This window comes from Ambystoma mexicanum, chromosome 1p (assembly GCF_040938575.1).
Source record: "Ambystoma mexicanum isolate Mex_15411 chromosome 1p, UKY_AmexF1_1, whole genome shotgun sequence".
NCBI classification, from domain to species: domain Eukaryota; kingdom Metazoa; phylum Chordata; class Amphibia; order Caudata; family Ambystomatidae; genus Ambystoma; species Ambystoma mexicanum.
The window spans coordinates 959955504-960027592 of record NC_090921.1 but is presented as its reverse complement, the minus strand read 5'-3'; positions in this window follow the sequence as shown (position 1 = coordinate 960027592).

The following is a 72089-nucleotide window of genomic DNA, read 5'->3' as shown; positions in this document are numbered from 1 at the left end:
AACTCACAATTCATTTGCATGCATACATGATGATGAACTATAACGTTATTGACATTATCTGGTGATGTTGTTTCGTTCTCCCTTACTTTAGTTTCCCTGTATGTGTCTCTGATTTGTATGCATTGTGGGATTTTATATGTATTTGTTGTACTAACACAAGTGTGTAGTAAATCTTGCATTGTTAGCTATGTATTCCATTTTAGCATTACCCAAAACTTTGATAAAGTAGCATTCATAATTATACTATCCAAATTACCAGATTAAAAATATTATACTTCTATGATGCATGATGCAACCATTGCCTATGTGTATGTACGATAAGGTTCCTTTACTATAAACAACACTCCAATATAATGTTTTGTTTCAATTAGTACATTTTTTAATACATTAAGTGGTTAATAATAGCTCTCCCGCTCACCCCTGGCATCTTGTTACCAATATCATAAACACAACCCCTTGTAGGGACTGTTTATCAAAGTTTATTTCATATATAATGTCATCAATGATATTTGTGATGTCAACTTTGTTGTCCTAGGTGTTAGTCTTAGCAGTGCATGATGGTGGCGCTAGTTATGGTTGCTTAGCTTACCATAACTGGCAAATTTCTGTTTTTTTTAGTTTTACTAGTAACCATAACTACCCTTTAACAACGTTTTTTCACTGAATTTCATCGGTTTTTATTAGTGCAACTTAACCATAATGTTGCTTTAACAAAGTTTTTTCACTGAATTCCATGGGTTTTTACCAGTGCACTCTAATTTGCTATAACCTCCTAATATCATACTTGCCCCCAGTATATCAGCATTTTTAGACAATCTAGAAAGTTTCAAGTAAAAACTGTGCCATTCCCCACCTCCTAGTAACATACTAAACACTTATATCAACTTTCTACAACTTTTTACACCGTTTTTACTTCGTTGACGTTCGCAAACATCTGGCATCATCGAGGACTATCCGGACAGTGTCACGAGACCACGCGCATATGCAGTGTGATGAAGTGTTTGCAAATGAATCTGCGCTTCACAAACTGGTCTGTGCTTCGTGAACAGTTCAAAACACCTTTTCAAGCTGATCTGGGAGGGTTTAAGCTGAATATGTATCTTAGCACAGTTCCTAGACCAATTCTTCCTGATTTTCTATCTGCAATCCAGGAGAGAACACATGCTTGGAAGAATATTAGCACAACTGCTATTTAACTTCAAAAATGGCATCAGCCATGGCCATTCCTCCTCCCCAGGAGCCACCACCACCAGCTGGAGGGCATAGACAATGGAAAAAGTGCAATGATGCAGAAAACAATCAAGACAACCAGGAAGATAGCGGAAATGCCTACCACGAGCACCCAGTGAGAATCATGAGTGTGGCGGTCCTTTACCACCATTGGGGGTGTAGCCAAGGCTAAGGCTACCAAGGTGAAATGCACTGAGCACAAAATTCCACTCATTTGCGAACAACCCGGGCAGTACTCCTATGGGAACACCTCCATGTTTCGCCACACCAAATCCAACTACTGGGATGCTCTCAGAAAGGCTGTTCCTTTCTCAGGAAGTAGTATGCTGTCTTCCTCTACCTCATCTTCCTCAACCAATACTGCCACTACCCAGGCTACACCTGTGGCCCACAAAATCCAACCTGCTACTTTGCAAGCATTTAAAGAGTCTGTTGATCCATATCTTTCCAAGACAACAGTACTCTGTATATACTGCAACACACCACTCTGCACTCTGGGAGTAATTTCAAAGTGCTTTTGGAGGCTGTAATCAAGGAGCATGTGAAACACTGCCCCCTACCTTAGATTTAGCGCACACCCAACATCTTCCCCTGTTTCCTGCCCCTCCATATCTGTGGTTGGTGCCCCTTCACTCATTTCCGTATCCACTTTACATCCTGGCCTATCCTGCAAAAAAATAAAATAATCTAAATCAAATAACACACAAAGAAAAAAGTAAAAGAAATAGGCGTATAGGCTCCATCTACTTTACATGTTTCAGTAAAGTAATTAGACTCAATAAGATTCTCCAACATTCCCATTAGCATTTTCTACTATGCTAATGGAAACAATGGACAATTGTATACCAGAGAAAAAGAAAAAAGCACAGAAACAATGTCATGTCCCAAATACTTTTCTCTAGCATACAATAAGGACCATGATTCATGGAACCTTTATGACTATCAGCAGTCTCCGCAACTCCCTTTCCAGGCCATGCATCATTAAAAAACCTGGATTGCACGTGCACACCATCACACAAGACAGCCCTTCTACCCTTTTTACTGTTATGTAACCCTCTCTCATTGCCTGCTTTCAAACAGTCACAAATCTTTCGCCCAATCACTAAAAAAACGATACATATAACCCTATCAACATATTACATTTCTACACACCAACTGCCACTTAAGAATGTTCTACAAATCTTTTGCATCTGTATTTCCCTTGCTTATCCACAACAATTGTACACACTGCTGCTATAAATGCACACATGCATTGTGCAGTAAGATAGGTACATGAATGGAAAGGGCAGTGGGGTCTGCCAAGTGCTGATAGGAGCCCAGAAGAAAAGCACCAAGAGATGCCAAGGTGGGTGGCCTCTGGCTAACTGCTGGGGCAAATGACTGCCAACTGTGGGATACACAGCCAACAGGTGGTAGGCCCCCAAGGGCAGTGCTAAAGGGGGGCCTGTGAGGTTCACGAGGGACCAGGCCACCAGCCGCAGTGGCAGTGGTATGCGTTACATGGGAAGGGATTAAGTAAAGCAGGAAGAGAAAAGCAGAGATTTAAGGAAGTCCAGCCGCAGTATAAAAGGAGCAGGAAGGCTGTTGTTTCAAAGTGAGGCACCAACCGAAGAGAGAGACATGCCTACCGCTCTCTGCTTTGAAACACGTTTGACAAGCAGATAATTGGAGTTAGAAAAATGAAGGGCACTTGCAGCACAGTATTTAGGAAGACAAAGTTGGAGATATTGTAGTCCCAGCCCCGAGAAAGCCTTGTCAATGATACAGAGGATCTTGAATTTCGTCCTTGCAAACACCGGGAGCCAATGTACACATTTTAGGGCTGCAGAGATATGATCCCTGGGCTTGAGGCCAATGATAAGTCTTGCAGCCCTATTCTAGATTAGCCAAAGGGGGCGTAGACAAAAAAGGGGGAGGTTAAGGAAGAGGCTGTTGCAGTAGTCCAGCGCACAGAGGACCAGGGCTCTAGAGTCGTTGAGCTTCTGGGGGAAGGTGAGGAATGGTAGAATGCCTGTAAGGAGGTGAAGTTGAAAGTGGGCTTTCTTTTCAAGCTCCAAAATGCAAGGACTAAAGGAGAGAGAGGACTTAAATATGACCCCAAGATTTTTGGCCTCACAGGATGGTGAGAGTAGAGGACCTAAAGAGGGTGGTCAGAGGGTAGGAGAAAAACAGGGTACAGGTGTCACAATAAGAAAGATCTCTGTCTTACTGTCATTGAGACTGGGATTGTTAACCGCACACAATGCCATGATGGTGGTCAGACAAACAGGGATGAAAAATGAGGAGAAGACATTAGTTGAGTGAAGTTTAAGGAAATATGTGTGTCCTTAACATAACACTGAAATAAAAGAAGGACATCAGGTGAGCCAGAGGGACAGAATAGCTACTGAAGAGCCACAATAATAGGTTAGAACCCTGGGGTACTCTGCAGGAGGACAGTGAGGTGGGGCAGTAGTAATGGCCCAGTTGCAGCTGGCAAGAGCAGTTAGTGAGGAAAACAGATCAGACAGTCCAGTACACAGTCTATGATGCCAAAGGAATCATGTAACTGTTCAATGAAGATAAAATGGTTGATCGTGTGAAAGGTAGAGGAAACATCACAGAGCACTATCCTCAATTGTCCTACTATCATAAATACTATATACACTTCATTTATATCATTCCACCATATTACAAATACTGTTTACTCCTTCTACAGTACCTATAATTAATAAAGACATTACTATAGTGTGTGTGACCAGTGGCCAGATTCTTGGGGGGATGGCCGAACCATCACAATATAATTAAATCATATAAAAAGTACGCACAATACACCTTCAAATACCAAAACCCCCCGAGTACCCTGTGCCATCCAAATGATCTCTGCGGACACCAAAATTGACAGCAGACTCAGCGGCATCTGCAAACCCTTTTTTCACATAGAAAAACAGCTCAATATCAACTTCATTCCACTACTACACCCTTTCCAGGTCCTCTTGCATCCACCAAATAACCCCAGATGTGTTTTCCAAACTGTTTGTTCACAGTGTTGTCCGCGGAATACTGTGGTGTCCGCAGACTCAGCGACACCTGCATACCCTTTTTTCTCCTATAAAAAGAGCTCAATCTCAACGTTATTCCACTTCCTCTCCCATTCCAGGCCCTCTTTTTGCCACAAAATAACCCCAAATGTGTTTTCCAGACTTTTTCCCGTACCCGCGCTATCCGTGGAAACCGCCTGTCCTGGGATCCAACATGGCGATCATTTCCAAAAATATGACGCACCTCACATATTTCACCATCCAATCCACTGGCACATACAATGTCTGCTGACAACACACCATCCCCTAATTGGTCCAGATGTGTCAGTGGAATCCGAATTGGGAAGAAAGTCAGCAGACCGGACCCAGATATCACACATTTTTCTGTACCTACTTTTTGGCCATTTTAAAACAAAATACTAATGGATTTAAATCCTATTTACACAGATTTACAAAAGTTTTTTTTTTCGGACAAACCGCTGCTCCTGGCACAAATATGGTGAAAATCCATCCAACGGTTGGGGCTGTAGGCATGAGCACAATCCTTTTTCCATTGCTTCTTTGTGTATTTCCACAAATATTGGGACCTCCTATAAATGTGCCACCATTGACAAAACTGCGCCAAACTTTGCAGAATCATTCCAAGGGGGCTATATACTTTTTTTGAAAAGTTTGGTGAGGATTCATCTGGGGGGTGAAGCTATAAGCCGCCCAAATTGTGTTCTTACTATGAGTTGAGCAACTTAACCATAAATGCCCCTCCCCCTACCTGCACTTTCCCTTCCCCCCCCTCTCCCCTGCACTTGCATGATCCTAATGTGACCCGGCCTAGTAAGATCGTTGTCTTCGTCTTCCCTCTGTTCCACCTCCCTTGCCTCGTCACGCTTTGAAACACTTGTGTATAGGCGCGTTACAAATGCCATAATGCCATATCATATCATATATCATATCATAACTACAGGGCTGCTACCGCAGGCCCTGTAATTCAAGGAAAAAACTTTAATTGCAGGGATGTTAATGTGAGAACTTAACGCAACAGAACCCCTGAAATTCAGCTAAAGCCACCTTAACTTTGTGCCACCCTGTTGCGCAGCCTATGACCACAATGATGACATCACACATGACATCATTGGTGACATTACTTATCACATCATCTATGACATACACAAAAGTCGATGTATAAAAAGATTGGTTACTATTTATGTATGTATGTAGAGTATTTGCTCTATTTCAATTTTAACATGTTAATCACTTACAAAAGACACACAGAAAGAAATATACATCTATGTACATGTTTTCAAGCAAATGTTGAATTTTAACACTTCATTTGGTTTCTAAATATATATAAGTAATAATCACCTTTTTCAATACCCATCTATGAAAATCTTAAACTATATCCTAATACACAGTTGTTCCTTGTTGTAAAGATGTTCAAATGTAATTTAGAAAATCATATATGTACGTATTTTTATTACAATAAAACAATTGAGTATGTACAAATGTTTATTTTAAAATGGATTCAACATGTGTCACGTTCTAGTTATTTGTCCTAATTTGTTTTGTAAATGTATATACAGTTTATATTACAGTAAACATGTTTTAGATATAATCAAAAAATAGTCCATAGGCGCCCCTCTGTGAGAACAAACCTGGCCCATTGACCTGTTCTTTGGGAACGTAACCACTCAAGAGTCCGCAGCCACACTTTAGCTCACTGTACCTTTCACAGATGGGAAATAGCCATTAGTGATGTCACCAGTGACATCCTCAGTGATGTCTTCTGTGATGTCAGCATTGTGATCATAGGCTGCCCAACAGTTAAATTGGCTTTAGCTGAACTTCATGTGTTTTGTTGCATTAAGTTCTCACTTTAACGTCCCTGCAACTAAAGTTTTTTCCTTGAATTTCAAAGGTTTTGTTACAATGTATTGCTCACCTTAATGTCCCTGCAACTAGAGTTTTTTCCTTGAATTTCAAGAGTTTTGTTATTCCATAGATTTATTCTGCACATGGCCAGTGGCCTACGGCCATGCCAACTGTATATTTTAGAACACTACCAGACCACTAGCCATGGCCGGTGGGCACATCCTGCGGTCGTGTCCCCTGTCCCTTTTAAAACACTACCAGACCACTAGCCACGGCCAAAGGCCATGGCCGGTAGGCAAGGTCTTTGGCCAGGCCCACTGTCCATTTTAGAACTCTACCAAACAACCAGCCATGGTCGGTGGCCACGGCCACATATGTTAAAGCACTTGCAACCCATTGCTCAAAGATGTTCATCAATCATAAACAAATATTGGCCTGTCTTGACAGTGGTATTGTTATGTATAAAGAATGCAGGCTTTGAGAACTCACAATGTGTTTAGGCAATGCACAGTGATAGCAAATTATTTGCCATGGATCACACACTTTGGATAAGCAGCGTGCTACAAGCCTATGTTTTATGGCCGGTCTCTTGGTGACTGTTGTGATACTTCGCACAATCCCAGCTAACTACATTTAAGCAGCACGGAACAGGGAAAGAAATGACCGGCTGCAAGAATTACATATGCGCAGGTACTTTTGCCCCGATAGCAAAAATCAAAAGCTGGCACCCATGAAAATATGTACAGTAAGTGAACATATAACTTAAAGTTAAATATACACATGTAGGCCAATTGACCTCCCTTTTAGACAAAAGTGTGCAAGACAAAAGAGCATTTGACTTTTTTAATGAACACCAGAAAAAATAACCTGAGACAGGAAATCTTCCAATAAATATACTGGCAAAGTATAAAAGGTGCCCAGCATCTGTCGTGAAATAGTCCCTGGAAAACGAAATCCCAATACGAAACAAGTGCCTATTTTCTTGTTGGTAAGCATCGGCACTGGGAACATGATAACCTGAGTAAACTCCTGGTAGCCAAATACTTGAGCAGGCTTGCCAACCTCAAAAAAAGCAAGGGGTTGTGTCCACCGTCTGATAAAAAGTTACGTTGGCCACCCACATCTGTCCTTTACTTGTGCCCTGAAAAGCAGCCACAATCAGTGGAAAATAACTGCACCAGTGTCCGGGATTGCAAACTCTCTTGCCACATCATGGGCAAACACCCAGGACTTACTTACCCTCTCATCATATCCCCTCCTTACCCCCATGTCTTTCAGCAATACTCTACTTGATATGATATGATAGTTTATTTATATAGCACCTATACATAATGTGTTTCAAAGCGCTTCACGGCAAGGGAGGGAACAAGGGAAAATACAATGACATTCTTACAGGCCATGAACAACAAGAATGTGAAATTAACTATCGTACTCGGCCTGATGACATTTCATATAGTGCAAGAGCTAAAACACAGATAGGAAGGAAAAGGGAAACACACAGGTGACTACCATACTAGGCCTGACAGCATTTCTGGTAGAGCCAGCCGGAGATTAACAAGAGGTGAGGGAGGGGGGAGGAGAAAGGAAGGAGAGGAACAAAACAAGCGACTATCGTACTAGGCCTGACAACATTTCAGAATAGTGCTGGGGGGGAGGGAACAAGTAAAGGGAGGGAGGGAGGAGACAAACAGTTGTTGCTATCATACTGATCGAGTAAGTGCATTGCAAAAGTAAAGGAGGGTGGGAAGAGAGAGTGAGAAGGGAGAGGAAGAGAAAGCAGAGAATAAAACTGTAAGAAAAAAAGAAAAATGATATATATATATATATATATATATATATATATATATATATATATATATGCATATCGATATAAATATATAACACTCATGTGCCAACCTTGAAGCTGTATTTCTGTGAGGTTCCAATACATCTGAACTTCAATACTGCAATGTTCAGCCAGTGGGTCTGCATCACTGTTCTCCTTTGAGGCTGTTCCTGGTATGGTTTATAAAGACAACTTAAACATTACAAATACCATAGTGTTACTCAAATATATAAATACTTATAGAAATATATAAAAAGTGTACAATTGTGGTATTATTCCCCCCATCTTGACTGGGAAACTACAAATACCAGAATTCAATTCAGAAAAAGGCAAACAAATAGTCTTTCAACTGACAGTAGCACTGTTTAAAAAAAATAATGCAGATGCTGTGTGTTTTCTTAAGGTGTTATGAGATATTTAAAACTAAGAAAACACACAGCATCCGGGACAGGGGACTGTCTCCTATCCATGCATTAACCGGGACCAACCCTGCTTAGCTTCAAAGTGAGGAAGGGGCCTGCCCCCTCAGGGCATGTTGCTGTAAGTGGTCTTGTAACTTGTGCTAATAAATTGCGCAACATGGCCTGAGGGTGCTCGCAGCTACTTTGCTGGGAAGGTATGCAGGGTCAGTCCTGGTTACTGCATGGATGGGGTCCCATATGCCTATTCTGTCGGCCAGTGATTTCTCAGCCCTGACGTCACTGTAGCTGTTAAAATATCAATTGTTTGAAAAAAAAAATGTTTATAGGCACCGGTAGAGAACTACAGATACCCTGAGGTATCTGTAGTCATTGTATGTATGGACTACAGATAGCCACGGCTGTCTGTATTTTATAGCCACGAATAGCGTAAAAATGGCTGAAAGAATTGCATTCTAGCCCCCCAGACCCCCAGCAAGTACCTCGCCCCCACCAGCTCTCCCCACTCCCCAGTTGGCCTCCTCACCTCCCATGTCCTCTCCCATTCTCCTCACAACACACACTGGGGGTCATTACGAATACGGCGGTAGGGGGTTAACGGCACTGGTAAGGATGCTGCTGCCGTTAACCCCCTACCGCCACATTCCGAGGTCCCTTAGCGGGTCCCACTAAGGCCGGCTGGTTTTACCAGCTGCCCTTAGCGGGAGCCGCTGAGGTACGGTGGAGCTAATAACGGGCCCGCTATTTGCGGGCCCATTATTAGCTCCTTTCCCATTCCCATTGAGCCCTATGGGGGCTTGAATGGGAATGGGAAATGGTTTTCAGAATGGGGATTTACCAGGTCCTCCAAGGTTGGAATGACCCGGTAAGTACCCATTCCGACTACCCGGACACAGGTTTGGAGTCAGCCATGGTGCTAGTAGCACCATGGTTACCTCCAAACTCATAATGACCCCCACTGTTTCTGTGACGCAGTTTGCTTTGAGATGTTGGCTATTTGTGGATATAGCCGAGGTTACAGAAAAGATTTGTGTTGCAAACTCAGTCCCTAGAACCCCTCCAACTCCCAAATTTCACTTGGTGCCCCTAGCAACCCCCCAACTCTAGCCTGATGACATTTGAATGTTTTTTGACCCACAAATGTCTTTTTTCCTGCTTTTCATTTTCCAACATCCTCGGCTATAGCCGCAGCGATCTCTTGCATCAAGAGAAAATAAAAGATGGCAACTGTTTCATTTCTAAAAACATCCAGTTTTGGCAATTCAACCAATATATAGCTATCTATTTTGGAGAAAGGGGCACTACCTTCACCATCAAATATTTAAGAAACGACTGCACGGTATAACCCCAAACCACAAAAAGGTCTCCAGTAAACACTTTGTGCTCAAGTTGTTTTGGACCTGGTCCAAATCCATCCAGTGGTTTGGGCTGTGCGGTGGGGCAAAAATTGACCTTTGTTGTCTATGGGAAAATTAATGTGAAGTAGGCCGCAACTTTGTTTTTTTGTTTTCTTAATAACTTTTTTAATTTTTTAACAAATCTTTACCAAACTGTGCAGTCAGAAGGGGCTTGGGAGTCTCTAATTGACCTCAAATTCTGCCCAAATCCGTCACACATTTGAAAAGTTATTAGCAATAGATTTTTTTCGAGGTTCCTATGGGAGCCCGACTCACCTTAACAATATGGCTGTGAATGCTGCCCTACAACATACATGTACACTGAAAGAACTTTTGTCAAAGTTTAGTTAAGGTGCCCAAATTCATCACAACAAAACCCCTGAAATTCAGTGCATATGGGAAGTCATGATCCGGCTTAACTCGGGGGCTTAACTGTTGATGTCCAACATAATCCCATGTCCCCCATAATGCCATTTTGTATGTCATTGCACATCCCTTCTCTTATGATATATATGTGCTCATGTGCTTTGCAACAGGAGCACGCCAAGTTAAGCTGGTCATGACTTCCCAAATGTGCTGAATTTGGGCGTGCCCACAGACTATTTTACAACACTAGAAAGCCGATAGCCATGACCTTCAGCCATGTCCAGTGGCCACAGCCTTTTACCGTGTCCACTGTATATTTTACAACACTACAAAGCCACTAGCCATGGCCTTCAGCCATGGCCAGTGGCCACGGCCTTTTGCTGTGTCCACTGTACATTTAAAAACATTACCAGGCCACTAGCCATGTCCATGACTAAACTTTAACTATAAAATGTTCATTGAATTTCAAGTGTTTTGTTACACCATAGTTTTCCCCTGCCACTAGCCATGGCCTTCGACTATGGCCACTGTATATTTGACAACATTACCAAGCCACTAGCCATGGCCTTTGGCAAACAGTCAAGGTGAATGTGGAGTGAATGTATTTTTGGTGGGAATACCAAGCCAAGCTATATAGCAAACTGAGTGTAGGAAGTGACAAACTTTCCTGAAGTATTCAAGAAAGCAATATAGAAACATAGAGGGTTTACTCACATGATTGTGCTTACGGATGGTATTATGCTAGATTCCCGTCCAGGAAGAAATATCCCTATTTCCATATTTCCATAATAGAGGACATGAAGAAGGTGTTGGATAGACTGCTGAGAGAAGGATTGATTGAACTGGTTGAAGTGTCAGAGTTCCCAATCGTAGTGGGTCAGAAGGCCAGTCGTAAAATAAGTGTATGTGTGGATTTAAGGGACTTAAATAGGAATATCATAGTAGAGAAGTACTATCTCCCAGTGATATCAGAAATGCTGAATTTGATAGGTAAGGCTGATATGTTCTGCACCATTGACTTATCAGCAGTGTGTCATCAGATTCTTCTACACAAGTAATCCAGATATTTACTACATTCATTACGCATCTTGGAAATTAACAATATTTCAGAATGCTGTTTAGTCTCACTTTGGAGGCAGCAGTGTTCCAACGAATAATGTCACAAATGTTAGGTGAGATCTCGGGCTCGACAGTGTCCCAATATGACATTTTGGTGTATGGCAGCGGAGCAAAAGAATATGATAAAAACCTAACAACCATATTAGAGAAACTCAAAGTAAGGGGGTTAACTGTAGAATACAGAAAATGCAAGTTTCACAAGGAGGAGGCAAATTACTTGGGGCACACCATATCCAAGAGTGGTTACATACCGAGGGATGATGTCATGAAGGCTGTCAAGGGGGCACCCGCACTGACTTACAAGGAAGTTTTGCGGCCATTTTTGGATTTAGCTGAATTCTCCAATACATTCATCAAGGGGTTTGTGGACATTACACATTCCATAAGAAAACTGATGAAAGAAGAAGTAAAGTTCATATGGATATAGATTTTAAACAGGCCTTGAAGAAGTGGAAACAATGAATATGTCAAGCCCTATCATTAGTAGGATTTGGTCCGGGAAGGAAATTCATCATCGTGGTAGATTTCGGCGATAAGGGGTTGGGGGCAGTACTATCTCGATTGGAAGGAGACTAAGAAAGAATAATCTCATGTGCCTTTCTTGCTGTTACAGACACTGAACCTCTTTACTCCATCATTGAGATGGAGTTCGTAGTGTGTTGTTTTGGGACACAAGCATTTCCGCTAATACATGTGGGGTGAAGAATATATGATCAATTATCAGGACATACCACAACTCTTTAGTACAAGTCTTCACAGTCCAAGGCATGTCAAGGGCCACTTCAAGAATAGCGAGATTCTCTTTGAGATCGTTAGAGTTCAACTGCGTAGTAGTGTACATGCTGGGGAATAGGAACTGCATAGCATATTTTATATCAAGAATTTCTGTACTGTGTGCGGAGGTTGTTCTAGGGGAGGATGCTCATCTGGTGGTGGCAATGTTAGAAGAACTTGTGTGTTCCCTAGGTGCCTTGACTCTGGTCAACAGGGAAGAACACAGAGGGATTGATGATCTCAAAAAGGTAGCATAATGGGTTAGTACAAGCTGGCCACAGAAGAGTATGTTGGGAGAAAATGGCATGGGATATTATGAGGTCAGAACGTGGTCAACAGTTGAAAATGGTTGGCTCCTGAGACGGTTTAAGGTAATTCCCCCTGGATGTTAAGGGACCAAATCATTAATCTAGCTCACAAGGGGCATCCAGAGATCACAATTATTAAGGGAAAGGTAAGTGAAATGTTTTGGTGGCCAGGAGTAGATCCTCAGGTAAAAAGGATCCTGAAAGATTGTTGACAAGAGTCTAGCAACAAATATGCTACCTCTGTGTCATTTTCCTGTGTCTAAGGGACCCTGGATGGAAATAGGTATTAACACCCTAGGACCGTATGATAGTTTGGGTAGTGTGATGAATCGTGCAGAGTCATCACTGAACCCCAGCATAGGATCTCCTCCCATGTGGCCAATGGAAGGCAGCTGCTACCTGATCCTAACCCTGGAGTGGTAACATGAGGGAAGATCCCATGGGAGGAGATGGCTGTCAGGGGGAAGTGGGGATGAGAGTCCTGTAATTCCCAAATGCCTAATGGCATGCCGTCATTGCACAAGTCCCTCACATGAAACTTTCCAGAGAACATACTATGGTAAGTCATCTAACCTTGGGAGTTCAAAAATTAAATATGACAACCTCTAATCGTCATAATGCTGTCTTAGGTAGAGGTCCTAACTCCCAATGTTAAATCACAAACCCTTTACATAACATCCCCTAACTCTGACAACTCTCAGTTCACAAAGCAATCAAAATGAATTAAATGTCAAAGTACCAAAACTACTACGAACCTCAGGATCCATAATGCCTCTTGTACTGGGACAAGGAAGAGTGGCTCAGAATTAGTAGGGATCAGAGGTGTCATTGAACAGAATGTGCAGTCTGGTTGTTGTAGAGCAAGGCACCTGAGTGGGACATTTAAACATAAGAATGAGCTACAGCAGAAGATAGACACAAAAGGAGTAGTAGAGGCAGAAGCAGTCTGGAGTTCTGGGATTGCCACAGAAGCAGACGGAAAAGCGCCAGTTGAAGCCGACGTGGGAAGAGGAGGCATGTAATATTGCACAGTGTGCTCAGCAGGAAGCAGCATCGTGTATGGCAACGGGAAGAGAAGCCCAGCCGTAGGGGAGATTTGTTCCGAACCCAAGGTGTGCTGCTTTGCTGTCCAACGGAGCTGGAAGAGCTCCTGCGAAGAGCTGTGCAGAACGCTGAAGTTACGCCAGAGCTGAAAACAGAGTGGGCAGAAAGCAGAAGGTTCGCATCAGCAGCAGACAGTGAAGCAGAGACGCCAAAGGAGGCCAATAAGTTGGCCTGAAGTTAAATGTGACCCTGGGGCCCTTCGAGAAGGACATTTGTCAGTAAACAATACTTTTGAATGCTGAACAAATAAAGATGGGACACAGGCACAATTCCCTTAGATGGGATACCAACTTCGGAAAATGTGTAACGAGCATCGCCAACAGCCAAGAGTTTGTAAAGAAGCAGTACAAAGGCGACACTAGCGCAATTGCCCTTCTATGCAATACCAACTTGTGGAAACTTGTAACCCACATTGCCAACAGATAAAGGGCTATCAAGCGGTCAAGAGGCAACTTGGGCACAATTCTCCTTTCTTTAGTTTCCAGTTTCGGGAACCCTGTAACCCACATTGCCAAGAGTCAAGAGACTTTAAAAAGATGTAGCCATTGTTCAGCCCTCCTCACATGGGATACTGGTGTGGAGAACCTTGAAACAAACATTGCCACTAAGACCAATTGTAGCTGTAGGTGTTTCTTTCTGGCAAGCGAGTAAACAAGGAAAGGCATCAATACTAGTTAGTCCTGGAAGGTGAATATACCAGGAAACAAGAAGATGTTTTGAAGAAGTGTGGTTGTGGCAAAAAGGTGTGGTGGAAAGAACTTTTCAACACTATTATCATTTTGGCAAACAGTTGCATCACCAACGGTAGTTGCTGTGCTATTCTAACAAAAGTATTCCATTGGACGAATAAGTGTGAAACGCTAATAATTGCTTTACCATCATTAGGAAACAATTGCCTTGGTTCATGAACTTGTGTTTTGTGAGAGAGACATTTGCCTTACCAAGAAGGATACTGTGGAAGACAACACTTGCTTTGATTTTTGCACAAGTGTTTGTGAAAGAGACATTTACTTTACCAAGTGGACGGACGCAGTGGATTGAAAAGACATTTTGTGTTGAACTGAACAAAGCTTCAGTGAATCAGAACTTTTCCAAGGGTATTCCTGAATTGATCCAGGGGAAGGGAGCAAAACCCTGGTCACAAGGAGCACTTTCTTAAATGTACACATTAGAAATTTTACACTCTTTGGTTGAACTGAAGACAGCCACATATTCCGTGTATACTTTTGGTGTATGTATTAGTGTGAGGGTCAGAGACATTTTGGACACTAGGTCATCTTTCTTTAGTTTTAGTTTGCTAAGTAGGGACATCATTGTTAGGATAGAGAAAAGTAGGTGTTTTTTGTCTCACCTCTTTTCATTTAATAAATGGCAAGCATTGAGAAAACTATACCTTTGTGTCTGTCTCACATTTCTGACCCTTCACATATGGTGTCAGTAATGGGATTGGATTCAGCTGAAACAAACTGGCGATCCCACATGAATATGGTAGACACTAGCCCCACATACATTAGGTCAGAAGAAGAATGGCATGGGCATACTGCCTCTCTTGGCAGGTCATATGCTCAAACACTAGACCTTGCTTGCATCACATCTATAACTGGGGAAGAAGTAACTTCAGGTACTTTTGCCATCAGGGGAGTGGGAGCATTGAGGGAAGATTATGAAAACTGTTGCTCTTCCTGCACTAATGTAGGTCTGATTTTTAAAATAAAACTGTCTAGCCAAGCCATTGCCCCTGTTAGGAAGTCTGTAGAGGGCAACTCATATCATCTTTTTTTCCTTCAGGATTATGCAATCCCAGGAAAGGAAAAAACCCTAATCTCTCTATGGTTAAAGACAGAGTACCCTATTAATGTATCCACCTACATTATGCCATCTCAAGAGAAAAGATTGAAAATATTTCCTCTTTTTTGTTGCAGAAAATAATTGAAGCTTATGCTCCTGAACACTTCCCCAGACCCTTGTAAAAAAATTCATAGGGGTGATTGGGTAGACAAATTGATATATGATACTGCGTGGGAGACATGCCGCAATGGCAAACCTAACAATTATGTGAAGAACATCCAAACAGAAAATGTTTTCTCTCATTTTATAGAAGAGGAACTAATTCAAAAGTCCCCAGTGAAAAGGAGGACCCATCTTCCAATATGTTAACCTGTTTTGAGAAGCCCTAATCAGAGTCCATAGATTGTGGCCATCATGAAGCTAATGATTTAGAGTTTGATAACTTTAAGTCGTCTTGGGAATCAACTAAACCTGGATTTTACTTAAAGAATGATGTCCCGGGAAAAGATTTTCACCATGGGAAGGCTAAAGAAATGGGTTACAACATACACCAGCTCTTCTTCCAAGACAAGGGAATAAACCTCTTGATGTAGTGAATCATTTAGAGGGAGCATCCCAAGAATCCCTAAAGCCAAAAGCCCAAAACTCTAAAACCTCATATCTTGAGAAATGTGATTCTTCTTGCAAGGGTTGTGGGTCCTTTGGGAATATTCCTCTGCTAGATATGGGATGTTTTAATTGTGGGAGTTTCAAACATTTTGTCCATCCATGTCTGTTGCATTATCAACAGATCCTTAAGAAATCAGAATGGTGGAAAGAAGTAGATGTCAGGCTCCCTCGTGAAAGCCCTATGTCTTTTCACTCCAGAAAAGCAATGTCTGGTAAGCACCCTGATATTATGCATTGTACGGAGAAGGGTTGGTATCGAATTCCAGTAATACTACAGGGGAAAACTGTTCGATCCAATTGGATATGGGAAATAGGGATGTGATGTCAAAACAGATTGTCTCCCTCCATATTGGAAACCCACGGGACAGAGATCTGCAGGTTGTGTTCATTGTCAAACAAAAAGACACACATTAACCCAGCTTTATGTTACCACATTGGGAAAGGAGGTATCCTTATTAGTGGCAGTAATACCTGACCTCCCAACTCAATTGGTTTTGGGTAGGAAAGTTCCCCATTTTGATCAGTGGATCCTTCGAGTGACCCAAGTACATTTTATAACAGCTAACTACCCCATACAGGGGAAGCAGAAAACCATTCCCCAGTCAATTCTAGTGAAAAAGAAGGACTTTCATCAGGAGACCCTGTCTAGGATTGGGAATCCCAAAAATGTCCTTTTGATATGGGGGAGGCTACTGGGTCAGGTCAAGAGAAGGACCTGACATGGGAGGCCAGGTCTTTAGGGGAAGGTTATGTGATAAATCCTGAGGATTCATCAATGAACCCCAGCCTAGGATCGTCTTCCATGTGGCCAAGGGAAGGACTCTGCTACATGACCCTAACACTAGAGGTGGTAACATGAAGGAGAATCAAATGGGAGGATATGGCTGTCAAGTGGAAGTCGTGACTCCTTTAGGAGAGACGCAATATTCATCTTCTTTTGAGGATGAGAGTACTATAATTCCCAAATACCTAATGGAATGCTGCCATTGCACAAGTCCCTCAGATGAAACTACCCAGAGAACATTCTATGAAAAGTCATCTAAACAGAATAAGGTTTGTACCTTGGGAGTTCAAGAATTAAATATGACATCCTCTAATTGTCATGATTCTGTCTTAGGTAGAGGTCCTAACTCCAATGTTAAATCATAAACCCTTTACATAACATTCCCTAACTCTGGCAACTCTCAGTTCACAAAGCAATCAAAACGAACTAAATGTCAATGGAGCAAAACCACTTCAGGATCCATAATGTCTGTGATACTGGGATGAAGATGAGGGACACAGAGTTAGTATGGATCAGAGGTGCCATTGAACAGAACGCACGGTCTAGTTGTTGTAAAGCAAGGCACCGGAGCGGGATAGTTAAACTCTAGAATGAGCTACAGCAGAAGAAATATGCAGAAGGAGTTGTAGAGCCAGCTGATGCCGATGCGGAAGAGAAGGCATGCAATATTGCAGAGTTTGAGCTGCAGAAAATGGCATCATGGATGGCAATGGGAAAAAAAGCCCAGTCATAGGGGAGACTTGGCGCCAACCCGATGTGTCTTGCCTTGGTGTGCGGGAGGAGGCGGCGATCCAACAAAGCTGGCAGAGCACTGGAGAATAGCTGTGCAGACCATTGAAGTTACGCAAGAGCTGACAACGGAGTGGGCAGAATGCAGAGCGTCCACCGCAGCAGCAGGCTGTGAAGGAGAGATGCCAAAGGAGACCAGTGAGTTGGCCTGAAATTAAAGGGTGAAATTCTCCTTCCTTGAGTTTCCAGTTTGGAGAAACCTGTAACCCACATTGCCAAGAGTGAAGAGACTATAAAAAGAGGCAGCCATTGTTCAGCCCTCCTCACATGGGATACTAGCTTGGAGAACCTTGAAACAAATATTGCCACTAGACCAATTGTTGTTGAAGGAGTTTTCTTCCTAGCAGACGAGTAAACCAGGAAAAGGATCAATATTAGTTATTCCTGGCAGGTGAACATACCAGGAAAGAAGAAGATGTTTAGAAGAACTGTGGTTGTGACAAAAAGGTGTGCTGGAAAGAAGTTGTTAACTCTATTATCATTTTGACAAACTGTCACTAAAAGTAGTTGCTGTGCTATCCTGACAAAAGTATTCCATTGGAAGAATGCATGTAATATGCAAGTAACTGCTTTACATTCTGATGAAAACAATTACCTTGGCTTATGAACTTGTGTTTTGTGAGAGAGACATTTGTCTTACAAAGAAGGATACTGTGGAAGATAACAACTGCTTTGATTTTTGGACAAGTGTTTGTGAAAGAGACATTTTTCTTTACCAAGTGGAAGGATGTAGTGGAGAGAAAAGACATTTTGGGCAGTAGCCCTTAAATTCGGCAGTAATGCTATTACTGCTGCATTTAAGGGCTGGCCCAATCCCGAGTTGGGTTAAAAGTTGGAATTTTTCGTTGGAGGTAAAAATCTTCACTTTTCGCCAGCTTTCTGCCATTTTCAGCACTATTACCGCTGGCATTATTACCGCAGGCAGTAATAGTGCAGAAAATCCACATAGAGTCCTGTGGACTCTTAAAAAAATGAGATTTACAGCCTTGCCTCTACTGCGGATCTGGCGCAAATTGTGGAAGACTGATTAGCGGTAACGCTATTTGCATTGGCGGTTTCCTGGTGCAATTACTGCCAGGATACCGCCAAGGCTGTGATAGATTTTGTGTTGAACTGAATAGAGCTTTGTTGAATCTGAACTTTTCCAAGGGTATTTCTGAATTGATCCAGGGGAAGGGAGCCCAACCCTGGTGACAAGGAGTACTTTCTAAAACGTATACATTTGAACTTTTACACGTTTTGTTGAACTGAAAACAGCCACAACTTCCTTTACTTTTGATGTATATATTAGTGTGAGAGTCAGAGACTTTTTGGACACTAAGTCATCTTTGTTTAGTTTTAGTTTGTTAAGTAGGGACATCCTTGTTATGATAGGAAAATATAGGCATTTATCTCACCCTTTTTCATTTAATAAATGGCAAACTTTGAGAAAACTATATCTTTGTGTCCATCTCCCATTTCTGACCCCTCACAGTAGGGACAGAAGGTTCCTTTTAGTGCTGATAAACCATTACACAAAATAGCCTGAAATAGGTGTGATGGATAAGGTGATAAGATGACCTCCTGCAACATTGTTGAGTTTCTTGTTTAACTATATTGACTTTCAGAAGGGAATGTTATCCAATAATGATTCTTAGTGAAAATTGACCAAAATTCATTGACCAGGAAATCAAACAGTGTTTTGCTCAAATAGGGTTTTAATTGAAATCCACCTTAGTATGTGACCTGGAAGAACATGGCATGGTAGAAAGGTTGAATAATGTGATAAGCGGGTGTTTGCAACAGGCACTAGGGAATAAGTTGAACTGGAAATAATCACTGGTCCCTACAACAGGCGATGAGGAGCGCAGCCACACCCTGCCACCTGCCCGGGATTGGCGTCAGTGACAATGATCTTGAAGCCAGATAGTCCAGTGACCACTGGAGTTCATTGCAATGCCTAGGAAACCACTGGAGAATTGAAGTCCATTGACTTAGGATATCAGAACAACGCACTTGGCATGAGGGCCGGGGGTGCGACATAATCACTCTGTGTGGAGCATTATTGTGTCACCTTATAGTATCACAGGAATCTCGACCATTAGATTGAATACAGGCAGGGAACCAAACTCAAACCTGTCACTGTCTAGGTTAACTGATAATGTGGGGATGAGATGGGTTGAGGAAGGGTTCATTGTGAGTAGTCTACATGTTAGACGGGAAATCATATCGTGCATTCCTTATTGTATGTATTGGCCTAAGCCCAGTCGCTCTGCGAAGAAATCTGTGTTGCAAGGTTCTGACCTTTGATCGATTTAGCCGCCATTTTAGGTTCATCCGTTATTTTGATTCTCACTCCAAAGTCACCCTGTGTTCTAAAATGGTGGACAGTGTTCTTCTGTTTGTAACATGGCCGTCTTGACCCCTAAGTGTAAGTTAATGCCTAAACTCCCCATAGGCCAAATGTTAGGGCCATGTAATGAGACCTTGGGCCTCATTACGACCCTGGCGGTCCGGAAATAACGGTGGCGGTAAACCCTCCGCCACTGTTGTTTCCAGACCGCCTGATCCCGACCCCTGCAGGCGGGAGGTGATGTTCCCGCCAGGTCTGACCTGGCGGGTTTAACACCTCCCGCATGCAGGCGGACGAGGAAACACCGGCAGCATTACGAGTCCCATAGGACTCAATGGTAATGGGGATTTACACCATTCCGCCTCCGTGATTCCCGGAAAACCGGGGTTGTAATGCCCCGGTAATTCAGGGAATCACGGAGGCGAATGGTAATACGAGTCCGGCGGTAACCAGGCAGTTTTACCGCCACGGTTACCACCGGACTTGTAATGAGGCCCCTTGTCCTTCGTTGACCTGTAGATCAAGGATTACCTGTGCCAACGATACTAATCCGCGAACATATATTAAGCACAATGCTGTTCAAATGCTGAATGTGAACACTTGTTTAACTATATTGTGTAGAATATGTACGAAGGCTTAATGTCGAATCCGAAGACACACTGTTGCTATTGTAACCTATTGGAGTATGTATTAAGAATAATCCATATGCCTGTAGGTGAATAAATTAGAGACGAACTCGGCATGAACCGCTAGCCCGAGAAATGGTTAACCTGCAAATGGGCTGGACATCATGTTAAGAATTGTATAAAAGCACGAACATTCTGATGTACAGTCCCACTCACTACTCACACCGAACAGGGCTGGTATTTGCTGTGATGTACTGAGGGCCTCATAGCTATCTGATACTTTGTCCTTTGAAACTGATCAGTTATAGAATAAAGATCTGTGTATCTTTGTAAACCCGCATTTGGTGTATTTCCTTTTGGGGTACTCAGCCTCGATATTCTCTTTTTGCTTTTACAGATGGCACCCGAATAGGGACCCTCAAGATTGATGCCAGCTCATTGAAGGTTGACACGGCTATCAGACCGGGATCAGACGGTGTAAAAGGGGGCCCCTTTCTTGGATGAGAAGCGACACCTCAGCAGCGCTGCACGGCCCGATCCCTGGATGGTGAGCACGCGGTCCGAGTCGGCATCTTGACGAGGGTTCATATATCGAGGCGCGCAGATTTGCCGAAATCACCAAACACGAGGTAACCTTTGTTAGAAAACTTTGTATCCAATCGGACCTCCTTAGGATTTGATCAGGTGAGTCGTGACCCGATTATTAAGTATCCTGATCATTTGTTTTGGGGCATTGTTCTTGCAAGTACACTTATTGACCAGGTAACACCAGGAATCTGATATGCCTGGGAAATTGTCTGCCTGCTTCAGGGTATTATTCCGCAAGGACAGACAATCTTTGGAATTTGGCCGACCGGCACCAATGGAGAGGTCCCCGGCGTGTACTATGTACTGTAAGCACGGCATTGGTAGTACAGTATTTAATGATATTTGGCACAGACAAACTAGACATGCTTCCGAACTTCGGTGGCCAATCAATGGTAGTTTTGAAATCCCTCGTATTGAACACTTAGATTCTATAATATTGAAGAAAATGGCTATACCTGCAGCATTTAACATCTTACAGAATTGGAAGAAAGAAGCTTTGCAGCAGCTCAAGAGTAGAGAAAAGCATGCGCGTCACCATATGACAAATGCCGAAAAAGCATTGTTATATGACAAAAATAAACAGTCGGAGTCAGCTAGGAATATGGATAGGGCTTTTTCACTTGGTATCCAGAAAATCTATCCTTCTAAAAACTTTCATGTTTCTGACAAACTTATCGATAAATTGTTAAATGAACGAAGGTCTGGTGCCACTGCGCCACCTCTGTATGTTCCTCTTCCTGCTGCTTTGCCTCTCCCTGCTGTTATTCCTCCTCCTATTGTTCCTCCTGCTGTTCCTCTTCCTCCAGTCGGTGTTCCTCCTTTTGTTGTTGCTCCTCACCTGCTCCTCCACCTTTGCCTGCTGTACTAGTAATAGCACCTTCGTTCCTTGATGTTTAAAACGTGCCTACTCTCCCTCTTCCAAGTGGTTCTACACAGCTTGTAGTAGTTCGGGGAGCGGGATCGAGGGTTGTAGCACGTAATACTGTGTCTCCAGAGAAAAAACGTGAGTTAACTGCGTGGGCTAAGCATTGCATGGAGAAGGGTGCTCAAGCTAATGTTTTTGCTACACTTTCCAATATAGACAATTTTCCTCAGAAAAACGTTTTTATTGAGGGATTAGGGATTCATTTGTGTGTAATGTGGGACAGGTTAAATGATATAGATCTCCCACAAGGATTGAGGGATCTGAATACCTTAGCGTTCTCTAGAGATACTGTGGAAACGTGCAAGAGCATGTTGAGAGGGTTCTTGAGTATGGAAGGGAGCTGGTAAGGTTACGGAATGAAGATGAAGATGGTGATAGTTTAGATGTTATGTGCGTACAGAAACAGTTCCTTCCTTGTCGTAAATCGACAAATGAGGAAACGCGGATTTGCACGAAAGACACGATTAGATGGATCTCAGACACGTCGATAACTCCTGTTGAAGTATATGACACGTATAGTCAGTATACGCCACAAATGCAGAGGAAAGTGATACAGGTAATGGTAGAATACCTACAGGATGAGTGTGTAAAAAGAAAGATTAGTTGTCCCGCAGAGTTATTGAGTATTTACAAGAGAGCTTTTTCTTTTGACACTTCTTCGGCTGCTTTAGCACTCGATTTGGCTCTCTTGCTTGGTAAGCGTTCGGAGTTGCCAACTTCTCAGTTGCCTATGAGAGAGTTTCCTGCGACATATGTCCCGAAAGTCGAAGTTCCAGCTGATGCCGGAACAGGTGTACAAGCCCATGAAATTCCTGCACATCATCTGTCACAGTTTGTTCACATCCCATTCTCGAGACAGGAAGTGAACACCATTAAACAGTCTATTCCCGACATTAGGAAGAATCCAACAGGGTTCTACAAAGAAATAGAGTCTGTTTTGCAATCATCGGTATTCACTCTAAGAGATATTGATTTGTTATTTCCCGTACTCCTGCCTGTTGATTTGTGGAAGCAGATTAGAACTGTGGATGATATACCAGGGTTAGGAGATACATGGACTAACATGGTTAGACTCGATGGAGAAAGGCCACCTGGCGAAAGACCGCCTCAGGTGATACTAGCTTTGCCTGACAGAATAGTTACGAAATTGAAAACTATAATTCCCGAAAAGAGAATTATTTGGGACAAGCTTACTGCCTGTGTCCAAGGGAAGTCTGAGGGTGCTACCAAGTTCTTTAATCGGTTCAAACAGGTATTTTCAGATTTCAGTGGACAAGACTTAGAGACAGAGTCTGGGAAAACATTATTCATGGACAAATTCGTGCGTGGATTGCTGCCTGACATCCAGTCGCAAATTATGTCCTCTGAGAGCGCTTGCCCAGCGAAATCTCAATCAGAAGTACTGCACATGGCTCAGTACTACGAGAATCGTGTCAATAATGAAAAGGAAAGAGTCGAAAAGAGAAAAGGTGATTTGAAGACAAAAGTACTATTGCAGCAAATAATTAGAGGCCCTAGAGGGGGTAGTATGCAATTTAGAGGTCAGTATGTTCCACAAGGTAATGCGTCCTTGGGTCCTGTAAACATTAACCAGTGTGCTTATTGTAGACAAGAGGGTCATTGGCGTGCACAATGCCCGATCCTCCGACAGAGGTCAAATAACACATTTGGGAATATGGGTAGATGATCCAGAGGCCGCCCAGGTGTGTGGTGGTCCTGGTAGAGGTCAGTTTTCACAGGATTCACAGGAACCTTTTTTTTTGCAGGACAATCAGGCATCGAGTTTGGACAATAGAAACATTTTTGATCATCCTTCCGCATCTTACCTCTCTGAAGAACTTCCTTTCAATGACATTCTGTTTCGCTAGGATTGCCCGAAGCAGGTTTTGGAACCAACGCCTATTCCCGTTAATCAGAAAGGTCCCTACGTTGAAATGTTAGTGGGAAATAGGAAACATCTATTCTTGATAGATACAGGAAGTGTATCTATCCATTGAAGTGTTCCATTGACCATTCTCGGGTTCCAAACATTCCACTGTCAGGGCAAACCAATGTTTCTGTAGGGTTTTCTGGCACACCAGTCGTCTGTCCGGTTGCTTTGCCAGTACCTATTTTTTTTGGTCCCCTTATGGACCATTGTCCATTCCTTTTAACTAACAACTGTGGAGAGAATTTGTTGGGGTTGAATCTGATGAAGGAATTAAATGCGGTAATTCACTGTTCTCCTGACGGAGTGCATTTGACGATTTTACCACAGCAACTTTCTGTCTCTCAATTCTTGACCAGACCTTTGCCGCCGGAATTCAGTGATGTTCCGGAGTGTTTGTGGGCTATTAACGATAATGATGTCGGTGTTTTACAGAGCAAACCTGTTAAAATTGTCTTGAAACATGGAGTAAAGCTGCCACGTATTCCCCAGTATAGGATTTCGGTTGATGGTGAGCAAGCTTTGAAATGCATCGTCTCCGATTTTGTGCATCGAGGGGTGATTGAGGAAAAATCAGGTAGTTTGTGCAATCGTCTTGGCCCGTGTACAAGAAAGGCGATAATGCAATTCCCTTTCGTTTCATAATTGATTTACGTGCCATCAATAAGATTGTTGCTCTACAATTTCCAATTGTGCCTGATGTGACGACAATATTAACTATGATCCTGGCTTCAGCTACTTACTTTAGTGTTGTGGATCTGAAGAATGCTTTCTTTAGTATTCCAATACACAAAGACAGTAGATACTTGTTCGCGTTCACCTTAGGGGGACGTTTGTTTACCTTTACCCGTGCACCGGAAGGTTACACGGAAAGTCCTAGCATCTATAGTAGGGCTTTGAAAGAGCAGCTCGATATCCTTGAGTTGCCCTCTACTTGTACACTGCTTCAATATGTTGATGACTTGCTTTTAGTTGCTGACTCAGAGAGCGCTTGTAAGGAGGGCACTGTGTTGTTACTTATTCACTTGGCTAAACATGGACACAAAGCTTTGCTTAGAAAATGTCAATATTGTTGTCAGGAGGTCGCCTATTTAGGCTATCTCCTGTCAAAGGAGGGAAGAAGGTTGACGCCTGAACGGATAAAACTCATTTCTAGCATGTCTGTCCCAAATACGCAGAAAGAAGTTAGAGCCTTGATAGGAATGGCGTCTTACTTTAGGCAGTGGATCCCCAATTTCTCACTAGTGATCAAACCAATGTTGGCTTTGAAAAAGAAGGGCATTTCTTTGCCATTTCCGTGGAACTTGGTACACCAGCATGCATTTGATTTGCTCAAGACTGCATTGTGCTCGGCACCGGTTTTGGGCACACCAAATAATGAAAAGGCCTTTGTTTGTATGTGCATTAATGTGATGGATGTGCTTTGGCTGTATTAACGCAGGAACATGGAGGGAAGAATAGGCCGTGCAGTTACTTTATCCGCCCTTGATCCTGTAGCATGTGCTTTGCCAAGATGTGTGCGAGCTGTAGCCGCTGCTGCTGCGTCCGTAAAACAGAGCGAGGGAATGGTCCTAGGCCATCCTTTAACCCTAATGGTACCTCACTCTGTAGATGTTCTACTGAACAGAACTTAAACGCAACATCTCACCTCCACACGATTAACGAGATATGAATTGATCTTGTTTGCGCCGCACATACAAATTAAGAGGTGTTGTGTTCTTAATCCGGCTGAACTTTTACCTTTCCTGCAAGGTACTGCTTGCGGTGACGAAGAGTCACATGACTGCCTTTACACTACCGAACAAGAGACAAAGGGTAGAATTGATCTGAAGGCTACTCCTTTGAACAATCCACAAGGGGAGCTGTTTTGCGATGGCTCCTGCTTCAAACTCCTGGATGGTACATCCACAGCTGCTTATGCAATCACTACATTAAGCACGGTCGTGGAGATCAAGAGAATCACGCATAATTCCGCGCAGGCTGCAGAGATTATAGCATTGACCCGAGTTTGTGAACTTTTCAAAGGGCTTACAGTGAACATATATACTGACAGTCAGTAGGCTTTTGGGGTGGTTCACAATTTTGGTAGACTTTGGTCAGAAACAGGTTTCTTGACTTCATATGGTACGAAAATCCAACATGGCTCCTTGATAGTACGGCTACTCTCAGCGCTTTCACTCCCTACTCAGCTAGCTATCATAAAATGCGCAACGCATCAGAAGATTGTAGACGATGTAGGAAAAGGGAACGGTTTTGCTGATCGGATAGCCAAACAGACTGTCACTGATCTCTCTTCAGACATGTATACTTCAAGGGAAGCCACAAATGCCTGTACAATGGATGAGGGTATTGGTTCCGTAAGGGATATCCAAGCCGATGCCACGTTAGAAGAGTCTAGAAATGGGCTGAGGGCTTGGGGAAACTTGATGATGATGGGTGTTGGGTGGACACAGTTGAAGGAAAGTGGCTATTGCCTGACGCATACATTATGATGATGGTTGTTATGGCTCATGGTCCCACACATATATGTGCTCGGAAAATCACTAAAATATTGCAAAAGTATGGGTAAATGACAAAATCTCTAAAGTAGCTGAACGCTTCATTCAGGAATGCATGATCTGTTTACAGCATAATGTGGGAAAGGGCACGTCAAGTCCTAGGGGTAGTTTTGGCCCACCTTCTGTCCCCTTTGAGGTTATTCATTTTGATTTTATTGAGATGGAGCGTTGCAACAATTATAAATATGTGTTAGTCGTTATCTGTGCTTTTAGCAAATGGGTTGAGACTTTTCCTGTCAAAGATGCTACAGCTATGACCACTGCAAAGACTATGTTAAAGGAATATTTCCTGAGATTTGGGTTACCAGGAGTCATCTGGTCGGACAATGGTCCACACTTTATCACTGCTGTAATTCTACAGATATGCGTGGGATTACAGATCGATAAACGGTTCCATTCGGCTAGACACGCTCAGAGTGCTGGATTAGTTTAAAGACACAATGGCATCATCAAGAACAAGCTCGCTAAGACGTGTGCTGGCACAAACTAAAATGGCCAGACGCCTTACCTATCGTGTTGTTATCCATGCGAACAACCCCTCAGCCTAAGACTGGGCTCTCTCCCTTTGAGGTGGTTATGGGGAGGCCTGCTAATATTTGGAATGTTCCGAAGTGTCGTTCGTTGCGAGATGTTGAAAATGTACTTCTCTCAGACTACTGTAGCCAGTTGACTAAAAACTTGTATTTGATTTATCACCAGGTGCGAGAGGCTTTACCTGTATGGTATGAGGGTCCCGGTCACAGCATACGACCTGGGGAGTGGATCCTCGTGAAATCATTTGAGCGATCTTCTTGCCTCGCACCTCGTTGGCGGGGCGCCTTTCAAGTTCTGCTGGTCACACAGACTGCAGTGCGCGTAGCAGGCCAGAAGAATTGGATTCATGCATCACATACCAGGAGGATTCCACACCCAGTGCCATACGATACAGAAGAAGCAGAACCCCTTACCAATGCTGTAACCAACGATCCCGAAGCAGCAACCAGCATTGAGAGTGCATCAGAGACTCTCCCTGAGCCTGTGAGGTCTGGGGAAACAGCCATTTCATCCCCACACACTCCAACCATTTTGTTTCCGGAAGTTGTCCCCAATTCTGTCCCTAACCTTGCTTCTGATCATTCACCACTTCCAGTGGGAAGTGATGACACGTTGTTCACAGATCACTCAGTACCAGGGATCACAAGGTACGATCTGCGTCCGAGGAAATAGACTTACTGCACGGTTCAGCTGTGCGATCGAGGAAAATCATTGAAGGTCTTGTCTTTTTGGCCCGATCAATGTTCATAAGGGGATTCTCTTGGCTAGGGTTTGTGGAAGGACTAAGAAAACGCTTGGCCAGGAGGTCGCCAGCAAATACCATTGGAGCACTCGTTTGAAGACTACAATGCCTGCAACCGCTTCCACTCGTACAGGACTGATAAGAGAACGTGAGACCAGCTGCAAAAATGGACAATCAAATATTTGGGCCCCGAAAACGTACTGCTGTTTTGTGATAATGTTAATTGGTTTTACAATAGTCAATGTCTTAGGTTTCTGGTACCTAGAAGAAGTACATCCGCTTGAGAATTTGTTGCCTACTGAAAATGTACCTACTGTTTCTACTCCTTTCGTGCATCTGCACACTCTATCTCCTAGAGACTCTCAGCACAGACAGAGTTATCATAATAGTACACTATTACTCATCATGAATGCTACACATGCCATTTTCAACAAATCTAATTGTTGGGTTTGTTCACATTTACTGTAACACGGGGATAAGGGGCTAGGTTAGTATATTTATCCTTTACCTTTGACAACTGCATGCAATGCTTCTTTTAGAGCACTATTCTTTGGCTGCTGGAACGGTAGCATCTCGGGGAATTTTGATGGGACTAATCTGAATACGTTTGAAAAACGTGTTCTGACGCCCCTGGAATGCTCGCTCTTTGCAAATAGGAGTAAGCTTAATGTCGCTTCTATTCGGCCTTCTGATGGACTGTCTCGTCCTTTTCAATCTTTGATCTCTTTCAAGATGGCTCCTATAGGCAATAAGGATGCCACGCCTCCTTCCTACGCTGTTAATCATAGCCCTTATTCAGTTTCTTTCTGCATATAGAGGAATGGTACTCAGTCAATGGGTGACTTTAAAGGTTGCGCCAACGTTGCAAATTTGACTGGTGAGGACAGACCTTTGTATCTAGGCAAACCTGTCTACTTTGTTTGCGGTAATGTAGCATTTCCATGGGTACCCAGGGATTGGCAGGGAACTTGTTACTTAGGAATTCTGTTACCTGGGGTATTCACAGCCAGTGCTGTAGAAATCTCAAAGGCTCGACAACGGCGAGACGAGAATGGTGACACTTCAGCACAAGTTCTGGGTGAAGTAGCAAAATCATTTGTGCCATTTTGGGGACAAATAATGAACTCTGAAGATATCAGGAGACTAGCGAGAGTACTGGAGAGGACCATTAACCGGACCACTGACATACTCTATAATATGACTCTAGAACAGAAAGCATTAAGGTTAGTAGCACTTCAGAACCGGGTGGCATTAGATGTCATCCTGGCTGAACGTGGTGGGGTATGCAAATTAGTGGGGTCCACTTGCTGTGTTTTCGTGCCAGATTCCTCCCCAACTATCTTCAAGGCAATACAGAATTTGCATGTCCTAAGTTCAGAAATTTAGTTTAGTTCAGTTTAGTTTAGTTTATTATTTGATAATGCACTCCAAACCCAGGGGTAGCTGGGTGCAGCAGTTACAAGAATACTTAGGCTTAGGTTACATACATACAGGGGATACATACAGAGGATGCATTATGTAAGTTATTGACATATATACAATACAGATATACAAATATACATGAGAAGCAAAAAAGTGCATCTCTCTCATTGGTCTGGATTCAGAAGAATCAAGGTGGTTCTGCGCAATGATAGGTCTGGGTTCAGTAAGTTAATTGTTGTTGGTCCAGAACCAACTTTTCACCTTACATCTGAATCTGGTATAGGGTAGGTTAGCTCTCAGTGCCATAGGGAGTGCATTCCAGGCATAGGCAGCTCTGACAGGGAAGCTTGATCCACCTGCTTTAGTTCGTCTAAATCTGTGAATTTCAAGTAGGGAGTGGTTAGAGGCTCTGGTGTGGTGAGTAGAGGATTTTCTGGTCAGTTTAGCTGAAATTTATGTGTAAGCGATAGCGTTTTAAGGAGAACTCTGTCATTGATATTTAACCAATGGTTATCTTTCCTAATTTTGGATATGTGTGCTCTGCGGGGTATTTCCAAGGCTGCTCTGAGAGTATTATTCTGCAGTATTTGCAATTTGTTTGTGACAGTTTTATTAGCACCCGCATATAGGGCATTACAGTAATCCAATTTAGACATTCCTAGGGCATTGGCTAGAGTGATACAATTGGTTTCAGACAAGTAGGGTCTGCAGGCCCTGATTAGTTTGCAGGTATAGGCTGTGGAGGAAGCCAGGGAATTGACTTGTTTTTTGAGAGATAAAGTGGAGTCGAGAGAGAAACCGAGTGTTTTTACCTCCGTTGCCACTTTAATTATATTGCCGTCTATATTGAAGGCGTGATTTTTGGGCCTAAGTTTTTTGAGGTTGGAGTCGGAACCCAGGATCAGTATCTCAGAGGCCGTGAGAGGCCATCCATGCCTGAATGATGAGGTAAATCTTGTTTACTAGAGCTGTGTCTTCAACAAAGTTGCCAGATAGTGGTAAGAGGATCTGCGTATCGTCCGCATAATTGGTGTAAGTTACCCCCAATCTGTCAAGTTTGTCAAAGAGCGGCTTAGTGAAGATATTGTACATAGTGGGGAGACACAAGAACCTTGTGGGACGCCACAGGTGATATGTATTGGGTCCGCTGAGGCTGATGGGGAGAACACTCTCATCGTACTGGTGGCTAGGAAGGATTGTACCCAAGCTATAGCTTCACTTGAGAAATGGGCGGCGGACTCTAGATGGCTGCATAACACTGTGTGGTCCACTAGGTCGAAGGCCGCCGATAAGTCAAGGAGGAGGAGCATGGCTGTTTTACTTTCATCCTTCAACTCGTCGATTTGTGTCTTGAGGTCAATTAGGGCCATTTAAGTGCCATGTAATGGTCTGAAGCCAGATTGGCGTGATCCATGTAGTTGGTTTGTCTCCAGATAACTTTGGATCTGGAGGTAGGCTACTCTGTCAATGATTTTAAGGAGAAATGGGACCGTGGTAATGGGCCTATAGTTGGTCGGGATGGCTGGGTCGAGGGTCTGATTTTTAAGGAGAGGCAGAACCCAGGATTCTTTGAGGTTAGTGGGTACAGTACTGGATCTGAAGGATGAGTTTATTAATCTGGAGATGAAGGGCGCTAGGTCTCTATCTGCATCCTTAATAACTTGTGCTGGGCAACTATCACCTTGGCATTTAGATGGTTTCAGGGATAATATCACCTTTTCAGTTTCCAGTATGGATATGTTGGAAAATCTGAACGGTTTGCAGTTACTTTGAGTGACTGTTCTAGGTGTATCTCCTATGTGGGAGGTATGGGTACCAGTGGGATTCAGGGAAGCTTTCTTCTTTGCAATTTTCGTTTTGTAGGATTGTAATTTTATTAGCTAAAGCATTTTGGATGCTAGTGCACCATTGTTTGTCCTTGGGGACATTATCTATAGGTATGATTGGGTTTTCCATTTCCCGGAGGATGGAGAAGAGTTCTTTGGAGTTGGAGTTGGCTTTGCTAATTCTCTCATTAAATGTATTCTTTTTAGTTTGGATTATTTCCTTCTTATATTTTTTGGCAAGGTTGTCGAGTAAATTTTTATTCTCAACTGAAGGTGTATGCCTCCAAATAGCTTGGAGTTTACGTTTTTGGATCTGTAATTCTTTGAGGTGGGGGGTGAACCATGAGTTGAGATGAGATTCTCGTTTACTTTTGCGCAATTTGATCGGGGCAATAGTATTTGGACATGGTGTTGTTGAATGTCTCAACTAGCGTATTACGGTCAGAATTAATAGTGCTAGCAGTGAGGGCTGGTAGGATGAGTGGAAGTAGTTTTTCAGCTGTGATTTCTTTTTTGCTTCTAGTAGGCATCGGTGGAGCTGTTTCAAGCTTATCTAGTTTAGGTGGCTCTATGGTGGATGAGAAGCAGATGAGCTGGTGGTCAGTCCACGTTTGTGGTAAGATGTTAGAGATGGCAGTGTCGCAATTTCGGTTAGCTATCCAATCTAATGTCCATCCTTTCATATGTGTAGGGGCTAAGATATTTTGGGTTAGGCCGTGATCTACTAGGATTGATTGGATGGAAAGGGCCTGTTTGTCCGTATCGTCATTGAATCCCAGGTTAAAGTCACCTAGTAGCAGGAGCTGCGTGGTGTCTTTGATGAAATTCGTGAGGAGGCTAGATAGGTCTTCCTCAAAGTTACCTAATGGGCCTGGTGGTCTATACACCAGAAGGACAGTTAGTGTACTGTTGTTAGAAGTAGGTATTTTAGCAGAAAGAAGTTCACAGGATGTAATAGCTGGGTGTGGGGTGAGCCTTACAGCTAATTTCGTTTTGGCAATGGTGGCTAGGCCACTTCCCCTAGAGTTAGGCCGATCGACTCTTAGTATATTGTAGTTGTCTGGTATGGCAATCATGAGTGCGGGGCCAGCAGCATTATGGATCCAGGTCTCAGTGATAGCTAGGATATCTAAGTTGTCCATGGCCAGTATGTCGGCAATTTCCGTATTGTGTGCTATGAGGGACCTCGCATTGATGAGGGCTCCTGATAAGGTGGGAGTAGAGATTATTTTTTGGGTAGGTCTGAGATTAGGAAGATTAGGTCTCTTCTGGTTGTGAATGAGTTCAGTGTGTATTTTAAGGCGTCTTTCTGTGTCACATACACTCTTGTACACACACCTGACAATACTGCCACTCTTGCCTGTGCTCACCATGCCCAAAACTCTAGAATCACGCTTACCCCGCTCCTTCTGTCCCATCTCATTTCCCCTTCACATCTCGGCACTCACGTGGGCCCCCTGATGACTTGCTTGCACGCCTCAGCCGCAACAGAAGGCTCTCCAGGCTGCGTCCTTTCTTGCATTGGCAGCTTCCTTGGCGCCTAGGTTACCAGCAGAATGCTACTATGCTTCTGCATCGCGTGTCCAGCGCTGTATACTCACGTGACCCGGAAAACCAACCAAGTGATGCGGCAGCACGTCATGTGACGGGAAGCAATGCCAGAACCGCGAGTATTTAAACGCGGCTTTCCGTGGACTCGTTGCTTCACAGCTGTTCTTTGCAACCTGTTTGGCGTTATGTGTTCCTTTGGATGTCTTGACTTTTGTGGATTTTGACCTCGGCCTTTTTACTTGGACTTCGCTTGGATTATCTTGTTGGCTTTGTTACTTTGGATCATCCTGTGCATTGAACTTGGACTGTTCATTGGACTGTAAAACGGATTTCCCTTTTTGCATTTGGCCTTCCTTGGAACTTCTTGCTTCAAGCTTCACAGTATCAAATCACGTTCTTGTTATCAGGTGGTGCTCACGCCATTTTTGGGACTACTGTCTATCTGCCCACGTGAGTCCCGGACCCCTACCTCATAGGTTCATTACCTTTCTCCTGATCCCTGTGGTAAGACCTTTTCACATTATTTGGTACTGTCATTTACTGTCATTAGCTTGGTACTTAATCAGTATTTTCTTGCAGCGGATTGGGGTCCCAGAGGTTCGCGGTTCCGGAGTTGACCATCTCCACCTGTGGCCTCAACGGTCGCACAGGGAGTGACTTTGAGTTCTCTCTGTGTGACATTTGGGGACAGAGGACTCTTCTGCCTACACGACATTCAAGTCTCAACAGACTGTGAAGCCATATTGTCGTATAGGCAATGGAGGGAAACGCTGAAGATCCCATGTCCGCTATAGTCCAGGCCTTCACAGAACTACGGGCAGACATGGCTGCAGCTAATACCGTCAAAGTATTAGACACCCATTGCCTCCAGACACGGAATTTGGGGATACACCCTCTGTCTCCCAACCCACGCCACCTCCAGCTCCAGTGCCCCAAAATCCTGTCCCTATTGTATTACCTTCCCCGTTCCCTTTAGCCGCTCCTGAAAGATACCATGGAGATCCCAGGAAATTTAGAACCTTTCTAAATCAGTGCAAGTTGCATTTTTTATGTCGACCCCTTGCCTTTCCAGATCCCACTACCTAGGCGGCATTTGTCCTTTCTCATCTAGCAGGTACTGCTGCTGCATGGGCCAACCCTCTTTTGGAAAGTGGTAGCCCCACTCTCTATGATTTTGACCTTTTTGTTACGGAAATGTCCAGGGTCTTCGACACCAGACATAAAGTTCAGTCGAGAGACTTGGAGCTCCTGGATTTGAATCAGGGTAAGGGTTCCCTTATTGAGTATATAACTCGGTTTAACCAACTGTCCGCTGAAACATCCTGGCCCGAAAGCAAGAAGGCGGTGGTATTGTATAGAGGTCTCAGTAATCCCATGAAAGATGCCTTGTCAGTGGTCCCTTCACTACCTACTTCATTCCATGATTTGGTTGACCTCGCCCTCCAGATAGATGCACGAAGATCTGAAAGAAGAGCAGAGGCTGGGTTCTCTCACTCAGTCACCCTCCCTACATCACATTCTGCAACTGACACCTCATCAGAACCCATGCAAATAGGGGGAATTAGAAGCCCGATTTCCCCTCTGGAAAGAGAACATAGGAGGGTGGATAATGCTTGTTACTATTGTGGTCTAGTTGGCCATTTTGTGAAGGAGTGCCCACGTCTTCCAAAGACCAAGACTCAGGGTTTTCGGACAGCTCGATCTTAGAACCGGGGACGGGATCGAGCTATTCTCACCATACCCCAAACCTGATTCCTGCTTTTGGCCGCATCAGGCCTGTACAAGTACAGGCCACACTTCACCCCACATCTACTATTACACATCCTGTCACCATTATAATAGACTCAGGGGCAACGGGTAACTACATTGACATTGCCTTGGCTAACTCTTTAAATCTACCTCTTTTGACCAAGACTAGACCAGAACCCGTACAGGCAGTGGATGGTACCTCTCTGGTGTCTGGCCCGATTAAACAACAAACAGCACCCATGTTAATGACAATCCAATCCACACACAAAGAAACTATAAGTTTTGACCTCATTGCCATGCCCCAGTTTGGTCTCATATTGGGAATTCCTTGGCTCCAAGAACATAACCCACTCATTGACTGGAAGTTAGGATTGGTTAATTTCGAATCAGAAATTTGCCAACATTTCTGCCTACCCACAGACACAAGCAGTGACAAACCGGCTCATGCAATTGCTCAGTTAACCATGTCCGACTCGCAAGAGTCATCCTCAGAATACATAGTGGGGTTAGTAGCCACAAGCATTCCCCCCGAATACCAAGATTTTGCGAATGTGTTTGATCGTGGTTCTTCTGAGGTCCTACCACCACATCGCCCATACGACTGCCCCATCGATCTACTCCCTGACACCACAATACCTACAGGACGGATCTATTCCCTCTCACCGTCAGAGGAGTTAGCTCTAAAAGACTATATCCAAAAGGCCCTGAAATTGGGACACATACGACCTTCCATCTCACCTGCAGCGAGTCCCATATTCTTTGTCCCTAAAAAGAGGATGATTTACACCCATGTGTGGATTACCGACGACTTAATGCTATTACAAGAAAGAACCGGTATCCCATTCCCCTCATTACACCTTTACTTGCCCACCTTGCACATGCTACCATTTTCATCAAGTTGGATCTACGTGGGGCCTACAATTTGGTTCGCGGCCGTTCCGGCGATGAGTGGAAGACCACTTTCTGTACCCGGTATGGCTTATTTGAATATACAGTCATGCCGTTCGGTCTGTGCAATGCCCCTGCCACGTTCCAAAGGTTCATGAATGACATCCTAAGCGATATCTTGGACGTGTTCGTGGTGGCATATCTTGATGACATTGTAATCTTTTCTCAGTCCCCAGATGAGCATGTACGCCATGTCCGTGAAGTACTTTCACGATTACAGAAACACTCTTTGTACGCCAAACCAGAGAAATGCCAATTTCATGCCAGCAGTGTGGATTTTCTTGGGTTCTGCATCACCCCTGCTGGCTTGTCCATGGATCACTCTAAGGTGAAAGATGTTTTAGACTGGCCCGTCCCTGCGAATTTAAAGGCATTACAATCATTCTTGGGATTCGCAAATTTCTATAGACGTTTCATCTCGCGCTTCTCGTCCATTGTGTCTCCTCTCACTGCCCTGACCAGCCCTCATACATCCTTTTTGTGGACAGATACACAGCAAAACGCATTCGAGACATTGAAGACTGCGTTTACTACTGCTCCTGTCCTTCAGCATCCTGATCCAGATCTCCCTTTTATTGTTGAGGCAGATGCCTCTTCTTTTGCTTTAGGTGCAGTCCTTTCACAGACTTGTCGCTCCTCAGGCCGCTTGCACCCATTCGCTTTCCACTCCCGCAAGTTCACCATCCCTGAAACACATTATACCATGACCGAAAAGGAACTATTGGCGGTCATGGATGCTTTTCGTGTTTGGCGGGATCATCTCTTGGGTGCCAAGCATCAGGTCACGGTCTTCACGGATCACCAGAATCTGCAGGATCTAGCTTCCTTAAAATGTCTCAATAGTAGACAAGTGAGGTGGCATCTATTCTTTGCGGCATTTGACTTCCAGATATGTCATCGCTTTGGGTCGGCTCATGGGAAGGCCGATGCCCTGTAACGTTCTCCTGAGGGAATTTCTTTGCCTGTGTACCCTGACACGCTATTAGACCACACCAATGTAGTTTGTCTGTGCACACCATCAATGCCCTTGTTGGATGCAGTAAGGAATTGGCTATTGCTTCATCCTAACGAGTTGTCAGAATGGAATCCGGTCATTCATGATGGCCTTCCCTTTGTCTTGAATTGATTGTTTCTGCCCACTGCAGACACTCGGAATATGGCTCTTGAGTGGTCGCATGACGCCCCTGTCAATGGTCTCCCAGGTCAACAACGCACGTTAGCCCTCTTGCAGCGTTGGTGCTGGTGGCCGGGCATGAAAAGGGACGTGCACTCCTACGTCAATACGTGCTCCATATGTACTCAATGTAAGCCCCGTAGGGGACGTCCTCTGGGTTTGCTGCTTCCTCTACCAGTACCCCCCTAAGCCTTGGCATACCTTGTCCATGGACTTTATTACAGATCTCCCACGAGTGCAAGGTTTTGATACCATATGGGTGGTAGTAGACTCATTTTACAAGATGGCATGATTCATCCCCTGTAAAGGTATTCCTTCTGCCCCTACCATGGCCAAAATGTTCTTTGACTCTGTGTTTTGCCTATTTGGTCTACCTTCTGTCTTGGTGTCGGACAGGGGTTCTCAGCCTTGACCAAGCTGTTGGGTATCGATGTCTGGTATTCCTCTGCCTATCATCCAGAGACTGACGGTCAGACCGAAAGGGTCAAAAAGACTTTGGAACAGTACCTACGGTGTCTGATACTTCAACAACAATCCACATGGTTGCATTCCCTCCGTCACGCTGAATTCGCTTGCAACAATGCGGTTCATGGCTCCACTGGTTTCTCCCCCTTTTATGTCTTGTATGGCCAGCATCCCCGTGTTCTGCCTATACCTGACCTCGCGGCCTCATCCAATCCGGCTGCTACTGCTTGTGTCATTGATATGTCTGATATTCACGCCCGTACCTCGGCACACCTCCGTGAAGCCCAAGCATCCATGAAATCCCAGGCAGACAAGAAGCGTATGGTGGCTCCTGTTCTTTCGGTGGGTTCTCGTGTTTGGCTCTCTACTCGTCATTTGCGGTTGGTGGGTTGCAGGAAACTCTTGCCTCATTTTGTTGGTCCTTATGTAGTTTCTCGTGTGATCAACCCTGTTACTTACCGTCTTGTACTCCCAAGCTCCTGGAGGATTCACCCTTTGTTCCACGTCTCCCTCCTCAAGCCTTGTCCCGATCCTTCCCGTCTTCGCATCCCTGCTGCCCCGGTGTCCCTGTCAGCCCCGGATGTCTACGAGATCTCTGGCATTTTGGACTCTCGTATCTGCCGGGACACTTGCAGTACCTAGTGGATCGGGTTGGAGATGGTCCGGAGGAGCGTTCTTGGGTCCCTGCTTTTGATGTCCATGCTCCTTGCTTGGTGGCTCGCTTTCACAGAGGTCGTGGGCCTTTGGGGGGGGCTCTGTCACACACACTCTTGTACACACACCTGACAATAATGCCACTCCTGCCCATGCTCACCATGCCCAAAACTGTAGAATCACTATAGCTCGCCCTGCTCCCTCTGTCCCATCTCATTTCCCCTTCACATCTCGGCACTCACGTGGGCCCCCTAATGACTCGCGTGCACTTGCACGCCTCAGCTGCAACAGAACGCTCTCCAGGTTGCGTCCTTTCTTGCATTGGCAGCTTCCTTGGCGCCTAGGTTACCGGCGGAACGCTACTATGCTTCCGCGTCGCATGTCCAGCGCTGTATACTCACGTGACCAGGAAAACCAATCACGTGATGCGGCAGCACGTCATGTCACAGGAAGTAATGGCAGAACCGCGAGTATTTAAACGCGGCTTTCTGTGGACTTGTTGCTTCACAGCTGTTCTTTGCAACCTGTTTGGCGTTACGTGTTCCTTTGGATTTCTTGACTTTTCTGGATTTTGACCTCGGCCTGTTTACTTGGACTTGGCTTGGATTATCTTGTTGGCTTTGTTACTTTGGATCATCATGTGCATCGAACTTGGACTGTGCATTGGACTGTAAAACAGATTTCCCTTTTTGCATCTGGCCTTCCTTGGAACGTCTTGCTTCAAGCTTCACAGTATCAAATCACGTTCTTGTCATCAGGTGGTGCTCACGCCATTTTTGGGACTACTGTCTATCTGCCCACGTGAGTCCCGGACCCCTACCTCATAGGTTCATTACCTTTCTCCTGATCCCTCTGGTAAGACCTTTTCACATTATTTGGTACTGTCATTTACTGTCATTTGCTTGGTATTTAATCAGTATTTTCTTGCAGCGGATTGGGGTCCCAGAGGTTCGCAGTTCCGCAGTTGACCATCTCCACCTGTGGCCTCAACGGTCGCACAGGGAGTGACTTTGAGTTCTCTCTGTGTGGCATTTGGGTACAGAGGACTCTTCTGCCTAGAAGACATTCAAGTCTCAACATTCTGCAGCTAGGGCAGAAGGGTTGGAGTCAAAGGCAGTTGGAGTTAGTGACGAACCAAAGGGTCTAGTTCTTTTGTTTTTGAGGTCGTACAGACGCGGTAGTTTCGCTCTAAGTCACATATTTCTCTCTTGAAGGTTACAGGGTGTGGCGTTGGTGTGGGCCATTGTTATGATACTAGTGAGAGTGGTCCAGAGTAGGGGACCGAGTATGTATATAAGGCAAAATTTAGTAATGCACATGTTGGGAGGCGGGTAGCAATGGCACCTAAGTGCTGCAATCCCGTCAATGACTAAAAATGCAAAGAACAGAGGCGGCACCTAAATGCAACTATCCCAGCAATGATTAAGAATGCAATGAACAACGGTGGCACCTAGGTGCAATAATCCCAGTAGTGGCTAAAAACGCAATGAACAAAGGCGGCACCTAAATGCAACTATCCTAACAATGACTAAATATGCAATGAACAAAGGCGGCACCTAAATGCAGCTATCCCAGCAATGACTAAAAATGCATAATATAACACCTTGGAGCAGGATATGTGCCTATATAGGCAACAGGGTACATTTATGGTGTAAGTAGGCGTCTGGAGTATCATGTTAGCTTAATAGGTGCAACCCAGTAATCCCTTGGTGCATGTTCCCGAGGGAAACTGGGATCTTAGCACTTGGTTCTGGGGACTTCTTGCAATCTTGGGGATGGAAACTACTTTCGGTTTTGCTGATTATCTTAGGTTTCTTTGTTGTTGTATACAATGTCTTCCTGGTATATGTTTGATGCTAGGAGGATGTTGCGCACAGGCGATGGGTACATTACGACACAAAGTATATGCCCCCGAGAAGAACTCCAATGTATAAGTGCTGAAAGAAATCTTAGTAACTGATCTTATGGCAATTGATATCTCCGATAGTGATTCAGGCTGTATGGACATTGAGATTTGGAGTTACTCGTAAAGTGACTAGAAGTAGTTTAGCGCTTGACTTAGGCCAAAAGGAGGGTTTGTTAGACGGGAAATCATATTGTGCCTTCCTTATTGTATATATTGGCCTAAGCCCAGTCGCTCTGTGAAGAAATCCACGTTGCAAGGTTCTGACCTTAGACCGATTTAGCCGCCATTTTAGGTTCGTCCACCATTTTGATTCTCACTCCAAAGTCACCCTGTGTTCTAAAATCATGGACAGTGTTCTTCTGTTTGTAACATGGCCGTCTTGACTCCTAAGTGTAAGTTAATGCCTAAACTCCCCGTAGGCCAAATTTTAGGGTCATGTAATGAGAGCTTGTCCTTCGTTGACCTGTAGATCAAGGATTACCTGTGCCAACGATACTAATCCACAAACATATATTAAGCACAATACTGTTCAAATGCTGAATGTGAACACTTGTTTAACTATATTGTATAGAATATGTACGAATGCTTAATGTCGAATCCGAAGACACACTGTTGCTATTGTAAACTATTTGATTATGTATTAAGAATAATCCATATGCCTATAGATAAATAAAGACAAACTCGGCATGAACCCCTAGCCTGAGAAATGGTTAACCGGCAAATGGGCTGGACATCATGTTAAGAATTGTATAAAAGCACGAACATTCTGATGTACAGTCCCACTCACTACTCACACCGAACAGGGCTGATATTCGCTGTGATGTACTGAGGGCCTGATAGCTATCTGATACTTTGTCCTTTGAAACTGTTCAGTTATAGAATAAAGATCTGTGTATCTTTGTAAACCCGCGTTTGGTGTATTTCCTTTTGGGGTACGCAGCCTCGATATTCTCTTTTTGCTTTTACATACACTCAACCCAAGAGAAGTAGAAAACGTACCATGATACCAGCTTCTCACCTAGCAGCAATAAGGATCAAAAAGCAAAGTATTCAAATCCCATAAAAGCGGTGAAGGTTCTGAAGGATGCATTGTGAGTGGAAGGTGGAGTGGTGTAGAATTTAAATCAAGTGATTTCCTGTGAGAGGGGCTTTGCCCATAGAGCGGCATCTGATGTATTGTCCAGGGAGTATGGGAAGGTGTTGATAAATATACTGGTGAGAAAGGATTGGAAGGACAATCAGTCCTTCAGGAGGCAGTTTCGGATAGCAACGGGTGGCCGAGAATGAGTGGTCATACAGAGATGAATCGCCATTGCAAGGAGAATAGACATCTCACCTGGAGGAGACTGTCAGGAGAATTGGAAGACCATGACGGCCTCCCCAAGAGGTTCCAGGACTTTGAACTATACTGTTGAACTAACTGACAAACCTTTGATGGGAATTACTATTTTATCTGTACTAGTGATTATGTGCCTTCTTTCCTTATCATCATTTTATTTAGCTTTTATTGGTTTTGTCCTAATTTCTTCTATGCACTTAGTTGTCAATCGTGTTTAATTCCATGGGGAAAGGGTGTGTGGAATGTTCTGCTGTCTGGAATCTCTTGTGAATACAGATTTTGGTGCCATCAGGTTTCCATAAGAGGCAGTTGGAGCCGGAATGAAGTTGCCCTCAACTATGTAAATACTTAATAAAGAAATACTTACTTAGACCCCCCTAGGCTTAGTGACTTCAATGTCCATCTTTTTATGCAGTACTCAGTACCCATACTGAAATGAGTGGTTCTTTGTATGTGTGGTTTGCTGTAGGCGCAGCAAGACGTGTCAAGAAGATTAGGGTCTCCTGTGTGAATGCCGAAATATACTCTGCCATATTACACCTGCTCTGAGCAGGTGCATTTTTTGTAGTAAAAGGTGGTGCAAAAACAAGTGAAATATTGTGTGGTATAAATTTCATGCATGCAACCATGGCCCAAAAAACTTTGTGTACAATATGCAAGGTCTGTATGCCTTATGCATATGGTGGTTATGCCTGTGTTTGCTAGTGTAAAGTCAGAGGTGACATGAATAGGGGACAAGTATGTGGAGGCAGATCAACTCAAGATGTAAAATATTTATGCCTTGGATTTTTGATGCTTTTTTTTGCTCCAGGCATTTGGAAAATGAGCTTATTATCTCTCTTCTGGCTCAGGACATCTTCCATTCCTTTCTCTGTCCTCATGAGTCTTCTCTTTCTCCTGGTTCAGGGCCTCCATCCCTTCTTTCTTGCCCTTCTCGTTGAGGTTCTCTATTTCTTCTGGATAGGGGCCTTTTTGCCATTTATTTCTTGGTCCAACCCTCTGGCTTTCTCTCTTTTTCTGACTCAGGGCCTCCACCCTTTCTTAATTTGCCTCTACCCTCTTGTTTTCTGCCTCCCACCTTTGTCAATGGGTTCATATTTAATGACCTGCCTTTTCCTGAGTTAGCATCTCCACCATTGTTTTCCCTGCCCTTTCATTACAAGGCTTTGGCCACATCTCACTTCACCACCTTTTTTGGCAAGGAGTTTTGTTGTACTTCTGCTATCTCTTTGATCACACTTTCTGTATCCTTTTTTTAACGACTTCTTGGTCTTCGTTTCTACCTCTTCTCTTCTTGGATTCACATGTATCGGTTCTCCTTCCCTCCACTTCTCCTGTGCCATCACCTTTCCTCTTCTTTGCCTCACGTGTGTCAATTTACGTTTACTCTTCTGATGTGTCCACTTCCCCTCCTCAGTCCTGGACTCCCTCTTCAGGTCTTACAGGATACCTTCTCGTCATCAATTTTCATGTACCTTCACAGGTTTTTCAAGATACTTTTCCATCATAGCTCTGATGGTCTACACTTCCCCATCTCCCTGCTCTGTGGCCACCTCTTTCCAGCCTGCCCCTTCTCCTCCAGCTTTTTCTGCTCTCTCCTCCAGTCGGTATCAGGTAATAATATCCCTATATTAATGGTCACTGTATATAATGTCGCCGGGAAAAGGTTGTGGCGACATTATATAGGTGACCATATATATGGTGACAAAGGCACGCAGGGGTTGCAGGGGTGTCCCCTGCTCCCCATGAAAAATAAAAAAGGGTTTGGGGGTTGCAGGGGTGTCCCCCGCATGTTCCATGTAATAATGTCCCCACAAAAAAGGGCAATTTTTTCTTCTTCAACAAAAATTATCCTTCTAAAAACTTTCACTGCTCCCCACCGGCTCTGCTATCTGGAACTCCTTACTGATTCTGTGATGTGAACAACCTCTCATATAAGACTTGGCCCGAATGCCTTCCATCTGATTGGCTGGAAGGGTCACATGATTGGCCAGGCATGATCAGTGGCATGGAGATTTTCTTGGCCTGACTCTGAAGGAAGTCTTTAAAGGGACCAGCCACCATTTTAGATCTATTTGCTGTGAAGAATGGTGGACCTCTGGTTGGGAGCTGCTGTTTTGTCTCTCTGTCTCTTGCTGGTCGTCCCCTCTATTCTACAGTGCAGTTCTGCTATTTTCTGTAGTTCTCCTTGATATTAGTCATTCATCCTAGACTTGGCCCTTCATCATAGTCCTTAGTCTTAGTTCTTCTCCTTCTTCAAAGTCCTTCATCTTAGTGCTACATCCTAATTCTTCCCCTTCTTCACAGTCCTTCAAAACAGTACTTCATTGTAGTCGTCTCGTTCATCCTAGTCATTCGTCTTCATCATAGTCCTTTGTCATAGGTTTTTAAAACGAGTCTTTCTCATATATCATTGTGCTTTGTCAAGGTTTTTCTCCTTCATCACAAGCCTTAGTATTAGTCCTTCCCCTTATCATTAACCTTCATCCTAGTCTTACTCCTTCATCAGAGACCATCAGAGACCATCATAGTCATTCTTTTTCATCGTACACTTCATTTTCCAAAGGCAAAGCCCTTCTCCTTCATCATAGCCCTTTGTCATAGTCTTTCTTCTTCATAGTACTTTAGCATATTCATTCAATATAGGCCTTCTACTTTGTGCTGGTTCTTCTCTTTCATCATAGTCCTCCATTATAGCCCTCCCTCATAGTCCTTTTTCATAGCCCTTCATCCTAGGCCTTCTCCTTCTTCATAGTCCTTCATCCAGTCATCCTCCTTGGTCAATGTCCTTTCTCCCAGTGCTTTTCCTCTCATCATAGTCCTCCATCATAGCCCTCCCTCATAGTCCTGTTTCATAGGCCTTCATCCTAGTCCTTGTCTTTTTTCACAGTCCTTCATCCAGTCATCCTCCTTTGTCAATGCCCCCCTTTCTCCTAGTGCTTTTCTTCTCATCATGGAGCTTCATCCTAACCCTTCGACTTCATCATATCCTTTCGTCATACCTTCATTATAGTTTTCTTCATAGGTTCTTAATCATAGACCCTCATCATAGTCCTTCATAATTGTCATTTTTTTTCATTAAGCCCTTAATCATACTCCGTATTCACAGTGCTTCTTCCTCTCTGGGGCAGTTCATGGTCTCGGGTTTATGGTCAATGGTAAGTTTGCAATTGCTTTTTGAAATCTTACAACTTTATACTGCCGGATCCTTTCCCATTTTTGCCACCTGTGATTGGCTTTGGTGCTTCCAGGCCAGCCCTCTTGGCTAGTATACCCTGCAAGTTCTCTTCTGCCACATAGATTAGCCACCGACGGTCATATACGGTCTGGTGGCCATTTTGAATATTCACACTGACACAAGTTTGACTATTATCCCTCTGCAACAAAAGCTAATGGTGTTAATGCCCATCGCTGAGGTCCTCGTGTGGGCTTGCGGCCCAGGGTCACAAAAGCTACAGTGGCTGAATGCAAAGGTCTCCCAGTCCAGCGATTCGACTATCCTAGTAGCATTGGGCAAGGTCACAAAGTTGATCAATGGAAACTTACGTACGTATGAAGTTTGGCATTTTTTCATTAAAAATACAGAGCTTGCATGTCCCATCATGTCCCATCAGGCAGTTCAAAGGTTTACTTGAACAGAGGAAATCGTAATGGAGAGTGTAGAATAGGCCACAGTCAAAAGAGGAACAGGAAAGTAAAAGAAACACTTATTTGTTACGGTTTTACTCTTTGGGGGCATTCATGAGGGTCCTTAAAGGATGTATCATGAGCTCATAGTTGTAAGAGGGGACGACCGCCACATAATAACGTAGCTCATCTTTAGGAGAAAGTGATGTTGTGCGGTTTTTAGGATTTGAAAAAGTATAAAAAGAATGAAAAAAGAAATATCAGCACAAACTGGTGCAGCTTTCCCTGCTCCTCACCCACAATGCATGGAGAGCAACAGGGAGATTCTTCACTGGGTTTGCCATGGTGGGGAACCCTCTCCCCCCCATCCAACATCCACCTCCACTACCACAACGCTTCACTGATCAGCTTCTTTGGGGTTTCCGTCCATACATTTTTGCTTTGTAATTTTTAGCATTCAATAGAAATGTCCGTATCCACGTGAAACAAAATCCAGCCAAAGGGCTCGTCCGCCAAAAGCAAGTAGCCACAGACTGTGTCAGCCTTGAAATGTACATTTTTCTTCTCCTTTAACCTTCGCAATGAAAAGCTATAAGCCTTGCCAAGGGTCAGGCCCGCAGACCAACATGAAAAGCAGGTGGGACGCTGCTGCGGCGCATTCCTCCCCACACCCATGCCTCCAGGCGCGCTTACTTTGACACACTTCAGAAACGTCAGACAATGCCCTCAGCTGCTCTAAAGGTCTGCGTGCAGCGAGGGAAGCTCTCGGAGTTAATTGCCTCTCTTGCAGGGCCTGCGAAAGCTGCCGACCAACCTCTGAAACCTTCCATTTCAGGCCACAAGTCCATGCTTGAATCCCAGCTTTGTCACTGGCACTGTGGGCATGCCGCTTTTTAGGGGGAATCCTAACCATGGTGCCAATCATTCATTTGATGGTCTGCGTATCGTTTCAGGGCTTTTAACTATCTGTTTCCTCTCGCAAGTATGTAATCCTTATTACACCTCATCACGAATTTGGCCTTAGCCCTTCAATGTAGCGGTAACGTTATTACCGCCATATTTAAGGGTCTGCCCAATCTCGAGTCTGGCGTATTTACCCCCAGCACGCTGGAAAAATTCCCATTTTCGGTGCAATTACCGCCTTCGGTTTTGCCTTGCGGTAATTAATTGCGTCGAAAATTTCCCATTGGGTCCAATGGACCCAATGGGGAATGGAGAGTGACCGTTAGCGCCCAATCTGTGAACCGGCAGTAATACCGCCAGAAGGGTGGGAGCTAACGCAAATAAAGTTGTGAGGAGGCCCAAAATACTCCACTTTCTGCCGGTTTTTCAGTACTATTAGCACCGCACCAATTGTGCCGGCACCAATAGCACCCCAACCCCTTTGGGTCCAAAGGACCCAATGGGGAATGGGAATTTACCACTGAGCACTACTTGTGATCTGGCGCTAATAGCGCTGTGCCGAGTAACGGTAACATTTTTTGCATTGGCGGTATGCTGGCAGCATTACCGCCGTGATACCACCAATGATCTGATGTTATGTTGACTTATACCGTGCATCACTACTACCCAAGTGCAGTCTCCAGGCGCTATATATATAATTCTTTATTTAAAATCTGCATATTTTATTCTAGGGAGGTACATCCTAGGCCCATTTTTAGCCTTTGCAGATCACCAATCAAGCCATTATTTATATTTTTTGCGAATGGTTCATCCTTTTGGTGCAAGCATCTTTTCTCGCCATGATAAAAGGCACATAAGCTCTGCACAAAATTCAGTGTTACACACTCGGCAAATCTTTCAAGAGTGCCGTATCTGTAAAAGGAGAACTGCAAACCCTCAACTCACCTTACAGTAAGCGCTTACGGCTTCCTTGCATTATTCAGACTTCTAAGCACCCACCTTGATACTCAAGCTCTATGTGTTCTGTGTGTGAGCTGGCGCTGTTGATTTCTGTGTGTGAACAAGCACCGTTGATTTCTGTGTGTGAGCTGGCGCCATTGATTTCTGTGTGTGAACTGGCACCTTTGATTTCTGTGTGTGAACTGACAGCGTTGATTTCTGTGTGTAAGCTGGCGCCTTTGATTTCTGTGTGTGAGTTGACACCGTTGATTTCTGTGTGTGAACTGGCAACGTTGATTTCTGTGTGTGAGCTGGCACTGGTGATTTCTGTGTGTGAACTGGCGCCTTTGATTTCTGTGTGTGAACTGACACCGTTGATTTCTGTGTGTGAACTGGCGCCTTTGATTACTGTGTGTGAACTGGCACCGTTGATTTCTGTGTGAACTGGCGCCTTTGATTTCTGTGTGTGAGCTGGCACCGTTGATTTCTTTGTGTGAACTGGCGCCTTTGATTTCTGTGTGTGAGTTGGCACCATTGATTTCTGTGTGTGAACTGGCGCGTTTGATTTCTGTTTGTGAGCTGGGAACGTTGATTTCTGTATGTGAATGTCATGATGCCTACCCCCGGGCATCCAGACCAAGTCCAGCAACCCTGCAAGCAGGCATCATGTTACCCAGGGAAAGCCCAGCAACCCTTGTTAGGGGCTATATGGGTACAGACCTGGCGTCTATGGCACCAGGCTCATATGGGGGAACAGTCCTGGCGCCATAGGCGCCAGGCTCATATGTTAAAACGTACCTGATGCAGACCATGCTGCAAGAGATCCAAGCCCATGTGAGGCTTGGAAGGGACTACTTTAGCTAGGGACTATTTTGTTACTCGGGTGTGGTTGTGGAGGAATACTTACCTGGGACTACTTTGGGGGCTATTTAAACCACGCTCGAAGGGCAGCACACGCTTCGCGTTATTCTGCATCCAGTAGCGTAACGCTCACTGTGCCTGCAGTCAGCATCCAGCCTCGTGCCACGCCCGCCTCGAGTCCAGAGCGCCTAGAAAGAAGGGAAAGAAGAAGAAAGGATAGAACAAGAACATTATTGGGTTTCTTACCTGATTCCGATTCATCGCACCTTTGAACGAGAAAAATACTTTATTTTAAACACGGTGTATCGCCAGCAGCAGCGCCGCGCCATACTCACCGTTCCTCGCAGCATCTCTACGATCCGGCGCTGTCTCCATCATTAAGTTGCCGCATTCCAAAACCTAAGGGGGACAAGAAAACAACAAGGTGAGCCGAGGGGAAACAAATAAGGACAATCTCTTGCCACCATATACTTAACTGATTATACCGGCCGGAGGTATTATTCACCAGCACGCCAAATCTTCTTACGCCGCACCTGTAAGAAAAGAGACAGCAGCGAGTTAAACTTTGGCATCATTTAATGGACAGTGTGGATAGCACAGACTCTTACCAGAACGCTTTCAGCTGCCACAGAACTATCTTCATTTGGGTCTAAGCTGCAAGATGAACAAAGGAATTGGACAAGAGTGATTATTCAGACATTTTTGAACTCTTTAGAACTATATACTTACGGCCCTTCACCAGGAGTTTTGGAGCCAAGATTTGTCTAGAACTCTTCCAATATCCTTAAGCCAGTGAAGTAACTGGCCATCAATGCGCCCCTGTGTTCCTCACAGGATGGAGAGCTCATCATTCAAAACTATAAGGTGAGCTTTGTGAAAGGGAATATCTGAGGTGATAAATGGGGACGCAGTGAAGGGGCTATTACTCAACTCCACAGGTGGCTAATTCCCTTTCTCAACCTTTAGGAGACTACTTCTACGGGTCAAGCAGACGAAGCTAGGTGGGCCAGTTCGGTCAGTCATCTCTGCACTACGCATCACATTGGTGGAGACCGCGGCTGTCCAGTTCCGCCTGACACCCCTGTGGGAACCAGGTGGGCGTAACAGAACGCGAAGCCTCTCTACAAATCCTCACCCGGGTGTCATGGACACCTCAGAAACTGACCAATTGGCCCTATTATTAGAGGATCTTAGGGCTGAAGTACATGCTGCTCGTCAAGAAACTAATACCCTCAGGAGAGAACTGATTGTTTCTAAGGAACGCACTGATGATCTTGCTAGACAATTATTGCAAAACCAAGCACCATTACCTGGAGTCGGGGGGAATTCAACTCCTGTTTCATCAAGCAATCCTGTGCAAGTGGTTCTACCAGGGAGCATTCCTTTAGCCCCGCCGGAACGTTTTGCTGGGGACCCGAAAAAGTTTGCCGTGTTTATGAACCAATGCCGCTTGCACTTTTTATGCAGACCTGGAGCCTTTCCAAACGATCAAGCCAAAGTAGCCTTTGTATTATCATATCTCAGCGGCAGTGCAGCGGATTGGTCAATTCCACTAGTCAATCAGGATGACCCTATTCTTTGGGATTTTCAGGGTTTTCAAATGAGCATGGAAAGACTATTTGCCCAGCACTCCCAAGGACAGGCCCTGATAACGAACTTTTGTCTCTACGACAGGGTAACCAGGACCTTTTAACCTACATTGCAACCTTCAATAGGTTGGTGGTGGAAACTGGATGGCCCGAGGTAAAACAGATTACGTTATTTCATCGAGGACTTCGAGGAGAACTCAAAGATGTTTTGGCTCAAGTTGTGAACCCACCTCAAGACTTAGTGGTCCAGTTAGATCACAGACTTCAGAACAGAAAGGCCGACCGAGCCAAGTTCGAGAACCGGGTGTTGGTTAAACCCAACGCTACCCCCAAAGGAGCAGATGCCTCAGAACCCATGCAAATCGGAGGGGTTAAAGGACCCTTGACTCAGAAGGAAAGAGAAAGGAGACGGCAAATGCAATTGTGTCTATACTGTGGAACTTCGGGACATTTTCTACGGGATTGCCCTGCAAAACCACCCAAGAAAGTGGTAGGAGCTGCTGATAAAAGCCATATGGAGTCTGACTCGGGAAACGACCACGCCCGACAAGCGTAGAGGTCCGCTTGCCGAGCTTGAAGAATTATACTCAGACCTCGCGTTTTATCATACCAATGGTCTTTATAGATCCAAGGCAACCATCACGTATGCACGCAGTAAGGGCATACATTGATAGCGGGGCCACAGGAAACTATGTGGACCACGAATAGGCTTCTAGGATGAATCTACCTCTCTGCAGAAAGACCACTTCGGATGTCATCACCACAGTCGATGGAACTGAAATTGCCTCTGGGCCTGTAACTCATTCCACCGTAGAGAAGACACTCAGGATGGGCATCGAGAGACTATTGTGTTTGATTTAATCAAAGTCCCGCAGTTCCAAATAATACTGGTGATACCTTGGTTGGAAACACATAATCCTTGTATTGATTGGCGAGAGAAGAGAATAACCTTCCCAGATTGTGCACATACTTGTTACCCGAAAAAACCCTTGAACGAAAGGCCTGGCCGCAGTCGCTACTCCAGTCGTGCAGTTACCTCAGGAACATCAAGAATTCCAGGATGTTTTCCAAAAAGAACAGGCAAACACCTTACCACCTCACAGATCATACGATTGTCAAATCGATTCATACTCGGTGCACAACCTCCATGTAGTAGGATCTACGCCCTTACTGAACCTGAAAACCTTCACCTACGACAATACTTGGACCAATACCTTGCCAATGGCTTCATTTGTCCATCCAAGTCCCCTGCATCTTCAGCTTTGTTCTTCGAGCCAAAAAAGGAAGGTGACCTCAGAACGTGCATAGACTACCGCGCATTGAATCAGATCACGATTAAGAACCGATACCCATTGCCTCTGATCCCCGAATTACTAGACCAAGTAAAGGACGCTTGCATCTACACTAAATTAGATCTCCGAGGGGCATATCATCTGGTACGTGTGAAGAAAGGTGACGAATGGAAGACTGCTTTTTGCACTAAGCATGGGTTATTCGAATACCAGGTGATGCCCTTGGGGTTCTGCAATGCACCAGTAGCCTTCCAGTATTTTATGAACAATGTTCTTTGCTTCGTGAACTCATTGACGTCTGTGTTGTCGTATACATAGACGATATTCTAGTGTACTCCTCTTCAGAATCAGACCGCGTGAAGCACGTTTGTGCAGTCCTAGAGAAATTACGCCAGCACAAGTTATATGCAAAATTGGAAAAATGCGTTTTTCATGCTACGGAAGTTGAATTCCTTGGATTTATCCTGACTCCAAAAGGAGTCCGAATGGACTCTCGAAAGGTGGACGCAATTCTCAAGTGGCCATCACCCAGTTCAGTTAAAGGAGTACAAAGAATGCTCGGATTGGCTAATTTCTACCGCAGATTCATTCTGGATTTCTTCAATAGGTTGGTGGTGGAAACTGGATGGCCCGAGGTAAAACAGATTACGTTATTTCATTGAGGACTTCGAGGAGAACTCAAAGATGTTTTGGCTCAAGTTGTGAACCCACCTCAAGACTGTGCTGAATATATAGACTTAGTGGTCCAGTTAGATCACAGACTTCAGAACAGAAAGGCCGACCGAGCCAAGTTCGAGAACCGGGTGTTGGTTAAACCCAACACTACCCCCAAAGGAGCAGATGCCTCAGAACCCATGCAAATCGGAGGGGTTAAAGGACCCTTGACTCAGAAGGAAAGAGAAAGGGGACGGCAAATGCAATTGTGTCTATACTGTGGATGTTGTACACCCTCTCACAGCACTCTTGAGAAAAAACAAACGCTTCTTGTGGACTGAAGAAGCTGAAAACGCCTTCCAAGAGTTGAAAGCGAAATTCACGTCTGCACCTGTATTAACGCGCCCACGCCCTGACCTTCCATACATAGTTGAAACTGATGCATCCAGTTTAGCCATGGGAGCTGTCCTGTCCCAGAAGGATCCTGAAACTGGTCAACTTCACCCAGTAGCATTTTGGTCAAGAAAGTTTTCGGCACCCGAGTTAAACTATGCGGTTACCGATAAAGAGTTATTAGCCATCAAATCTGCCTTCAAGGCTTGGCGGCACTATCTTCTCGGTGCCAGGCATACCATTACTGTAATCACCGATCACCGGAACTTGCAGTATTTAAAAACAGCCAAGGCCCAATCGTCACGCCAACTTCGATGGGCATTCTTGTTTGCCGAGTTCGATTTCGTGATCACTTATCGACCAGGCTGTAAAAATGGCAAGGCAGACGCCTTATCCCGAATAGGAATGGGAGAAGCATATGTGAACCCAGAACTGGTACCTATAATTTCAGAACAAAGAATTCTTGGCATAACTACTCTACAGACACTAGAGGATATTCAGGTAAAGATCCATCAACTCTTCGATCCAACAGCCCTGCAGGACTGGGTAAAGAAAGGCCCGGACTACTCAGTCATCAATGATCTACCTTATTATCAAGAGCGACTATTTCTGCCACACAAGGAACTAAAAGAACTAGTCATCATCAATTATCATGACACCCTGATGGAAGGGCACCCAGGTATCGCAAAGACTGAAGCTAAAATTAAGAGACAATTCTGGTGGCCCACCTGGCGAAAAGACATAAAGTCATTTGTAATGTCTTGTGGCATTTGCGCCCAAAACAAAAGTCAGAAGTAAAAACCAGCTGGACTTTTACAACCATTGGATATCCCGCCTACACCATGGCACACCTTATCATTAGACTTTATTATAGACCTACCTCCATGTAATGGATTTAACACCATTCTAGTTATTGTGGATCTTTTTTCCAAGATGGCCCACTTTATTCCTTTAAAGGGATTACCTTCTGCTTCAATCCTAGCCAAGGAGTTCCTCGAAAACATTGTTTGCATACACGGATTTCCTTCCATATTGGTCTCTGACCGAGGTAGTCAATTCATTTCACATTTTTGGGAAAAATGTTGTCAATTGGCGCAAATCGACGTGAGGTTATCAACCAGTCACCACCCCCAGACCGATGGTCAGACGGAGAGGACCAACCAGACTCTTGAACAATACCTGCATTGTATATTACACCAGACTGAAGGTAATTGGAAGGACATTCTATGGATTTCCGAATACGCATACAATAACTCTGTACATTCTGCAACTGGACAAAGCCTCTTTTATACCATATACAGGCACCATCCTCGAACCTCAGAACTTGACTCACCTCAACACTTAGAAATGCCCGCAGTGAACCATCTGCACGCTACTATTACACAAGCCTTTAAGGAAGCAACTGAACATTTGAAGCAAGCGAAAGAAAAATACAAGAAAAATGCTGATCAGCATAGAAGTGATGCTCCACAATACCAGATTGGGGATCAAGTTTGGTTGGCCACAAAACACATACCTTTAAAGCGAACATGGACCTTTAACCCTAGATATTTGGGACCTTAATCTATTAAGGCCATTATCAACCCGGTGGCCGTCAAATTGGAATTACCTGCTAGTATGTGGATTCACCCCGTCTTCCATGTGTCGCTTCTGAAGCCAATACAACCTGGAACAAGACTAACCAAGCCACCTGACCCCATCCTTGTAGACGGGGAACCCGAATTTGAAGTTAAAAGTATCCTGGACTCCAAAATGGTTAAGTCAAAACTTTTTTATTTAATCGACTGGAAAGGCTACGGACCACAAGAAAGGTCATGGGAACCTAGTGACCACGTTCATGCACCTCGGTTGGTGAGAAGATTCCACCGGAATTTCCCAGACAAACCAGGACCAAGGGGAAGAACGACTTTAGGAGGGGCCTTGGGGGGGAGTGCTGTCATGATGCCTACCCCCGGGCATCCAGACCAAATCCAGCAACCCCGGAAGCAGGCATCATGTTACCCAGGGAAAGCCCAGCAACCCTTGTTAGGGGCTATATGGGTACAGTCCTGGCGTCTATGGCGCCAGGCTCATATGGGGGAACAGTCCTGGCGCCATAGGCGCCAGGCTCATATGTTAAAACGTACCTGATGCAGACCATGCTGCAAGAGATCTAAGCCCATGTGAGGCTTGGAAGGGACTACTTTACCTAGGGACTATTTTGTTACTCGGGTGTGGTTGTGGAGGAATACTTACCTGGGACTACTTTGGAGGCTATTTAAACCATGCCCGAAGGGCAGCACACGCTTCGCGTTATTCTGCATCCAGCAGCGTAACGCTCACCATGCCTGCAGTCAGCATCCAGCCTCGTGCCACGCCCGCCTCGAGTCCAGAGCACCTAGAAAGAAGGGAAAGAAGAAGAAAGGTTAGAACAAGAACATTATTGGGTTTCTTACCTGATTCCAGATTCATCGCACCTTTGAACGAGAAAAAGACTTTATTTTAAACACGGTGCATCGCCAGCAGCAGCGCCGCGCCATACTCACCGTTCCTCACAGCATCTCTATGATCCGGCGCTGTCTCCATCATTAAGTTGCTGCATTCCAGCACCTAAGGGGGACAAGAAAACAACAAGGTGAGCCGAGGGGAAACAAATAAGGACAATCTCTTGCCACCACATACTTACCTGATTTTACCACCGGAGGTATTATTCACCAGCACGCTGTTACGCTCACCTGACTCCCACGGAGGCGCTGGCATGGTTTGCGCTGCTGTGACCTCTTCTAAGGTGATGCACAGGGTTCGGAAGACGGACTGGACCGGGCCCCCAAATCTGGCTTGTCTGGCTCGCAGAAGTATCCTTCTGTAGGCGAAAATAGGGGATTAACTGTCTGCGGGGTAATGCAATCGGCCTCCCACTTTCCCCTCTCACCCTCCTTGAAACCCTTCTGTGATTTCTCGTAGCATCTCACCTTAGGGTCTGGAAGGACGAGCTCTCCATCCTGCTTCTGATGCAGGGGCGCGTTGGTATCCAGTTACTTCACTTGATTTTCGGATTGGTGAGAACCAAACTTGCTTGGCTTCCAGGTAAGTTTTTTGATAAGAGGTTCCCCTTGTGTCCATGCAGTAATGTACTAATGCTAGTGTCTCTTTTCCCATAGGTGCCGGGGAACGGAATGCCGGGAACAGGCACCGACCCGAGATGAGAGATGAAATCCTTGTAGAAATCAGGTAAGTCTTTAATGAGCGTTTTTTGGTAATGTCTTTTCATTCGGTCATTAACGCTGATGTCTCTTTTTCCCTTTAGGGCCCGGGGTCCAGAAATGCCAGGATGCGGCGTGGACCCGAAATGGAGAGGGAATGAATCAACAGGTAAGTCTTAACATGGAGATTTAGCTTTCCTTATTCCCTTCTATCTCTCACCTTTTGTTCTGGTCTTTTTCTCCCTAGGCGCTGGGGCGTGACTGCGAATCCGGTTGATCGCTGCTGAACATGGAGGCGCCCTGTAAAGGTGATTGGAATGCGGCGCTGCAGCGATCGACGCGGTGAGCTTTTAAATTAAAGTCTTCCTTTTCAGGATTGTCGGCAAGATGTCTCCGGGATGCGGATTTAGCAGGTAAGGACTTTTCCTTCTTCTGTTCTCTTCTTCTCTTCCTTTGCAGGTGATCCAGGATGCTGGCAGGCGTGGCAGAAGTCAGGATGCAGGAGCAGACACGGTGAGCGTCCAGCTGCTAGATGCAGAACAACGCGAAGCACGTGTGGCTGTTCGGGTGGGGTTTAAATAGCCTTGGAAGAAGTTCCAGGTATGTATCCTTCCTCCAATCAGGTATGTATCCTTCCCTGACCACGCCTGGATGGTAAATTAGTCCCACAGGTAAAGTAGTTCCTTTCAGGCCTCAAGGAGGCCGGGATCCTGCAGCATGATCTGCATCAGGTAAGTGCACCCAAGCATTCCCATAATGAGCCTGGCGCCTATGGCGCCAGGACTGATGTCTTTTATGAGCCTGGCACCATAGGCGTCAGGACACTGTCCAAAGGGCCCCTATATGGGGTTGCTGAGTCCTTCCTTGGGGACTGGATGTCCGCTTTCGGGGACGCCGGGCTTGAACCGGCTCCCCGGGAGCGGGCATCATGACAGCACTCCCCCCCAAGGCCCCTCCCAAGGTTGTTCCCTCCGGGGGTTTTGGTTTGTCTGGGAAGAGTCGGTGGAATTTCCTGACTAATCGAGGTGCATGCACATGGTCGCTGGGTTCCCACGACCTCTCCTGAGGTCCGTACCCCTTCCATATCAATTAGGTAGAACAGTTTTGACCTAAACATTTTTGAGTCTAAAATGTTCTTCACTTCGAATTCGGGCTCCCCATCTATTAGAATAGGTTCTGGAGGTTTGAGTAGTCGGGTTCCGGGTACCACTGGTTTCAGAAGTGACACATGAAAAACAGGGTGAATTCGCATACTAGCTGGTAAATCAAGTTTAGCAGCCACTGGGTTAATTATTGCCGTAATAGAATAAGGTCCCAGATATTTTGGGTTAAAAGTTCGAGGCCCTTTGAGTGGTAAATGTCTGGTTGCTAACCACACTCGATCCCCAATCTGATACGGAGGTGCTTCACTCCGATGTAGATCAGCATTCTCCGTGTATTTTCTCTTGGCTTGTTGTAAATGCGTAGTTGCCTCTTTGAAGGCTTGAGTAATTGTAGAATGCAGATGTTCTACTGCAGGCATTCCGAGGTTCTGAGGTGAGTCAAGGTTTGAGGTTCGAGGGTGATGCCCAAACAAAGTATAAAAAGGAATGTGGCCAGTTCCAGAGTGTACCAAATTATTATATGCGTATTCGGCTATCCAAAGAATGTCTTTCCAGTTGCTTTCAGATTGCTGTAACATACACCCTAAGTACTGTTCAAGGGTCTGATTTGTCCTCTCGGTCTGACCATCGGTCTGAGGGTGGTGACTGGTCGATAATCTTACGTCGATCTGCGCCATTTGACAACATTTGCGCCAGAAGTGGGAAATGAATTGGCTTCCCCGGTCAGAGATTAGTATAGATTGGAATCCATGTAGCCGAACAATATTTTCGAGGAATTCTTTGGCTAGGACAGAAGCTGAAGGTAAACCTTTCAAAGGAATAAAGTGGGCCATTTTGGAAAACAAATCCACAATTACCAGAATAGTATTGTACCCTGAACAAGGAGGCAGGTCCATAATAAAATCCATTGATAGGGTGTTCCAGGGTGCTGATGGTATGTCTCGAGGTTGAAGGAGACCGGCTGGCCTTTTCTTTTGACTTTTATTTTGGGCGCAAACACCACAGGACATCACAAAAGATTTAACATCTTTTCGCCAAGAGGGCCACCAAAATTGTCGTTTCACCTTTTCCTCTGTCTTGGCAATACCGGGGTGTCCCTCTATTAATTTATCATGATAACCGGAAATAACTAGGTCGTGTAATTCCTTATGTGGCAGGAATAAGCGTCCTTGGAAATAAGGTAAACCATTATCTATGGTAAAGTCTGATCCCTTTTGTATCCATTCCTGTAAGGTTGTAGGGTCCAGGAGTTGTTTCACTGTGGCTTGAATGTCTTCAAGCGTCTGTAACAAAGTCATGCCTAGAATCCTCTGTTCGGGAATTATTGGTACTGGTTCTGAGTTTGTATCAGATTCTCCCATTCCAATTCGGGATAAGGCGTCTGCTTTGCCATTCTTGCAGCCAGGTCGATAGGTAATCACGAAATCAAATTCAGCGAAAAACAAAGCCCATCGGAGCTGCCGTGATGACTGAGCCTTGGCGGTTTTCAAATACTGTAAATTCCGGTGATCAGTGATCACTGTGATGGTATGTCGAGCGCCAAGAAGATAATGCCGCCAGGCTTTAAAAGCGGACTTAATGGCTAACAGTTCTTTGTCCGTGATTGCATAATTAACCTCGGATGCCAAGACTTTTCTGGACCAAAATGCTACGGGATGCAGTTGGTTGGTTTCGGGATCTCTTTGGGACAGGACAGCTCCCATGGCTAGGCTGGATGCGTCAGTCTCGACAACATAAGGGAGATCTGGACGCGGGTGTTTCAATATAGGTGCAGAGGTAAACTTAGCTTTTAAATCCTGAAAGGCCTGCTCGGCTTCTTCAGACCATTCAAAACATTTATTTTTCCTCAAGAGTGCAGTAATGGGTTGTACCATGCGTGAAAATTCCAGGATAAATCTGCGATAGAAATTGGCAAAGCCGAGCATGCTTTGAACCCCTTTTACTGAGCTAGGTGATGGCCATTTGAGGATGGCATCCACTTTTCTTGAGTCCATTCGGACTCCTTTGGGTGTCAGGATGAAACCTAGAAACTCGACTTCTGTGGTATGGAAAACACATTTCTCCAATTTAGCAAATAGTTTGTATTGGCGCAGTTTTTCAAGTACTGCCCTGACGTGTTTTCTGTGATCAGATTCCGAAGAGGAGTACACCAGAATGTCATCGATATATACGACAACACAAACATCGATGAGTTCCCGAAGGACAACATTCATGAAGTATTGGAAGGCAGCCGGCGCGTTACACAATCCGAAAGGCATCACCTGGTACTCGAATAATCCGTATTTAGTGCGGAAGGCAGTTTTCCATTCGTCGCCTTCTTTAACTCGTACCAGATGATAAGCCCCCCGGAGATCTAACTTGGTGTATATGCAAGCGTCCTTCACCTGGTCAAGGAGTTCAGGGATCAGAGGCAGAGGATAACAGTTTTTAACCATTATCTGGTTCAATGCGCGGTAATCGATACAAGTTCTAAGGTCGCCTTCTTTTTTGGGCATGAAGAACAAAGCCGAGGATGCCGGGGACTTTGACGGGTGAATAAAACCATTAGCTAGGTATTGATCCAAATATTGTCTCAAATGCAGATTCTCAGGTTCGGTAAGGGCATAAATCCTGCTACAAGCGGGTTGTGCACCGGGCACCAGATCGATTTGGCAATCGTACGATCTGTGAGGAGGAAACGTGTTGGCCTGTTCCTTTTGGAAGACGTCCTGAAAGTCTTGGTATTCCGGAGGTAGTTGCATGGAGGCAGAGGTTACAGATGCTAGATTAATCTTCAGGTTTTCTGGGTAGCAGTTTTGTGTACAATCCGGGAAGGTTATTCTCTTAGCTCGCCAATCAATTCGAGGATTATGTGTCTCTAACCAAGGGATTCCAAGAATAACCTGAAACTGTGGAGCCTTGATTACATCAAACACAACACCCTCCCGATGGCCGTCGGGACCAATAAGAGTCACCTCAGTAGTGGAATGTGTTACCGGTCCAGAGGCAATTTCAGTTCCATCGACTGTGGTGATGACATCTTTGCTGGTTTTAGGACGGAGAGGGAGGTTAATCCTAGAGACCAATTCACGATCCACATAGTTTCCAATAGCCCCACTATCGATGTATGCCTTTATTGCATGCAACCGCTTAGGCTGTTCTGGATCTACGAGAACCATTGGCACAATGAAATGCAAGGTCTGAGACTTAGTTTTCAAGCTCTGCAAGCGGACCCCTACACTTGTCGGGCGGAGTCGTTTCCCGAAACAGAGTCTTCATGGTTTTTATCAGCGGCTCCTACCGCCTTTCGGGGCAGTTTTGCCGGGCAACCTCGTAGAAAGTGTGCAGAATTCCCACAATAAAGACATAATTTTAACTGCCGCCTCCTTTCACGTTCCTTTCGAGTTAAGGGTCCTTTAACCCCTCCAATTTGCCTAGGCTCAGAGACATCAACTCCCTTGGGATTAGCATGGGTCTTGACCAACACCCGGGTCTCAAACCTGGATCGATCTGCTTTTCTGTTTTGAAGTCTGTGATCCAATTGGACCACTAAGTCTATATACTCTGTGCATTCTTGGGGCGGATTTACAACTTGGGCCAAGACATCTTTAAGTTCTCCGCGAAGGCCTCGATAAAACAACGTGACTCTTTTATCCTCTGGCCATCCCGTTTCCACAATTAGTCTATTAAAGGTTGCAATATAGGATAGGAGGTCCTGATTGCCCTGTCGCAGGGATAGAAGTTCATCATCCAGAGCCTGCCCCTGAGAGTGTCGAGCAAATAACCTTTCCATGCTTGCTTGAAACCTTTGAAAATCACGGAGAATCGGGTCATCTTGAGTAACCAGTGGAACTGACCAATCGCCAGTGCAGCCGCTGAGATATGACAATACAAAGGCTACCTTGGTCTGATCATTAGGGAAGGCCCCAGGTCTGCATAGGAAGTGCAAACGACACTGATTCATGAATACAGCGAATCGTTTGGGGTCCCCAGCAAAGCGTTCGGATGGGGCCAGCGGCATGTTTCCAGGTAGATTAATCTGCACAGGGTTACTGGAAACCACAGGAGCGGGGTTCCCTTCGGAACCGGGTAGAGGAGTTTGCCCAGCTTGACCTTGCAAAAGCTGTCTGGCCAGGTCATGAGTTCTTTCCTTTGATATTATTAATTCCCTCCTGAGGGCATTAGTCTCTTGATGAGCGGCATGTACTTCGGCCCGTAATTCCCCCAGTAATTGGGCCAACTGATCAGTCTCTGAACTTTCCATAGCGCCTGGGTGGGAATTTGTAGGAAGGCTTCGCGTTCTGTTATGCTCACCTGACTCCCACGGAGGCGCTGGCCTGGTTTGCGCTGCTGTGACCTCTTCTAAGGTGATGCGCAGGGTTCGGAAGACGGATTGGACCTTGCCCCCAAATCTGGCTTGTCTGGCTCGCAGAAGTATCCTTCTGTAGGCCAAAATAGGGGATTAACTGTCTGCGGGGTAATGCAATCGGCCTCCCACTTTCCCCTCTCACCCTCCTTGAAACCCTTCTGTGATTTCTCGTAGCGTCTCACCTTAGGGTCTGGAAGGACAAGCTCTCCATCCTGCTTCTGATGCAGGGGCGCGTTGGTATCCAGTTACTTCACTGGATTTTCGGATTGGTGAGAACCAAACTTGCTTGGCTTCCAGGTAAGTTTTTTGATAAGAGGTTCCCCTTGTGTCCATGCATGAATGTACTAATGCTAGTGTCTCTTTCCCCATAGGCGCCGGGGTACGGAATGCCGGGAACAGGCACCGAGCCGAGATGAGAGATGAAATCCTTGTAGAAATCAGGTAAGTCTTTAATGAGCGTTTTTTGGTAATGTCTTTTCATTCGGTCATTAACGCTGATGTCTCTTTTTCCCCTTAGGGGCCGGGGTCCAGAAATGCCAGGATGCGGCGCGGACCCGAAATGAAGAGAGAATGAATCAACAGGTAAGTCTTAACATGGAGATTTAGCTTTCCTTATTCCCTTCTATCTCTCACCTTTTGTTCTGGTCTTTTTCTCCCTAGGCGCTGGGGCGTGACTGCGAATCCGGATGATCGCTGCTCAACATCGAGGCGCCCTGTAAAGGTGAGTGGAATGCGGCGCTGCAGTGATCGACGCGATGAGCTTTTAAATTAAAGTCTTCCTATTCAGGATTGTCGGCGAGATGTCTCCGGGATGCAGATTTAGCAGGTAAGGACTTTTCCTTCTTCTGTTCTCTTCTTCTCTTCCTTTGCAGGTGATCCAGGATGCTGGCAGGCGTGGCAGAAGTCAGGATGCAGGAGCAGACACGGTGAGCGTCCAGCTGCTAGATGCAGAACAACCCAAAGCACGTGTGGCTGTTCGGGTGGGGTTTAAATAGCCTTGGAAGAAGTTCCAGGTATGCATCCTTCCTCCAATCAGGTATGTATCCTTCCCCGACCACGCCCGGATGGTAAATTAGTCCCACAGGTAAAGTAGTTCCTTTCAGGCCTCAAGGAGGCCGGGATCCTGCAGCATGGTCTGCATCAGGTAAGTGCACCCAAGCATTCCCATAATGAGCCTGGCGCCTATGGCGCCAGGACTGATGTCTTTTATGAGCCTGGCACCATAGGCGCCAGGACACTGTCCAAAGGGCCCCTATATGGGGTTGCTGGGTCCTTCCTTGGGGACTGGATGTCCGCTTTCGGGGACGCCGGGCTTGAACCGGCTCCCCGGGAGCGGGCATCATGACACACGCAAAATCTTCTTACGCCGCACCTGTAAGAAAAGAGACAGCAGCGAGTTAAACTTTGGCATCATTTAACGGACAGTGTGGGATAGTACAGACTCTTACCAGAACGCTTTCAGCTGCCACAGAACTATCTTCATTTGGGTCTAAGCTGCAAGATAAACAAAGGAATTGGACAGGAGTGATTATTCAGACATTTTTGAACTCTTTAGAACTATATACTTACGGCCCTTCGCCAGGAGTTTTGGAGTCAAGATTTGTCTAGAACTCTTCCAATATCCTCAAGCCAGTGAAGAAACTGGCCATCAACGCACCCCTGCGTTCCTCGCAGGATGAGAGCTCATCATTCAAAACTATAAGGTGAGCTTTGTGAAAGGGAATATCAGAGGTGATAAATGGGGACGCAGTGAAGGGGCTATTACTCAACTCCACGGGCGGCTAATTCCCTTTCTCTGCCTTTAGGAGACTACTTCTACGGGTCAAGCAGACGAAGCTAGGTGGGCCAGGCCAGTCAGTCATCTCTGCACTACGCATCACGTTGGTGGAGACCGCGGCTGTCCAGTTCCGCCCGACACCCCTGTGGGAACCAGGTGAGCGTAACAGTGAACTGGTGCCGTTGATTTCTGTTTGTGAGCTGGCACCGTTAATTTCTGTGTGTGAGCTGGCACCGTTGATTTCTGTGTGTGAACTGGCACCTTTGATTTCTGTGTGTGAGCTGGCGCCTTTGATTTCTGTGTGTGAGCTGGCCCCGTTGATTTCTGTGTGTGAACTGGCACCTTTGATTTCTGTGTGTGAGCTGGCGCCTTTGATTTCTGTGTGTGAGCTGGCCCCGTTGATTTCTGTGTGTGAACTGGTGCCGTTGATTTTTTGTGGTGTGCTGGCGCCTTTGATTTCTGTGTGTGAGCTGGCGCCTTTAATTTCTGTGTTTGAGCTCACACCATTGATTTCTGTGTGTGAGCTGACGCCTTTGATTTCTGTGTGTAAACTGGCGCCATTGATTTCTGTGTGTGAGCTGGCGCCTTTAATTTCTGTGGGTGAGCTGGCGCCTTTGATTTCTGTGTGTAAACTGGCGCCATTGATTTCTGTGTGTGAGCTGGCGCCTTTAATTTCTGTGGGTGAGCTGGCGCCTTTGATTTCTGTGTGTGAGCTGGCGCCGTTGATTTCTGTTTGTGAGCTGGAGCCTTTGATTTATGTGTGTGAGCTGGCGCCTTTGATTTCTGTGTGTGAGCTGGCACCGTTGATTTCTGTGTGTGAACTGGAGCCTTTGATTTCTGTGTGTGAGATGGCGCTGTTGATTTCTGTGTGTGGGCTGGCACAATTGATGCCGATTGATAAAGGGAGCTGCGAGGTGCAGCATCTGACTAGAAACGTCCTCCATTGCAATAGCTAGCTCCCATTCAAAGAAGCCAAAGAGATCATTTCCGGCCACTAGGGGCCAGAATTTAATCCAGTGGGACAGATGTTACTGGGCTATTGGCCCAAGGTCACAGTGGCCTTCCGACTCCTCGTTTTGCCAGCTTTTTGTTTGCTCAAATGCATAAAAGAAATGTTAGCAACGGCAGTAGTCATGGCAAATGTTTGGTAAATGTCGTGGGCCCATATTACAGAAACTTTGCACCAGTGCAGTGCGTTTTTGCACTGTGTTACTCTAGTGTCAAAATGCAGTGACAACATTTGAAGTTGTACTAACGCGATGTTTGCCCCAGTGCCAAATGCCCTAAAAATGGCACTTGCACCGGTGCAATGATTATGTAATATAACACCTGTATTCTTAATTAAATGCAAAACATGCCGAGTCACTATTTGGGTGCACTCTTCTAAGCAGTAGCTACTGTAAAGGAGTACAGGCACATTATAACAGACGTTTACAATGTGGACATCATGGACACTGGCAATGTATGACCATCATTACCCTGAGGCCATTGGGTAGAGTCTGCACGAAAGACACTACTGTGATGGTAAAATCAGTGATCTTGGCAACCAGAATCAGATTACTACTCCAAAGCGTATGAAGAATGTGACATGAGTCCCGTGTCCCTGGCAACATGGCGGCTGCGTCCATGTGTTGACCAGATGTTCGTATTTATGCAGAGATTTGTATACATACCTGCAGTGCCATTCAGGAATGACAATTCACCGAAATGCCTGGGGTAGTGGAAGTCACGTCATGCACTCGATGACATCAAGGAAGTCTCATCACATGCTTTTTGATACTGGTGACATTACAGGTAAGGATGCCATGCGAGGTTTGACCCTGAGTACATCACAGTAGGTGGCATCACAAAAGTACAACACAGCTACAATAAGTGTAGAGTTATTAAAATAGCAAATGGTACTAAAACAGACACAAGTTTGTTTTAGATGCCAAGCATATGTTAACTAGGGTACTGTTTCGATATGCCACTGATGCACACCCAGTAGAGCTCTCACAGACCAAAGAAACAGCCTTAATGTGTCTGTCCAGCTCCATACATCCCATTACTGTCATTAATGGCAGAAAAAGCATCACATGCCAGGTGTAGTCATCCTTTGCTAAATACAGTGTAACACGGCTAGGCGCTGCCATAATATAGTAGTACCACCTCATGTACCCAAGTAGTGACATTTTATGCTATGTTAAGTATCATATGACAAGTTTAGTAATTATATGTAAGGTGCAGCCTCACATGCCCAAGTGCTGCCATGATATGGTAAATTCAATCTGAATTGACCAACTGCTGCCATTTTATGCCAATTAAAGCCTATTATGACAGGTATAGTCATCAGGTGTAAGTAGCTTCCTCGCGTGCAAGGGTGCTGTCATCATATGCCAATTATAGTCTCATTTGCCCAGGCATAGCCTTGTGCCCTGGCTGCCTTGCTCCAGCGCTGTAGGAGGTGGAGCTAGTAATGGGCGGGTTTTGAAGTAGGAAGCTTTTTGGTGGTCTTGAGTGTGACATTGGTGCATTTCTGTATAGTGCAAACCAAACAGAATGAGGTGTACTTGATCTAATTTGAGGTGAAGCAGTTTGCCAGGATCACACAATTTCGTCAAGTGAGAAAGTCCCTGATTACAGAATTTTCTCCCATCAACCCATCTTTAGATTTACACTAACACATGATTCTTGCATTGCCTGTCAGGAGTAGAACCAGCTGCCTGTGTTTAAACCGATTGCAAAGTACCAAACCACATGCTAAATTAACCTGACTACATAAAGTAAATCTCCCTAGAAACACGCCTAGTTAAACAGATAATTCTGCTGTTTTCAATATACCGTTTGCTAACATATGTGCTCTGTTTTGTAGCATTGTCAGTAACAGCTCTTACTGCTTTCCAATTCCACAGTACTCAGTGTATCAACATCGGAAGATGAAATGAAGAGTGGGCCCAGTTGACCCTCCTGCAATTCAACCAGAAATAGGCTGTCCCATGAACACAACAGCAACAAGAAATTAATATAGAGACTGTCATTTCTAAAAATGTGCTAAAGTACATAGCGAAAACTGCCCTGCACAGTTTGCAATTGTTCACACATAACATGGCATGTGAAAAATCAAACTTAAGCAAACTGAAAACTCACAAATGTCAGATTCCTCATGCTTGAACTTCTGCCTGATTAGTTTGTAGTGGTGGTTCATGCAAGTGAACAGTGAACATATAGAGCACACAGGGCCATTTTTAGCACTTTTGGGCCCCGGGGCACAGACCTCTTTGGGGCCCCCCTCCACCGAACCGATCACAACCCCAAGATTGATATGGTGCATCGCAGCATTCAAAATGAACCGTAGTGAATGCCCACACTGCATACCAGAGTGAACACAAACAATTACAGGATGAATTGATCAGAGGAGAATGTATTTGTCAACAGGTAGGCATTAGGTTTAGAACCTCAGCAGCATGCCACAAAATATCCTAAAGTGCTATTTTTTAAGTTACTGAACAATGGAAACTGACTTCTTTAGCTCAGGCAGCTCTGTGGGGCCCCCCACCAAGGTGGGGGCCTGGGGCAAATGCCTCTTTTGACCTCCCATTAAGACGTCTCTGAGAGCACACACACTACACACACACAGAGTGCCAGATAGTCACTATACATTTATTGCAGACATATTCGATCCATATATATATATATATATATATATATATATTACATGGCCACTGGTAGTGGCCATGTAGTTATGGTTAAGTTGCTGTTTCCATAGGAAGAGCACTTTTTGGGCGGCTTATAACTTCGCTCTCCCTGGACGGATCCTCACCAAACTTTGCAAAAAAAGTAGTTGGGTCACTCTGAATTTTTTTGCAAAGTTTGGTGAGGATTCGTCCAGGGGGGGAAAAGTTATAGGGGGGGTCCCAAAACTTTTTTTTTTCCCATAGACTGAATGGGAAAAAACTTTGCGCACGGCTACAGCCCGAACCGCTGAACGGATTTACACCAAATTTGCAGCAGGAGCGGCGGCCTGGTCCCAAAAGCGTGCTTTTGTAAATTTGGTGTAAATCTGTCCAGTAGTTTTTTTAAAAATGACCAAAATGTAAGGCAAAAAAATTAGTGATATCTGCGTTCGCTTCGCGGACGGACTTCCCTGTTCGCTCCGCGGACAGCACCCCGATTGGCCCATGGGCTTGCGTCATGTCCGCGGACATGCGACGTGTTCGCTGATTGGACGGCGAGGGGCGTGGAGCGCGTCAGATTTTCTGTGGCACCCACCATCTTGTATTCGCAGTCGACCGCGTACAGCGCAGTGAAACGTGGATAAAAAATTGTATTTAGTGCCTTGTGTTGGTGTGTAAGAGTGTTTGGGGAGGGTTGGGGAGTATGAGATAGGTTCAATGTTTTGTTTTTTTATGTGCTAGACCTTTTTGTTGCGTTCGATTTGTCCGCGGAGAACACGGCTGTTCTGACATTTTGTAAATAAACTAAATGGTGGGGTGTTTAGACATAGCTCTCAACCATTTTTGTTTTACAGGCGGGTGAAATCACCCGATTTTGTTTTTAGCGGGTGAGACGCCCATTAGAATGAATGGGCGTGCAGGAGGCTTGGCGGGTGAGTCTGCCCTTTACAAGGCGTGTGACACCCGCCAAAAGCGTGTGAGTTGAGAGCTATGGTTTAGAGGACTGAGTATGTGTCATTTTTGTTCGCAAGGAAGGTAAAAATGAGCTATGAACACTCGCGGTGTACTTAATTGTTCGTAAATACACAAACTGGGGGTGTCCTCAGGACGCTGTCCGTATTGTAATCTGTCTAGTTGAATGTGTTCTAAGAACACTCGCAGTGTCCCGAAATGGTTGCAATTACACAAAATGGGGGTGTTCTGAGAACGTTGTTTGTATTGTTCGTTGTCAGGGTGAAAGTGTTTTAAGAGCACTCCTTTTGTTCGCTAATAGTACAATTTCCTAGGGGCGTCAACCGACTTTTTGTCCACTAAAGAAACGATAAATCCGGCTGGTGTGCGTCGACATTATGTGATAATCCTATGACTGACACTATTGACCTGGCTGACTTGCTTTTGCGACACTAAATCATATCTCCCGCCCCTAAGCCTGATATTATCAAAGCATTCATATTCCCCGCCTTTCTCCGTGACGTTACAGGGTGTGTAATGAAACGCGCCCAGTCGTCTCCAGTACTACGCGACTTTACACAGAACCCGGAAGACAACACACAATATGTCACAACACAGCGCGCCACAATTCGGAATATGAAACTGTGATTTAAAAGCAAAGAGCAATATTGTAAATGTTGTAAAGTACATTTATTTGACATCAAATGTTTAGAGAATATTCAGCAATTTGCATTTGTCTTTGTTGTCGATCCGCAAAAGTTCATGTTGAGACACGCGATGTTCCTTTGCCGTACAGAGAGTGTTAGATCAGCTTACAACTCAGTGCGCCACAATTCGGAATATGAAACTGTGGTTTAAAAGTAAACAGCAGGAGTGTACATTTGGTAAAGTACATTTATTTCACATGAAATGTTTAGTGAATATTCAGCGATTTGCTATTGTCTCTGCTGTCGATCAGCAAAAGTTTATTTGGAGCCACACGTTGTTCCTTTGCGGTAGATAGGCTGTTGGTTTATGATAAAAGCAGTAAATGGTCGCTCTGATAATCGGAAGGTTGCTCCAACAACGAGCCATTAGACCACCCAATTGGTTGGTATGTTGTTTGTAGCCACTAGTACTGCGTAAGGGCATATTGGTCCTTGGCGATTGTCCCATAAAATGGTGAGGGTCATGAAGTTGCATATTTGGACTTGCACCTGGCAGTTGAAGACCCCATCCGCTGGAGTCTGTAAATTGTGACATAGACAAAATGGGGCCACGTACCTGTTTTAAGAAACATAAATTAGTCTCACCAGCTGATCTTCATTAAAAATCATCATTTTATTTATTAGGGCGTGAAACTATTTGCTATCGAAGATAGTGCAACAGAGTATGTTAATAATAAAATAATAATATTTTCCCATTCATATAGCGCTAAGAACTGTGAGGTATGTAAGCGGTGCTTATTATTAACCACGGTGTGTGGTGCTCATTTATCGACCACGGAAGGATGAAAGGCCGAGTTTCGCTTTGCCGGGATTCGAACTTGCGTTAGCAAGCTGTGCACGGATGTCAATGCGAGCGCTGTACTGGTTGTGCTACTTGACAGGCTACAGTGAAGTGGCACAGCGAGTAGAGCGCTTGACCGCCTATAGACCGGTTAAATTATTTATATTAACCCACTCTGTGTCGTCTGCCTTTTTCAGAGCCCTCTAAACGACAGGGGATCAATTCGGCAGTGATAGTGCGCGGTAGAAAAGATTATGCCACTTTCAACAAACAAGTTCAACTTCAGCGATCTTTAATGCTACGCTATTGTAATTATATTTGGTATAAAGTAATCTAAAGGGTTACTTACAGTACAATTGCAATTTCCATTGTCTACGAGTGGTGCAGTCCCAAAATACGACTCCGCGTGTGCCAACGATCTTTCGCATAGTGATATAATATGTAAAAGTGGTTTCGTTTCAGAAATGTCATCTTTATCTTCTCTTACGTTTTAGCAACACTCCTTCAAGAGAAGTCTTTCATCACAATCTCGGTCTGTCAAGGTCAAAACACAATACAACCTTATAGTCTGCTTCGTGAGCCTCTCCAGGGCCCGAGAAAAAAATGGAAGCAGCTGACCTTCACTGTGAACGAGCATAAATTCTTACTTTGCAACATTCTGTGTAAAGCCATCTGTAGAAGTTGGTTTTTGCACGCCATGTTTGTATATTGTTTGCGTGATATTAAAAAAAGTTTGTTTAAAGGGCGTTATGGTTCTAAGTACAGCCGAAAGACCCCTGAAAATAGCAAGTTATGGTAAGCTATGAAAAATAACTCGCGCCAACACCATGCACTGCTAAGACTAACACCCAGGACATCAAAGATGACATCGCAAATGTCATTGATGAAATCACTGATGACATCACATGTGTATGTACTTTTCATGGAATTTGTGTACTAGGGATTTTTATTATAATGTTCCGAAAAAAGTGTCAAGGATATTGCAATAAATATCATACCGTTATTAGTGCTTTGAACGATGCATTTATATCAATAAATAGCATTGTATTATGGGATTCTATGTAGTATACTGAGCTACTAATGGAGAAAGATAGCACTGTGTGCAGAGTACAAGATAAAAGTATAATATTTGTAATGTTAATATGTTGAATAATGAAATGATAATTGTCCTGAAATGTTCGAAAATTCACAAAATGGGGGTGTTCTGAGGACGTTATTCGTATTGTGTGATTGCTTAGCTGTATGCAATGAGGGAATGGTACAGAGAGTAAAGTGGACGCCGTCCGCGGACACCGCGGCTGTTCGTGGACAGGGCGTGGTAAATCCGGGTTTTTCCAGGAAATCCAACATGGAAAGAAGACTGTACGGATCAGCCAATCAGATGTCGAGGTTGTGGATTTGTGTTGAAAGAGACTGTGTGTGGTGAAGATGGCAGAAGTGGAGAAAGTCAGGGTGTTGGTGCTCGGAGATATGTTTGTGCATGGTTTATAGCAGTACGCTGAATGCAGGCATGTTGCAAAGAACTTTGATGTGAAAGGAGTGGAGGTGGTGTGGAGCACTGTGCCTGATTGCAATGTACAGGGAATTGTACAAGTTTGTGCGGATATGGCCACGATGAACAGTCCGCATGTGGTAGTTTTGCACTATGGTGCTTTCCATTTGGGCAACGTCAGTGCCCCTACTTTGTTGGCTGATTTGGAACTCTTGGTTCAAGCGTAATGAAGATCCTTCCAAATGCGAAAGTAATTTTTTCTGGATTACTACCTAGGGCAATATGGGAAAATAGTTCAGTTTTTTGTCCTCAGCAAAACATTGCTAGGTGTGTCATCAACCGAGGCATGTGTGCCTTCATGCTTAGAGCTGGTATGTTCTTCTGTAACAATGAGAATATTCGTGCCAGTAATGCTGTTAATTTTAAAGAAGATGGCATTTCTTTATCTTTTACCGGAAATGCCTTTCTATTTTGGAATGTAAGGGTTGCTTTGGAGAAGGTTATGTGAAGATTTTAGGGGTAAAGTAAGAAAAAAAAACAAGAAAAAAATATAAAATAACAGGTGTCTGTCAAGCATCTGTAAAAAAAAAAAACGGCTCTTTTCAGAGCCAACTTCAAAGGGGAAATGGGGCACACTATTTAAATTTACATTCACCACGCTAAGATTTTCGATGTGTCCGCGGACATGGCGGTAGTCCGCGGACATGAAAATCACTACGAGGGGGTTAGTATGTTCTATGTTACATGTCAGGGATATTATGGTTAAGTTGTGCTACTAAAAACCTATGAAATTCCGTGAAAAAACTTTGTTAAAGGGACGTTATGGTTCCAAGTAAAACCAAAAAACCCTTGAAATTCGCCAGTTATGGTAACATAAGCAACCATAACTCGCGCCACCGTGCACTGCTAACATTAACACCCAGGACATCAAAGATGACATCACAAATGTCATTGATGACATAACTGATGACATCACATGGCTGGCTCTCCCTTTTTATCCTTTACTGACATATCGAAGCCACATAGTTTTCTTCAGTAACAGTCAGGAAGTAAAAATTGAAAAGGTACTATATTTGTAGACTTGGGGTCCTGTCACATCATATGAAACATGTACATAGCGGAAGATGCAGGCTTGAAAGAGAGCAATCCTTTCTGTGCATGAAGATAATCATTATGGTTATCAGCACTTTGTCATAGTTTTATTTTTATTACTCTACCTTCCCTCTATATGCTCATATTTGTAAACATTATACTCATTCTCCATAGAGTGAATGGGAAAAGAATTTTGCTTGCGCATACAGCCCAAACCGCTGGACGGATTTCCACCAAATTTGGACCAGGAGCAGCGGCTTGGTCCCGAAAGCGTGCTTTTGCAAATTTGGTGAAAATTCGTCCAGTAGTTTTTTTCAAAATGACCAAAAAGTAGGTCAAAAAAATTAGTGATATCTGTGTTCGGTTTGCGGATACACTTCCCTGTTCGCTCCGCGGAAAGTGTCCTGATTGGCCAATCGTCTTGCGTGATGTTCGCGGACATGGAAAGTGTTCGCTGATTGGACGGCGTGGAGCGTGAAGCGCGTCAGATTTTTCGGTAGCGCCCGCCATATTGGATTCGCAGACGTCCCCGGACAGCGCGGTGAAACTTTGTTCAAAATGTGTATTTTGTAGAGTGTGTTGGTGTGTAGGAGTGTTTGGGGAGGGTGGGAGTGTGTGAGATAGGATGAAAGTTGTGTTTTTTATGTGTTAGACATTCTTTTTGTGTTCGATTTGTTTGCGGACATCACAGGTGTTCTGAAATGTTCTAATTAAACTGACTAGGGGGTGTTCTAAGGAGTCAATATGTGTCCGTTTTGTTCGCAAGCAAAGTGAAACTGTTCTAAGAACACTCGCGGTGTCCGGGGAGTGTTCGTAGGTGGTGTCCTGAGGACGCTGTCCGTATTGTTTTCTGTCAAGTTGAATGTGTTCTAAGAACACGCGCGGTGTCCTGAAATGTTCGCAAATAAGCAAAATGGGGGTGTTCTGAAGACGCTTCTAAGAACACTCGCGGTGTCTGGGGAGTGTTCGTAGGGGGTGTCCTGAGGACGCTGTCCGTATTGTTCTCTGTCAAGTTGAGTCTGTCCTAAGAACACTCGCGGTGTCCTGAAATGTTCGCAAATAAAGAAAATGGGGGTGTTCTGAAGACGCTTCTAAGAACACTCGCGGTGTCTGGGGAGTGTTTGTAGGGGGTGTCCTGAGGACGCTGTCCGTATTGTTCTCTGTCAAGTTGAATGTGTCCTAAGAACACTTGCGGTGTACTGAAATGTTTGCAAATAAACAAGATGGTGGTGTTCTGAAGAGGCTTCTAAGAACACTCGCGGTGTCCAGGGAGTGTTGGTAGGGGGTGTCCTGAGGACGCTGTTCGTATTGTTCTCTGTCAAGTTGAATGTGTCCTAAGAACACTTGCGGTGTCCTGAAATGTTCGCAAATAAACAAAATGGGGGTGTTCTGAAGATGCTTCTAAGAACACTCGCGGTGTCCGGGGAGTGTTCGTAGGGGGTGTCCTGAGGACGCTGTCCGTATTGTTCTTTGTCAAGTTGAATGTGTCCTAAGAACACTCGCGGTGTCATGAAATGTTCGCAAATAAACAAGAGGGTGGTGTTCTGAAGACGCTTCTAAGAACACTCCCGGTGTCCGGGGAGTGTTCGTAGGGGGTGTCCTGAGGACGCTGTGCATATTGTTCTTTGTCAAGTTGAATGTGTCCTAAGAACACTCGCGGTGTCCTGAAATGTTCGCAAATAAACAAGATGGTGGTGTTCTGATGACGCTGCTAAGAACACTCCCGGTGTCCTGGAATGTTCGTAGGGGGTGTCCTTAGGACGCTGTCCGTATTGTTAGTTGTTAAGTTGAAAGTGTTGTAAGAACTATCGCGTTGTTCTGAAATGTTCGTAGGGGGTGTCCTGAAAACGGTGTCCGCATTGTTCGCTGGCAAGTTCAAAGTGTTCTAAGAACACTCACATTGTTCGCGGACATTAAAAGTTTCCCATAGATCATAGTTGAAATGTTTGACTCTATGGATGTGATATGCTGCGGTGGTTGTTGCCAGGGCATAGAGTCTTGGGTACATGGCCAATTGGCCA